This window comes from Mytilus trossulus, unplaced genomic scaffold (genome assembly GCF_036588685.1).
Source record: "Mytilus trossulus isolate FHL-02 unplaced genomic scaffold, PNRI_Mtr1.1.1.hap1 h1tg000244l__unscaffolded, whole genome shotgun sequence".
Taxonomy (NCBI): domain Eukaryota; kingdom Metazoa; phylum Mollusca; class Bivalvia; order Mytilida; family Mytilidae; genus Mytilus; species Mytilus trossulus.
In genome coordinates, this window is record NW_026963317.1 from 209,769 (window position 1) to 270,716 (window position 60,948).

The following is a 60,948-nucleotide window of genomic DNA, read 5'->3' on the forward strand; positions in this document are numbered from 1 at the left end:
AAACTAAAGAATAAACAACACGAACCCCACCGAAAACTAGGGGTAATCTCAGATGCTCCGGAAGGGTAGGCTAACAATAATATCTTGTTTTTCTACTCTAATAAGTTTTCCTGATAACCAAACAGTATATAGTTGGAGCTCCTTGTGTAGCATCTGTCTCATTTTATAATAAATATTGTAACGTTAAAAATATACAGAAAGTTGCAAGAAAGTGTAAGTCGTATAACGACCCCATATGTCCACTTTTGTCCATCTGATATCCAAGCCGGTTTCATCATAAATTATTCCTTGCTTACACACTTTCTTTCCTTGATATGTTCTTGGAATCTTTTAACAGGTGTTTAATTACTAGGAGATATACATGCAAACCATGATGACGCTTCTGGGGTCATGTGTTGCCTGTTTTTTTATTTCTTGGCTTATGTTTCGAATGTTGTCATTTAACTTGTGTAGTTTTATATATCAGGGACATATTTAATGTACATTTCCTGTACGGAATGGAATTTGTTTTGACTGGTAGTTGATACCAATAAAGCGTGTCTTTTTTCAGATTGATTTTACTTGTTCAACTTATTTATTGAATAGGTTTATTTTAATTAGCGTTCTTCATGTTTACCTAAAGAACATAAAATGTAAATTAGCAAAGCTTTAAACTTATCTATTTTTTTGCTTAATTAGATCGATCAGGTTACTTAAAAAGTTGTTTAATTTTTGACACTTCTATTTAAACATTGTTTGAAGATTTTGGTATTATCTATTCCTTTTCTTTTATGCATATAGGGTTGGCCTTGCAAAGGAACAGAACGACTTTTACAGTGCTATCATGGTCTTCCATCTGAAATGAAATGTTTGTTTAATGAAGTTTGTCAGATTAAATCAGAATCCGTTCAGCGATAATAACAAACTAAGGAATTGGTTATTCTTTATAAACCTTTAGAAAGCGCATTGTTTTTTGTTCTAAACCAATTGACTTGTTAACATTTCGTTATTTGACCAGGAATGTATTTCTTTTATTGTATTGTTTTCCAAATTCATTTCCATCAAAGAGATCTTTTTTGTAAGATGAAAAAAACTCATATTATTGTTTGGACAATATACGTAGGAGAGATACCATCACTTAGTTCGCGTCTCATTGCTTTATTACAAAGTAGGCCATTTCTCTATTGACATGACGTCATATAACAAACGATTAGTTCTGATAGCGGGTGACACAGGTGCCGGGCTTTCATTGCGCTCGTGGACGCCCAAACAATACATGAATAGAGTACTGTTAACACTAAGAGATTTATCTACGTAATCTATACCCCTAAATGAAACCCGAGTGGCATAATCTACAGTCACTCAATTGAATAAATATATCGACCTGTCGTACTGTTTGAATACTAAGTAGCCACCAGATGGCGTTTAAATTTGAAAGTTTATAAAACCCGACTTTTTTTTGCCTTTGAAATGTATCTCCTACACAAATTTAAACATGATATCCATCCATGATAGAGAGATGTGTAACTTAATCGGTAATGGCGGGCACATTCGTATGTCCTTGGTCCTTATTGGTGTATGTCGGCGGTTTTTTAATACTGTAGTCAGAAACTGGATACCAACAATTTAACGTTAATTGCCTTACTTGTACTCGGTCATTTATTTTGTGTAATTGACAGTAACTATTTATGTCAAAAAGTTGTTTTTGTGCGTATATCATAACCACCATCGATCACGACTATTGATTCTTCGATCCATTTTGAAAACCTACCCAGCAATAATTCTTAATCTGACAACAAAACAAAGAGCTAATAATTTAAGATACATTCAATACCCTTGATCCAAGACTTACATCATTAAAAATTCAAACTGTTGGAAACGGCAACAAAAATAAATTATTCGTATTCCAAACACGTCATCTTTTGTTTGGAAGTCGGCGAATGTAATCTAAATATAGCATTCAGAAAACAAAAGATTTTTTTTAGCGCGATAGAATATCAAAATGCGGTTCATTGTTTATTTATATTAGTATTTAAAACAATAAATGAATGCGTATTAATATTCAATTTTTAGGAAAGCTATGTGTTGGTTATTCATAACACAAAAGGAGCGAATTTGAGTTTTTTTGGGAAATCACTTGAATAAAACTGAGAGATCGTCATAAAGAGCTCCGAAAGAATGAACAGATCTTGGTCCATGTGCGGCACCTACCGTGTTACACATTTTAGTGCAACCTAGGTAAGAGGTCTATTCGGAAGGTCACATTTTGGGGACAAGGAGACGAAATTGTCGTTACGACATTAGTAACATATCCCGCCTGTTATCATTTGTGGTCGGATATTCCATAATGGTAAACCAACTCGTGATGGCGTCCGTAGAACTTGTGAAGGGACATTTCAGCTTCTCCATTTGGAACTCTTGGTTTATAAGCTTCCTTATTATCAGCAACCCTCTATGACGAAAATCATGACAAGAAATACAAGCCCTGGTATGTCGTATCATTTGGGAGGTATAATTATACTCATTATACAAGCGCTGTTAGAATGTTGTTATATAGAAAAGGAAAGTTCACAATTGAAGCTTCGTTCTATAATTCCATGATTTTGTTTCTTTAAAACCAGGGTAACTTTCTTTTTTGTCAAATACTGATCATACATGTTTTTACTAAAACTTCTTTTTTCACGACATAAGTGTTTGCATAACACACTGATTGGAAACTTCAAACTTAAAGGACACAAAGAGACAAGTCAAAAACAGACTAAAACAATTCTGTGTGAGACAGTTCCAAACCTAATAAAAGAACAACTGTATAGTTAATAAACTGAAAACTTTAAATTAAAATGTACTGGTTGGATATTGTCAGTTGCAGGTTTCTTGTATAGTGCTTTCGATCTCTTACATGTAATTGCGCATGCTTTCGAAATCTTTACCTGAGGAATTTATTTCAATACAGAACAGTGTCTATAGCACACACAACTCGTACATATTATTCTTTATAAATGTAATATACTGTGCGGTATATATTGAATACATTTTAGAGTTGTTTTCTTTATAGGTCATCAGTTTCAGTTTTTACTGTATTAATTTATTTCAAAAGACAGTCACTCTGCATAATTTTTCAAAAGGATTCAAGAAAACACATCAAACTGGATGCGGGTTCTATTATTTTTTTTTCTTCTTTCAAATTAGAATTGTTAACAAAATATAACATAATCGAATCCTGAAAATGTGCGGTAATGGCAATTTTAAACTGTTTAGCCGTTAAATAAAAATTGAAAACCGAATGACCTTAATTCGGATTTGTTTCGGATTAGTAGATATAGAGAAGGATTTCAGAATTTCACCTATTGTTCTCACGGGAATATTTCTCTAGTTTTGAAAACTATAAGCAGTGGGATGATTGCTGATGAGACAACAATCCACAAGAAACAAATTGACATTCTAGTAGATGAAAGCAACTAGATGTCACCACGTACGGTCTTCAACAATGAACAAAACCCATAACAGTGATCTATAAAAGGCCCGAAATGACAAAATGTTTAATATTTCAATCGAAAACACCAACGGTCTAAGTAAATAATGTACAAAACAATAAGCGAAATCAGAATATGATAGGTTTCAACAAACACCGTGAAAGTTTGTATTACAAGCTCACGACTTTGGAGTTATGTATGTTTGCGAGCGCTCCAGTAAGTCCAGATTTTGTAACGTTCGTGTTAAATATAGATCATTGGTGTAGTTTTATCTATGAGTACATATCTATATGTGCGATCATCACAAATAGAGCATAATCTTGCAAATTGTATAATGTAAAAGTCATTTACATGCATTTGAAGATGGTATTCTACTACTCAACAATTATGATTGTTAAAACCGCTATTTCTGTTTTCTATCTTTTCTCCCTATGGTTAATTCTTCATGCAATAGTACTAAGCTTTGGTCTTATTATCTTGAGTTCAACTAAAATCTAAGTTTCAGATTTTCACTATGAAACGAATGTACAGCTTTCTATGACATCAAGTTTTGCGTCATGACATGTTTTACCGCTCTAATTGCAGAATCTCCGTTATTTTTTTGTAGTACTAAGTATCCATGAAATATTTGCAACATGGTATTAAACGAACAACAACCAATGAATTAAACGATTCAAAATGTCCTTTTGAAGACAAAATCTTCGTTTGTTTCATGTTGTTTTTTGAGCTGTTGTAGGCATATATAGCCGTTATAGACAACATAGAAAATCTAATGAAAATTTCTTCACTCTGCACAATCAGCCTTTTGGGCGTTACATTAACATGCATAACCGTTTCAGATTGCATGTGTTTTCTATGAGTTTCGCATATCTTTAGACAGACAGACAGATATATGCAACAAAATTGAAAATGCAAATGAAAAATGTGTTTAAAAAGGAATCAACCCAATCAAAGAGCAGAAAACAACCATATATTTAATTATATACTCAACTTTTTTCATTTATAATATTACTGCAAGCACAAAAAATAACTTCCAAAGGTCCAAATAAATACGGTGTTAAAATCACAAAAAAATGACAAATATCAGCTTTACGAAAACTTAGTATTCCGGAAATTTAACAAGTCATGTTTCACTCTCACGGCCGTTGTTGGACTCACAGTGGAGTTATAAACTGACGACGAGCCCATCACTGGACTCACAGTAGAGTTATAAACTGACGACGAGCCCATAACTGGACTCACAGTAGAGTTATAAACTGACGACGAGCCCATCACTGGACTCACAGTAGAGTTATAAACTGACGACGAGCCAATCACTGGACTCACAGTAGAGATATAAACTGACGACGAGCCCATCACTGGACTCACAGTAGAGTTATAAACTGACGACGAGCCCATCACTGGACTCACAGTAGAGTTATAAACTGACGACGAGCTCATCGCTGGACTCACAGTAGAGTTATAAACTTACGGCGAGCCCGTCGTTAGACTCACAGTAGAGTTATAAACTGACGAAGAATTGTGAACAGGTTGAACAAACTAAAATTCCTTCTCAGTTATCGTGTACCTTGTGAATTGCAAAGATAAATGCAGATAATACACTGCGTTTAATGTTGTCGTTGAAAGTCAATCATTTTCTGATTAAAAATCTATTTGATTATACGTGTATGGTGTTCAGTATAACAAAAACCTATTTAACAACACCCGATTTCATTTATTTTACATCGGACAATCAATTGTATGTTTAACCGCGTTGTAATAAAAAAAAAGATTTAATCACTTGCATGACTAAAAATAAACGATAAATAAATTTAGACTTTCTATAAAAATTATACCTCCACGCGCCATATTTTTAATTATCGAATAAAACCTGCATACAGGGAGGCCGAATAAACAGAAGCCTTCATTGAAGGGATAGTAAAACTCGTCAGTCGAAAACGAATTGACAATGCCATGACTATAATTGGTGTACAAATATCAAAATATTAGTTCAGTAGGAATCAAATCGTATGTTTTACGGACGGACAATCGAACGAGTGGACATAAAGGTTCCATAATACTCCTTAGGGATGGTGTATCAAAATAAGTTATTTTAATGACAATATGACATTAAGTTTCCTTTTTAAAACGGAAACAAACTGTACGAGAAAACACACCCTGTCTGTCTGACGGTTTCCTAATAAATCAGATTTCTGACAACAGTTTATTATCTGTTATCAATTTATGACAAATTATGGCAGATCAGCATTATTTCTGTCCATGTGATGTAGGATCCTTCCGTAATTTGCGAGCGCAATAGATATCCGTATCTGATTCTCAAGCTTAATTTATTTTTATCGTGGAAATTAATGGGGTGTATTTGGTTAAAATAAATCATTCAATAGCTGTAGTTAATTTCTAGAGGAAAAAACAAAATCAGTTAATATTTTGACGACTATGAATTTAGAGTCTGTTTTCATCATTTTCAGTTTTCTAAGATACATGCCCATTTATAATACAAAGACTATTTTGTTGTATAACAAAGATGTACGATGCCATGGTTATGATGCCAAAATCAAACTCTTCCATACTCTTATCAGACAGGTGCACGACTGTATAGAATGCAGATAAATCAAGCTTCTGGTTGATTACAGGACACCATTTTCCTGGTCATATTTCTACTGGTTTCGTCTCGGTATCAATAATTTATTAAAATTTCTCTTTTTTCTTTGTGCTTTACATCGCATCTCCCCGGCAGATTTGAATATGTTTAGACGCTAGTTTCTTCAGTAGTTGACTCGGGTAACATACACGACAAGATTACTTCAAAAGCATCATATCACCTGAATATTATGCCTCTGTTATTGCTTGAAAAGAATATCTTATCTGTAAATTGTTACGATTCCAGTGAGTTTCTTTAGTATTACTGCAATATTGTATCTTCAATCAGATATCTAAGATAAATTTCAGTAATAAAATTTTTCAAATTAAAAAAGTCATCATCGTCATATAAGCATACATATTACTTATTACATAATTATGTACTTAGTCTAGTACAAATAACAAGCAACAATAAGATTAAACGAATAATAAACTTGTATTACAGCAATAGGGAACCTTAAATTAGATATTAAAGAAATTTCAGTCTTAAGATTTTTAATCAAATAATATAATCATCGCTCATGACAAAATTTTATACAAATCATATGCCATAAAAATACTCGATGGTCTCGTTTAAGCAAGCTCAACTTGAGTGCTGGAAGTTCAAACCACGACCTGGTCTAACCAAAGTTATTTGGTGCTTATCCACTAAGCACGTGGCATTTCGGAATAAGAGCAAAGGCTGATCGCAGGAAAAATATTTATATCTTATTAACATGTTCTCGTCCTGAATATGAATTTAATCTACCACTCGACATTATATAACTCCCTTGAAATAATCAAAGTTAACACACAACCAAAATATATATAGCACTAATTAGTAACAATTGTTAAATTCCCGAAAGGGAAATGATGCTTTCGTTGAATAAGCCAAGTCTAAAGTTGTACTTTTTTTTTATAACTGTTTGAAAATCATTTATAATTCTATGTAGGGGAGAATATTGAAGTGAAAAAAAAACGATCACATTTTATATATGTATTCCAAATTCTTATTGGTTTATATGTTGGATGGCCGATACGGTATGTCTCAACTAACTGCGGACTTGTATAGAATAGCTACCAGTATAGTCATCCGATATGTAACCGATAGTATCCGATTGGCAGTTGTGGTTTTTTATTTTGTACAAGATATAGATTAATATAGCGGATGATTGTATGAATAACGGGACATCCTTACCCTGCCGACACATTCGGCCTCGTTCCGTTAGAGTTTATGCGATTCCCGTCGTTTTCGCTGGATACTTTGATTTGTTACCTCTGTTGTCTTAATTTATATACGAAGCTATTTTACTTTCATTTATTTTAGATGAATTTTTAATTATCATTGAGGTATTTGAACAAATATTTCTGTGGTAGTTGTCTTTTTACCCTTTACGCAATAGTTTGTTAATGTGTTCGCTTTGTTCATTTGCGCATGCTATTGCATGTTCTTCGACTGATGTTTTTGCAAATATGCCCCCGGACATGATATATTTGTTACTAAACTACTGTTTGATAATGTACCTTGCAGTCCGCTGATTATATATTTAGTATATTCTATATCTCTCAGCCGAATAAAATAAATAAAAGTAAACACAACAGGCGACAACTGATACCGACTCTTCAAAATAAGCTAATCCTAACAGAACCATCTCTTTTCTATTCATTTATATATAAATTAGGGGTATAATTTGATTAGTTTGAAGAGCGATTAATTTTTACTGTGCCTCCTGCGACTTTTTGTACCCTTGTGAAGTAGTAACTTACAGAACAGTATCAAAGTAAGGCATGGCGTCTACAGGATTATAATTTACAACTAACGTCTCAACAATTTACTTTATAAATGATATTTTCCTTTTAGAAAAAAACCTTTTTTGTCACGTTCGTTCACCTAGATCTTTAATCAGTCAGTGACATTATTTATTTTAAATAATTGGAGGTATTTTCTCACCTGTAGTGTCAATCAAAGGACTATAAAACACAGCAAATGTAATTGAAGTAGGGTGAACCACAATGCCATCGTATTTAAGGACATTTGTAATCATTGTGAGTCACTATTAAACTTCTATTAAATATTAAACAGTGGTCGTTTTCAATGCAAATTTCATCCTGGAATGCAAATTTAGAGAAAAGCGTCGTTTTCTAAAGAAAAGGCTTTATTTCTAGCGGAAACGTGATTCAAAATTTATAGCATTTAGATAGGGTTAACCTTATACGATTTGGGTGTTTTGTTTAGGTTCTTTGGGATTTTAGCTTTGAATCTTCAACGACTTGGCTTTCCAAATATTTGGTATTGAGCGTAATCGATCAAGGTTTTCCAAAAAGGCATAAAAATAAAAGAATATGCATAGCCATTTGTCGAAAGAAAAGCAGACAACACAAAAAGACAAAGGTGTAAAACACTATAAAGAAAAGACCAAAGACAAAGAAAATAATGTGTAATTTAAGGTGAACCGTCAGGTCGAGCACGTGTAGTGGTCAAAACAGAAATCAATATCGTTTTCTATCATACATGTATCATATCAGATGCATTATAAATAGGAGAAAAAATGACTATATGAGAAATTATAATACTATAGTCAATTCCGTCTGAGGTCCTCTTGGTACTTGTAGATTTGTATTAATTTGAGTTCTTTGTACAGAAATGATGAAATTTATGAAAAATTATGTAAATGAATCATGTCGATTGATTGGTTGTTGTTTCTTTAACAGAACCAAATAAATATAACAAGCTTGACACTTGCAGCATAGACACTTGCTGAATGCCGAAGATTGTTTGCTGGAATCTAGGTATTGTTTTGGGTTTTTGTGTCGTTGGATTGCTTTTCTATTGACGTAGACGTAGACCCAATATATGTTCATGTTGTAAATACTTTTGGATGTCTTTTATCAAGTGTATAGAAGACGATTACAAGATAAATAGACCATCAGTCTAATAGCTCATTTTGTAATCTCGTACTAATATATGTATGTGTGAATAATCTTCCAACATATGATTTTTCCCCTTCAATATGCATGGTCATTCATTAAATAAGCTTTCTATAATCAACAAAATCCATCTGTATAGAAAACTATAACATGGCCCGACATGTATAAATGTGAAACCAACCGTCTGATGTATGTAAAAACAATAACAGAGAAAACAAATATGACGGACAGCAATCAAAGACAACCATTTAATTACAGGCTGCTGACTCGGGGACATGTACATACAGACTTCCGGTTTGTGAGACCATTTGAGCGTGTATGAAATTTAAAACACATTTTGTTTTGAATATATGTGATTTTTTAGGGTAGTCAAGTTTTTTATATTACTTAATCAAAAACATATATAAATGTAGCTACATCTGTTACATTCAAAACATTATATATTGTTTACTGAAGTTTCTGACACTGAAAATTGATGCCGATTTCCTGAGTCACGTGATGAGATAATTTGTGGTTTCGGTCACTTTAGACAGATCCTATATATTTATTTCTCCATAAAAGTGAATTAAGAACTTTTTGAATTCGGATTTGAACGATTTATTAAATTGTTTAGTGAAAAGACATGTATAATTAAATAACAATACTAACTACTTTTATTGTGTGTAATATAAATATCCCTTGTTTAACTAGATCACCAAGTCAGGGATATTTATTTGTGAGGCAATTGTAAAAAAAAAGAAATTTTGTGAGAAAAGTATCTTATAGTGATTTTGCAAAATAATTTCGTATGGTAAAATGATATACCCATTCAGTCACAATACAAAAAAAAGAAGACCCCATTTGTCGAGTTGCCATAACATATAGCTTCATAAATTAAAAAAAATTATTTGTAATTAAAATATTTGAAAAATTTACATATTTCACAGATAACACTCAAATAAATTTCCTCTTTCTGGATACAAAAAACGTTTTTGATTGAGTTAAGTCTGCCAATTGATATTTTATCGTATGTTTTTCGATGTTGTGATGTTATGCTATTGTTTCAGAAAAAGGGAGAAGGTTTGGATCCATTAAAACGTTTAATCCCGCTGCATATGTTTGCACCTGTCCTAAGTCAGGAATCTGATGAACAGTAGTTGTCGTTTGTTTATGTAATATATACGTGTTACTCGTTTCTCGTTTTGTTTATATAGATTAGACCGTTAGTTTTCCCTCAAGAGGGTTTCCCGTTTGAATGGTTTTACACTAGTAATTTTGGGGCCCTTTATAGCTTGTTGTTCGGTGTGAGCCAAGGCTCCGTGTTGAAGGCCGTACTTTAACTAACCTATAATGGTTTACTTTTTATATTGTTATTTGGATAGAGAGTTGTCTCATTGGCACTCACACCACATCTTCCTATATCTAGTCCCTCTCTCGAAGGGAAATAACTCGTACTCGTGCTATGAACCATTATAAAAGTTAAATATTCTGTATTATAGAATGACTTAAAACGACGGAATTTGGTAACTTCATTGACTTACACACAAACTCGATTGAAATAATTTCCTGTTTAAAAGGTTTCTTTAAAAGTATACCAATGTACTTATAAAAATAGATACGCTTTGAGGACAATCATAACATGATATGTGATAATCCTTTTTTTAAACCACATGAACAGGTGTCATTATTAATGTAAATAATGTAAAAAAAAACTTTCGGATATTATATATGTGTGTGCGTTCTTGTAAAATTGTAAAAATATACAAATCAAAAAATGAGATCGTTTTCATCAAAATATAATAATTCAACAATTCTGCGATTTTGAACATGATACACTTATCAGTGATTTGTTTTAATCAAGTCACATAAAAACTAATTATCAACATAGAATGTATTCTCTTCATTTAATTATTTTTGTCCGTATCATTCCTGAGAAAAAATACGCGAATGCTTAATGTTATTTTGATCTGAAATTGATTTACAGAAGAAAATATCTTCATTACGATCTGATCAACACACATGATAAATATTTGCATCTCTTCAAAGCTCTCCTACTTAAAAACTAAAAAGTGATGATGTTAATTTAACTTTGATGGTCTTAGTTTGTGTCTAGTTTAATTAAATCCCTTAATCGACAAGTTAACAAGATCAGATGAGGCAGAAGACGTAAAGTTGTCACAAACCAGCATCTTGACACACACCAGACAGGGCTCGAACAACAAACAAATCTATTCATCTCAAAGACTAGGGAATTGCTCACTTTTAATTGTATATAATTATTATAGATCCTCCCTCGATGAACCTGGGCGTGTATCAACTGATCGATGAAAACAAGCATAATTTACTGTATTAAACACATTCCATACTTTTTAAGTGATATTATCAGTACCCCCATGGTATTTTCTACGTTTTCTGATATTAGGGAATTGAAGCTTTACTTTGCTTTTCAATATTATCAGAAACAAATCTGTGGGGGTGTTTTATGTACAAATGTACAGATATACGAATGGAAATTTATAAAATAAATTAGATTTCAACTAACTAGACCATTAATAACATTAACAGTAACAATTTTCCTGTATCAGATGCGCATTTCGACAATACATGTCTTTTCAGTGATGCTCGTGGCCAAAATATTTGAAATTCAAAGCCTATGTAAAATATGAAGAGCATTGATCCAAAAGGTCCAAAAAGTATAGCCAAATCCGTGAAAGTATTCAGAGCTTTGCAATAGGGAAATGCATTCCTTAATTTATAATAATTTCTAACATTCAAAGACTGGAATGGTCAAGACCCTCGAATTATGAACGTAATTTTAAGAACACCCCATATAACTAAGGTCAACAGCAGGACTTCCGTACCCTGATAATTTATGCAAACAAATGTGTACATTTCTAAGCGTCCACTTTACGACTGATTCTTTTGGTATTTTAGATGATACGTCAATAAATAGTATATATATGGCTCAGACGTACTTATGAATATAATTATTTTCTGTGACTGTATCTTACATTAATTTGTAGGATCCTTTACTATAAATAATTTAGCTGATCTGTAACAATAACATCTTCATGCCTTATATATCATGTACTGTAGTACGCCGCTAGATTAAAACTGACGTGGAAAGGTAACACATGCCCACCGAAGGCTCTTTATTGAGAGCCCAGGTGGTCGTGTGGTCTAGCGGGACGGCTGCAGTGCAGGCGATTTGGTGTCACGATATCACAGTAGCATTGGTTCGAATCCCGGCGAGGGAAGAACCAAAAATTTGCGAAAGCAAATTTACAGATCTAACATTGTTGGGTTGATGTTTAGACGAGTTGTATATATATACATATATATATACCTGCCGTTCACAAAGCAACTCTAGTCGTGAAAAGAGAAATTACTGTTATTTTACCTCCCACTTAAAATTTTCTCGAAATGTAAGATTCCTATGTCTCATCGTAATTTTACACCAGAATCCCGGTGATCCTTTTAGTCAAATTCCGGTTTCCTGAGAATAAACCGAGATTAAAACGAACGTATCGTTTGGATGTCCCAAACGAAAAAATATCCTTATTGTATTATGGAAAGGTGAGCAGTAACGTATTGTCGTTTTACGGAACTTAAATCCGATGCATCTTATGTTGACAATGTCATGTGGGTTTCACGTTGAAACAATTTTGCATCAATTATTCAGATTCCTTATGTGAACATTTAAAAGGCACAGATTTTGCAACACACCTTTTTTCCAGTAAGATTCTGAAACTTCTATCCTCCATTCCCATTGACCCATGTGATACTTGCCTGTATTGTTTATTTGTTCCGCCGTCCTGAATATTAATGAAATATTTCTCCCCTGGACATTCAAAGACAATGCCATGGTAAAATAAAATACCAAATAAAAGACGAACAACTATATTCAGAACACAACAGATAAAACTTAAGCCTGAGCAACACAAACCCCACCAAAACAGTGGTTTATTTCAGGTGCTTGGGTAAGATTAACATATCCTGCTTTACGTTTGGTACATAAAGCAAACAACAATTAAGTTTGCCTTCTATTTTTGTTGACTTTTCTTTACGACTAATCCCTTCTCTGAAATGACAAAAATACAAGTTCAACACGTTTAAAGATAAATAAATTGTTTTCTTACTATTATTATTTATTTATACATCCTTAGCTTTCAATTTTTGGGGTTGAGTTTGAGCGTTTGCAGGTTTCCAGGGAAGGAAAATCAGTGTTAGCGTTTGGACACATCAACTGTATTAATTAAACTCATCATAGATACTAGGATTAAATTTTGATTTTACGCTGATGCGCGTTTCGTCTACAAAAGACTCATCATTGACAAAGACAGAATAAAGTGCAAAGTTGAAGAGCAACGATCGAGCACCACAATTCTTTAAAGTTTTGCCAAATACAGCTAAGGTAATCTATTCCTGAGGTAGAAAAGCCTATTTTATTAGTGTTATTCTTATTAGTTGTTCTTAAATTGCTCTCATTTAAAATAAATTGATAAGTAATGTTTTATTTCCTTATATTAAAGTACTATGTTTCAATATCAGTTGGCTATCTGTATATAGATAAAATCTTATTTTACAATATATTTGTTGTCTTTACGATTTTGCCTGATGTATGTAATTGTCCCTGTTGGAGTTATGTATAATACATGATGGCGTGTTGATCAGTAGTTTGGCGATTTTGATTTTCAGATTCAGACATTGATATCTCTCCAATTTATTTCATCATACAAATTATTTCTTATGTGTTAAGACGTCAGATTGATCAGACTTTGATTTTAAATATTAACCACTCTCTTCTTGATGTGAAATAGAATCGGCATTCCCTCCTAAAATCATTATTTATTGGCAACCAAAAGCGTTTATTCGTCTGTAGGGAGAATTTCATGATTCTTTGGTACCTCTTTGTTTGAGACTTTTATCACGGCTTTGCTATAAATCCGTACAAGTCTTTATAAATGTATGAGAAAACCTAATCAAAATTGATCAAAACTGGAATCGTTCACAATTAATTGAAGGAAATGATCGGAATGCTTATTAGACAACAGTTTTCGAAAACAAGAAACTAAACAAACATTGGAACTTGACATCACCACCAACAGTTATATGTCTTTTAAAACCCTCTCCTTTTTTTTTACAAATCTTCCAATCATAATCTTAAACTTGATTATATTGATCGCACTCAATTTTAAACAACGAAATCATCGTCGCATAAAACAGAGCTTTAAAAAAAAACGTAATCGAACAAACCATACCGATTCCAACAACAAAACCTGTAGTGAGTAATCTACTCATTTATCCAAGTGACCTTGAGATCAAGGACATAACCGAAACTAAAATGTCTGCTTCATATCTAGGTATCTTTTTTTTATGTTGACATAAATCAACGACTTCAAGTTGGTATACTATAGTACATGACAATCTTGATAATTTAAATTTCCAATAGTCATCTTCCTATTTATTAACATATCTTCTTCCTCATTCAATGTTATATTCATATCTCAGCCAATTAACGCATTTCGATTGTTCATGATCACACTGTACATACATCAATAGCTGGAGTGTGCTCCAACAGTGATATGATGAAAAGGGACTGGTAAATAAAAGGCAACAATAGTTTACCGGTGTTCAAAAGTCACAAATCGATTGCGTATAAACAAATCCGGGTTTCAAACTAAACACAGAGGGAAACACACTAATAATAAGAGGTAAAAAAGGTAATAACAGGAACATTTCAGTGCAACAAGAACAAACGCCAACATACATAGAAACAAACTATTTGATAACAAATGCTATATTTTAATCTTCTTGGTTTTAAAACCGACACTTCATACATTCAAACAGTCACCATATCGAATTAGTAGACCGATATTGTACGTCTGTGTCTCAACTCACCAGTGACATGTGTTTGCAGTCTAACATCTGTAGATACCAAAAATAGTCAGTTGATCTGTAAATCAACTTTCTGGTCTGTAAATTTAGTGATTGTGTTCTACTCCCACTGTGGATTCACACGGCGGATAATATATTTATAACAGGGAATGCTTTCCTAGTTGATGCACCCTATATCGCTATTTTTTTAGTTTTTCGATTCCAAATTTTGTTTTTATCTTCCTTGAGAGACATCGTCAGATTGAACATAGGAAGATTTTAATATTGGTTAAAGAGGTGCGAAAGTTACAAGAGGGAGAGACAAACTCATAAATTGAAAATAAACTGAACGCCGTGGCATAAAAAATAAAAAGACAAACAGACAAATTATAGTACAAAAACACAAAATCGAAACTAAAGACTAAGCAACACGAATCTCACCCAACCTGGGGTAACCTCAGGTGCTCCGGAAGAGTATGCAGATCCTGCTCTACATGTGGCACCCGCCGTGTGCCATATGTGGACCAGTAAAACTACTGGAGCCTCATACTTTACACTCTGCTTATGATGATGTTGATTATTTTATTTCATGATAACCATAACTATGACTATCAAAATCTGATCTCAACCAAATCAGAACATGATTATGCAGCCCCTAATAGAGAACTATCATATTCTATTTATAGATTAATTGTATGCACACTTTGAATTTATAGATTGTCAAACGTGCTCAAAACTTAATTTGGTTAGCAAAGATTTTGGTCATATGAATATATAAAAAAGACCTAAATCGTTTTCTTCTTTTTGCATAAGTTTTTGTTTGTTTGTTTCACAGCTGTACGAAAAACCTATCTCCCTATGTTCCTTCAACATTTGAAACACCTTCCGTTTGTAATCGAATTTAATTGATACAGGTAAAAGAGAGGCGGACGGATACTGGTGGACAAACTAACAACACCATGGCAAAACAGTAAAACCACAACGTAAAAAATAAAAGACTGACCAATAAGAAATACCGGGGTGCTTTGGAAGGATAGACTGATCCTGTCGAAAATTTGTCTTGACTGCTTTTCCATACAAGTTTCCTTCAAATATATGTATGTTGCATTCTGGTTGATTTTCAATTATAATCACTTTTCATTGGCTATGAAAACAAAATAACTAGATATGTTTCCCTTCCAGTTCTTCAGATACCACTACCGGTTTGACAAGGAGTTCGTATTTTTTTTAGTTCATTGCAACGTCAGAGGATCGGTTTGAATGCAAGTTGGTATTGAAAGAATATAGTGGTCAAACTGTCATTTGAAATGAATTCTTAAACCACGATCATTGTCGAAATTAACAATTGTAACTAGATACTGCGTCTATGCATTGCTTCATATCATATATGTATTTTGTAATTATATTGCATGGCATAACTCATCAGAACTACTAGTTCACAGAACACATAATATGACTGAACAAACAAAATATGTTATTAAGCTAACATTTCATATTTTTCGAAACTAGACGTCAGAAAGTTTCAGATATTATTTTTTGTGTTAGGATGTTTGCTCCTCTATTTTTTTATTTATCGCCAGATTTTCGGAATCCTCTGGTTTTATACATGTATTGCCATTAAAAAAATTGCCCACTAAACCTCACAGTTCAAGAAGCCATTTTTCAAAATCTTATAAAATCCTGGGTTTTTTTTTCAGTTTTTGAACTAAAAAAGGTGTGAAGATTAAATGTATGAAAAATTTAGAGCGAATTATTTCCCGACAAATTTTCTATGGCTTATATCTCGAAAACAAGCACTATTTTTTCTGCCTTTATTGTTTCGTTATCTGTATACTATCCATTCATAACAGTCTTTAAAAAGCTTGTTATTTAAAAACAGAGTAGCGAACATCCTTAAATAACATTTAAGATAAAAAAAAAAAAAAAAGAAAAAAAAAAGAGGAATTTCATTGTTCTAACAACAAAATAAAAATACGGTTTTGCTATTGGTTTCATGTTCATTGTTTTGTTTATAATAATAATAGTTATCTTATAAATCTATTAAAAAGTGACAAAGAAAACTAAACTTCATAAGGTAAACAAATGTCTGTTTCAACAGGACAAGCTTAAGATCTACATAAATCAATGGCAAAACTAATAGCTCAACACATCAAACGAATGGAAAACATATTCCTGACTTGGTACCGGTACTTGTTTTATTAAACCAAGTTTCATATCTCGAGATATAAAGGTAACAGTAGTATAACGCTATTCGAAATTCATAAATCGATTGAGAAAAAAAATCCGGGTTACAAACAAAAACTGAGGGAAACGCATCAAAGATAAGAGGAGGAATACGACACACAACAAAACATTAAAATATAACACACACAGAAACAACTATAATATAACAATGGCCATATTCCTGACTTGGTACCGGACATTTAAAGAATGGTGGGTTGAAATTGGTTTTGTGGCATACCAAACCTCCCGCTAATTTGATATAACATAAAAATCACATATTACATGACAGGACTAAAATACAAATAAATAGGAGAACATATCGAACAGAGAAACACACGAATAATAGCTAACGAAAGGTACCAGATTTAAAATTTAATACGACAGACTTACCCAAGACTAACCAGTGACTCTAAGATGAAGAAGTTCGAAAAAGTACAAAATTGAAGAGCACAGAGGACCAAAAGTTCCAAAATACGGCTAGGGTCTTCTGCCGGGGGGGATGGGGCTATGGATTTTTTCTGGACATTTTTTTTCCATCATTCGGCAAAAAACAATCTGGTTTTTTTTGGCGTCAAGTCGAAAAAAAATAGTATTACATGTAGTGGCAGCTGAGGGTTCTTTTTCCTAAAAATCCATAGACTGTCGTGAATACACATAAGTCAAAACTTTGTTGAGATGCAGACCCATCGTATTGGTCAACCAATTCGTTAATGTGACTATATTGTTTGTAGGACATTGGTGAAAACTAAAGAAAACAACATGTTATGAATTGCATGCGTCAGAGCGCTTTTCTGGATATACCTTTTATCAGAAACGCTCAAAGCCAAATGTTTGGAACCCATGGATGTATGAAAACATAAAAATTTGAGGAACTATATAACCAAAAAGGACATGAAAAATAGCCAAATCCATCTAAAGTCAGAAAATTCCTATACCAAGTCAGGATTATGACAGTTGTTATCAATTCATTTGATGTGTTGGGGCTTTTGATTTTGCCTTTTAATAACGGACTTTTCGTATAGAACTTTCCTCAGAGTTTTTTTTGTAAATCGACCCATGAAACACAAAACAATGTGGGTGAAAAATGAGGGTTTTAGTATTTATTTTAGTAAAATCTTTTTCTGATTATTTCTTTGATTTTACGTCTTTAACTTTATTTTGATTAGTTACGATCAACTTGGTTAAAATATTTGGTGTTTTTCACAATTTTGTAATAGTAAATTTAAAAATAAATTACCTTCTACAACTGTTACGTTTTCAAAGATTACTAGTAACTTCAAAAATTGGTTCCATCATATATCAGATAATTATTTTTTGTTTATTAATGTATTATCATAAAACAAATATAAATCAAATTCGTTTCGTTTGTGGGTTAAATCCGAAGTTCAGTAGCATGGTATTCTTTCTAGATATAATGTCTGTATATGATGTTTCGTATCAGCTTCTTTTCAACACTCCTAGTAAAATACTGTACCAAGTTAGGAATATGGCAGTTGATTGACGCTTGTTCTGTTGAATTGTAGCGTTTTATATTTTCAATTATTACGGACTTCTCCTTTTTAAATTTCGAATGCGACTTCTTAATGCATCTTTTTCTGTCCGTCCTTTTATCCTGGTGTTCTTCACTTAATGATAGTTTCAGGTGGGTTTTTTTTTTGGGGGGGGAGGACTTCCTACCTACTGAGTTCTTCATTTCCGATGTAAGTATTCTAGTTACTTTACCAGTAGTATTCTATGTAATGTTTATTTATTGTTAAATCTCCCTTTGCCCTTTTTAATTTGTCTATTATGTTGTTTGTCTTTAATGAACTTCGGATTTTCCATTGCACCTTTGGTATCTTTTCTTTCTTTTTTAAATTATCCTGCTTTTGAAAAAAATCCTTCCGATGCTTTCAAAAGTACATTGAACCGCAGACGAACAAATATCTGACACTAAAATCTCTACAGACCGAAAAAAAAATGACATGACATCAGCATGCACTGAATAGCATTTTGACATGAGGTAGACAAATGGCAGGTCTAAGATAATTTCTTTAGTTGTAAAAAGCAGATTTTCTTACAATTATCTCCAAAGTGAAATGGTTCCTTTCTGTTCTATTCTCAAAACAGCCAACTAAATAGAATTACTCGTTATATTTTTTTTCTTGGAAAAAACGCAATAACCTTTCTCTGCCTATACCAAATCAGGAATATGACAGTTGCTATCAATTTGGTTAATGTGTTTATCAAGGCACCTTTCAGTCATATCAAAGTTTTCCAAAAATTCTGAACTTATACCTCAGTGGCTATCAATTTTTTGGTTTTTAACGTTTCCGACGTAAGACATTAGAAGTGTGTCGATGTTCTATTCGTTCACATACGTCGAAAAAAAAAGACAAATCAAGACAACAAACAAAACCTCATGGAATCCAGAAAAACGGTTCGGACGCATGAAATTTATAATAGATTATTGCTTATCCTTCAAAGATTGAAACACTTTTAATAAGTTCTTTTAATGATGTGAAGGACAAATTTTACGTTTTTGGGATATCTTGCAGCAAAAGATATCATTGTTTAATTAGTTATCAAAGGAACCAGGATTATAATTTTACTACGCAAAACATATTGAATTAAGATGTATCGTAAAGACTACTCATAGCCCTTATTTCGCAAAGGTTTTGCCTGCACCAAGTGAAGGAATATGACAGTTGTTCATTCGTTTAGTGTGTTTGAGCTTTTGGTTGTGCCATTTGATTAAGGTCTTACGTTTTGAATTTTCCTCGGAGTTCATTGTTTGTGATTTTACTTTTTTCGATATAATTTTATTGTTTGTGAATAAAATCCTATTTTTTCAAAGGATTAGTCTTTTGAAAATTTGTTATATGGGTCATATAAATTCAAGAATTGTTTTCATTCAGAGCTCTAATTGATGTGGACTTTACTTAGTTTCCCTTTCCTTTCCCTTGCGTTCGATGCTTATATTGGTCATAAATATAGGTTACAAGAGCGCAATTATTTGTTTACATTTTACCGGCAAGTTTTTTACCCCAAGATGGTACTCAGAATAGAATCCTATACGGCTTCTGATTGGTTGATACAGGATTGGAATCACATTTAATCGAAAGCTTATCAAATTAGGTTTAAAAATTGCCGAAAATCATATTCACATTTTACGAAGTATAGAAAATATCTTCAATTTCTGCATGTCGGAGCCATTAAAAATATGCCTTTTTCAGTAAGCGAAAAAAGTAGACGATTTTTTTCAACTGCATTTTAGATCAATTTGAGCCGCATGACCCTATATTTTTTGTTGGTTGTAATGCAACACTGGCATTTCTAGTAACAGGAACTGCCACCCGTTTTTCCGTAGTTTGTGTAGTCTTCGAGAAAAAAAAATACGGAACACTAGTGGTATCCTATGGAAAATGCATTACGAATAATTGCGCTCTTGTAACCATAACATTCATTGGCATTGAAAGGGAGGTAATCACTGGTGTCAAAAGGTGGTCAGACAGACAACAAGGCTTCAGAAATCTAATATAAAAAAGTTATATTATCCAAGATGAATCAGATGTTACTACTACAACAGACAAGGATAATCATGTAAATACTTTCTCCCAATCATTCAGTCTATGAAATTATTTAAACTTGGCTTTGAAATTCTATACCCCACTTGTCAAAGACATGATAGAGACGAAGTTAAATATTTCGTGTATTCCTATAATTCTGAAATTTGATGCGATAATTTGTAGGCCTCATTAGTTCTCTCGCATTCAAATCTTTCAAATGTTCTATTTTCCGCTTTATGAATATAGATGATATCGTAACACAACATGACATATGAATATCCCTTAAAAAAGAAAGTTATTATGTATTTGGATAAGATGGCAATAAAATTAAAATTACTGATAAATCTAATAAATTCTGATAATGAATACGTCTTAATCATTTTGTATTATATCGGAAGCTAACATATATTATTTCTTACTGTTTTGTGATGCTTTATGACTTGTTTTTTTCTTACTATTCTGGCAAATTGTGTTTTTGGATGTTTTTCTTCAATATGTGAATAATAGTAGAATCGTTTTCCTCAACGTTGTAAACATACATATTACTTATTAAACTGCTTAAAAATTGACCATAACATTTAATTTGTTAATTCTGAAGAAAACACCACAGATATCTCAATTAACTTTCGATTTTTTGAAAGCAAGTTACTGTTTATGAAAATATTCACTCTTTAAAAGACACTATCTTTAAGAAATGATAGAAATATAAATATTAGTTTCAATGACTTATCATCAACTGCATATAGATGAATGGTTTAACTCTTTATTTTTTTAATTTCAATTATGTTTTCGTTTAATGTTTATATATTACATACTTTCATTTGTGAGATATTAACAATGGTATACAAACTACTTTCATGTTCATCCACTATTAACTTTGTCATAAATTATGAAAGTGGTGTAAATGTATTTTATGAATATGTGTATGTTCTATAATAAGGTTTTTCCGTTTTCGTTTGTATGCTCTTACGCTTTTTTTATTTTTAGCTTTCAAACTTTTTATTTCATAAATATCTGATGACAGTAATTCCAGAAAACGTCACGTGTTGCCCGTACGGAAATCGGAATAATTCTAAAGTTGTCATGCTAGCATGAAAATACATACAATAGAGTGCTTTCTCTCTGTCTCAATTCATTGCTATTTTTTTTTTATTATCAAAATCATTATTTTCATTATTATTAATTGCCATTTTAACGCTTCAATTATTAAATCTATTGTAAAATTTAAGTTGAAATAGATCAGGTTAAATTTAAATTTGACTTGTCAAATGGCTTCCACCAAATAACAAACAAACCACATAGATGGGTTTAATTGTTGGTTCATTTAAAGGTAAAGTTTTTATAGTGATTGCCATTGTTATAGGTCTAGTGTTTTAATTTGAACTCCGTGAGGTTTCACCTGACCTTAAAATACTGGTCCACTTTTAAATCGTTTGATAGTGGAAACCTAACACTATCTTGTACAATCAAGAAAAACTATCAGATGGTCATCATTTTAAACTGTTAAATAATAATAATGCATTACCTTCTTAAAATAGCCTTATCAGATGAGAGAGAAGTTTTGACAGGAACTATTCATATTTTTTTAGGTAAGAATAACACGTTATCCTGATTTGTCTTGTACTTTTTCTTCTTTTTATTTTTAAAAAGTAATAATCGAAGTTTATTAGTCTCTTGTAGAAGTTCCATTACACTAAATTATTTATTTCGTTTGTATAATCATCATGTTTCTTGTTCTGTGGCATCTCATAATTTGATGTTCATTCTGTATAATATATATGCTTCTTAAATTTCCAATATGAAGTGAATCCAGGTCCATAGAGGGATCTGTTCCAGTTAATAAACTACTTGGAATTACTCGGAAACCAAAGGAAATTAGAGGTGTCATATGATATGTCTTTCTAACGTTACAGCATCACAAACAAATTATCCAAGAACCAACCGACGTCTGCATCCCTCTAGGAGTATCGCTGTCAATCATTTAATTCAGGACTATCGGAATCTGTCCGGAGTAAGATCCTTCATCAGTGACCGGCCATTTAATTGTCACCGGGTCCGTTGTTTATATCGTTGCTGCCAATGGTTAAACACCTCTCGATCAGCAGTTCTTTTTATGGCTCAATAACTTCTGTAACACTTGTGTATGAAAACAAAGCGGTAAAGTTTGGGGGTGGGGCTTGTTAATAGATAAGAAATACAGAACTGTAACTAAACATAAATATTTTTAAGCATAGAACATAAAAGCGTTTACCTGAGTGACTACTCTACTACTATCGGATTGCAGTAGTACAGACAGGATGCATTCTCAGGCAGTCATGGACCCTTATCATTACTCAGGTGAGTACTATCACCATTATTTGTATAGTAATTGCTACCAACTTTGTTTACACTTTTTGACATATGTTTGTGAAATGTTAGCTTTTAAATTGACTTTTAGTGTGGAAATCATGTGCGTGCTAAACGTTTTAAAATGTAAGGTGTCTTCATAAAAATTTAAGCTTAGTAGTGAATAATTTAAGAGAAGTATTTAAAAAAGACGAAGATGGGGAAAAATAAAGAACGCGAAAAGCAATTTTATTTAAAACGTCTTTGTTCTGGTGATGTTGAGTGGATGCAACATAAACGAAGCAAACGGAGTCATAAATGTCTACAAACTGAGCAGTGCCAGTTGTAATTAATATGTCGCTATAATAACAGTGATCAGTTCCGATCTGCGAATTTTGTATAATTGTCAACCATTTAGTTTAAATATTGTTATTACAATTGTGAAATACAGCATAGAGGTCAGAAAAATATTTATTTTCATATCGTATTTTAGTTTTATTAAATTTGTAATGAAATATATGTTTTTTCTTCTCTTTTTCAATTTCTGTCTCACTCGTTCTTTTTTAAATTATAAACTAAATTGATAAAATTTAATAAGATAAGTTCGGAAGTATCTAAGAAAACAAAACAGACTGGCAGATTATAAAATGTATAAATAGAAAAAGATATAAAGTGAAATGTAATAAAATGTTGTGTTCTACAGCAAATTATCCAACTAAGAAATATATTGTCCCATGACAAAAAAGTAAACACGGAATAAAACTTTCAAGAATAACAAATGGTCATCAAAATGAATTTTGACATTAAAAAATCATATGCTAGTTTTTAAAGAAATATTATATTTTTTTTATTAATAGTGTAATGCGATTTACCCAAATTGTTTTACTATATTTTTACTATTTTAAAGTTAAATCTTATGTTTGCATAATATGAAATAATCTAAACAACACCGTAAAAATGTGAAATCTTGATAAAAACAATAAATACAAATTCAGCGTTAAATCATTGAAATAGAATAAAAATAAAATACGGTTTTAATATCTACATGAAGTCTCTTTGATGCACATATAGACTGGAAGTATTAATTATAGCAAAGCATATTATGTTTGTTGAATATTTATCAGGAAACAATATTTGTTTAGAATAGTCGTGTATAATGAAAGAAAAATTATTCTCCTGTTAAATACAGTCTGTTCATTGTGTTGAAAATAAATTCTCACGAAACCATAACTGCTAATCGAATTATAAAAATGTTTACAAGAAATTAACAACCCCTAAACGAAAAGACACAGAAATGGACGACTTAACCCCAATTACTCAACATATTTGATTCTAACCAAACCGACAAACCTCTTTTAAAACACAATTATTTTTTTCTTCTTTATCTCTGATCAGTTTTATTGACTTAGTGCAATTGTATATTTTTCTTTGTCGTTTATCAATTGGCATTTAGCTTTATTTATTTTGATATCAATCTCAATTTAACGAGACAAATAAATACATGATACCAAGCTGATTATTATCTACTAACCCTACATATTTGGGGAGGATTAATTATTTTTCGAGTATTCAAATGTACAGATTGTTTATCAGTTTTGTAAAATTATAGCAAAATTTATGTATGTTTCATTTAAAGATAAATACCAGATACGATATAGATTTTGTGTATTGCCATTAAAACACACTATCAAATTATTCTACTGGACAAATTTTATACAAGATTGGCAAAATTATACCGTAGGCCACCTTAACAGGGTATGATTGTTGTGTTATAATGTAATAAAACTCTCCATAATTCATACGGTAATGGCCACAAATTATATATTATGTTTGTTACAATTTTTCAAATCAAACCAAATAAAAGTCTCAATTTTCACAAATTGCAGCTATGTTTCATATCTATTGCTGTATATCCTAATCAGTATAAAGTGGACCAGTTAAATATACAGAAGTTGATTGTAGTTTTATTGTTTTATTTCCTTGTACATTGTCAATTATTTTACAAACAGGAAATATTTGCATCAAGTTGTACTATACTCTCCCACTTTTTTTCAATGGTTTAAGTTTAACTTTTAATAATGTCGCCGACTTGAAAACATTTTCAAAACTATATAAACTACATTTTTTGGTGAAATATAAACACATACAGAAATGAAATTTGAAAGTTTGACATGTTTTGTTTTCAAATCATTTTTTTTTTGTAGTAAACATTTGATACATTTATTGTCTCCTAATCGTTTTTGGATTCAGCGTCATCAGGAACGCTCAAACGTAAACGCTTAAAGGAAGGATAGGGATGATTTGACAAAAAAGCACATAAACAAGGCATGAAGAACAATACAAAACTGTTATGTTTAAAGAAAAATGAGAAATAAGAAAAATACTGAACTGGAAATTCCAAACGAATAGTCCCTAATCAAATGGCAAATTCAAAACCTCAACACACACCAAACGAACGAACAACTGTCATATTCCTGTCTTAGTATAGTCATTCGGAATAGTTTACCCCTTTTCGTGTTTTTTAGAACTTGTAACTAGTTTCCTATAAACATAATAGTACTATAGCTCTTTTCAGAAAAAGTAAACTTCTAGTTCTAAATTCATAGTTAGTATTAATGAATTATTCAAGATTTTCCGCTAAAGATGTTTTGTGAAACTAGCTTTTTTGATAATCAAATGACAACAACTATTCATTCATTAGTTAATTGTTCAGTTACAGCAACAGACTTAAATAAAGTATTTTGTTTTTATTTTAAGTTGGACTTTGATAAGATCTTTTGGAAAAATATAATTATTATACACATTTGAAAGATAATTCTATAATCCATGTAATCCATTTCAAGACAAATGGTGTTAGCTTAAATATTAAAAAGATGTTAATCCTTTCAATCGTTAGCTCATTCGCTGTTCAAAGCTGCTTCATTGATTTAAATGGAACATTAAATTTAATATGAAAATTACAAAATCATCAAAAAAATTAATGTATAAATTTATAATAATGGTAATTGATTCACTCTGTAAATTTGTTGAAGATTGCGATGATCTTGTGTCTAATGTTACTGACAAAAAATGTCTCCGCTGAACCAAATTATCTTTGCATGACAATCATGTATTTTTAACATCATGCTTGCTTTAGCAAGTATCTATTGGTTACAAAGTATTTATATGCAGAGAATCGACAGGGACAGATAAGGTTAAAATAAAACTTTTATAAATTTGTTGAAATTATGGACCATTAAGTATGGATATTGGTGTCAAGTATTTTTTTGAAAAGAGTATGAAGGAACATACGAATGCTTCTATAAACTATTTAAACTTTTGGACCATTTGGTATGTTCAAAAGAAGATGTCAAGGGTAACTTTTGAACACCGGTATACGACTGTTGGCTTTATACGTCATTGAAACGGCAACAAAACGACACAAATAGAACCGAACGTTAAGTCCATGTCTAGCTACTCGTGTATATTGTATTCATTGTTTCTTTCTGTTCCTGATTTGATAAAGTTGGTTTGAAAACTTCTAGAAGCTATCCAAATATTATGGCCTGTAGCGTGCACTGTTCTTTTACATATTACAAACAAGATTTATATTCTTTTATAAGAGTGAGTGCCTCAGCCTTTTTGTTACATACTCTTTGTAAGGTCTATATTTTTTTAAACGCAAAAGGAACTGTTGTTATTTTTTTTCAAAACGTCTTTTCGATAAAAGTCTTCAAAGTTATTTTTTACCGTTGACAATTTTATTCATTCACATAAGAACGTCTCTCCTTTATCGATATAAACTGAGGGGATTTGGAGTATACTTTCAAGTAATAAGAGAAAAGAAATCATATTTATAGGACCTTTTTTTTCGAAGTTTCTTTTCTTGCAGATTTGTTGATCAAATAATTATTGGATACAAATGGAATACGAAAATCAAAAAATACTAATACAGATTTTAAATGATAAAATAAAATTATAAGATGTGGTATGATTGTCAATGAGGCCAATGGCAATTACACACATTTTAGCAAGGCAAATAAAATATGCTTTTATTTTTCTACATATTTGAGGGTAAAAATTAGAAAGGAATTTTCTTGTTAACTAAATGGAAACCGAAGTTAATTGTCAGGTCTGAATTGTTTAAATGAGGAAACAAAGTAGAAACGTACACATTTGTGATTTAAAGTTGATTTAATGTCTTTTTATTATTATTATTTATTTCTTCAACTATTTTGTTTTGTAGTGACTATTTTGATATGCTGCATATTTTTTTCACACTATATTTGGTGAAGATTTCCTTTCAAGGGGGTAATGTTTAATTTATGGTTTAAACATCTGAAAGAATATATATTAAGTCCTATTCATTTTCATTTTAGTTTTTTGATATCAAGTATGTGTTATCAAAATAAATTTGTATTTGAACCTTTTTGTATCGTCCGTTTAATACTAGTCTGGGATGATAATTGTGTCATAAAAGCTATTTCCATTTAATTGTTACCTTTCACCGAGATTGGTGAAATGCATTATAATATTAACTTTGATTATTTGCAAATCTAAACGAAAAAGAACCCGTGGGCGATTTGTCGTGTGATTTTCTGAGTTTGTGGTGTTTGGGATTTTTTTTATGTTTAAATTCAAAATAATTTTTTATTTTATTTCCAACTAACTTGATTTCTTAAACACTTTCAAATATTCACTTAAAAACAACAAACTGCAAGAATCTTGAATTATAAATTCATTAAAAGCCGTTTTTAAAAGTGATTTAGTTGGGTTTTCATACACTAAAATTGAATAGTAGAAATGATATGTTTTTCTCGTTCTACATTATGTTCACCGGGTAAATAATTTAACAGCTGAGAAATACTTATTTATCTTAATAAGACGTAAAGATATCTATAATTTCATTTTCTTAAATAGAAAAATTAAACTGTAACGTATGATGAATGACTGTGGTCCTTAGATCAAAGCCCAAACGATCCGGTCTCGTCTTTGATTGACAGCAAAAAGGATTAGGTTCCAAAAACTAACCATACATTGCTTTTTTCAATGTTTCTTTTCTTGATGTTAGGAAAATTGAGGACAAAATAATTATGGGATAAAATGTTGTAGATAATACAACACTTTGACAGATTTTGTATGATAAGGCGATTCATTCGCTTTTTTCTAGTCCTGGTTTTGTTGATTTTTTAAGCTATTGACGGTCCTAATAGCTTTAGTCATTTATCAAATCAGGTTGTTGACAAAATAATAATTATCGATAAGGTTAGTATCAAAGGGTTTCTGTCACTAATTCATACCGTATATTGTTACTATCAATTCATGTTTTACAAACAATTCACAAGTACACCTTTACGTCGGGAGCCGCTTGTTGACAATGAAAATACACAAAATAAACATCAGCTATCTAAGTGCCTATTGAAACCTTATAGTCTTATAATATTTCTCTTTTTTCTATTTCTGTTTAATATCGACAGATTATTTATTTAATATTTAACGCAATAGGTAGGTGATTTAAAACAGTTAAATTTACACAAGAAGCGACCTTTTTCTGATCATTCGACAGACTGTCAATATATAGGTAAAACCTTTTAAATTGTAGACATTTATCTAGTAAATCATAATTGAATTTCGTCCCATCCATCCGCGATTTTTCAAACCAATATTGATATCGCTGTACGTATCGAATGCAGTACTCGGCGCGTGCTGTTTGACTTCAAAGATCAGTCAGTCTTTTTATCGGTAAAATCAAGGTAATTATCCCTGAATATTCATTATTTAGGAAGGTTTAGGAAATGTTTTATTTTTTATCATTCTATAACATTATTATGACCCTTTCACTAAAGCCATATAGTTTTGATAAGTCAGGCCACCCATGTTGGTAATGTATCTAAAAGAACAACTCGGCGTCTCAGGGACTTCAGTTACATATTTAACTGGAATACATTTGGAATCGCAGCGTGAACAGCAAACATTGATGAAGCGTATGATACAGTAACTAAACTTCAGTAATTCTCTACTTATGTTTTAATGTTTTTTCTCATTAAGTCGTCGTAATCAGCGTCGTTGGAGGTGGGGATATGTCGAGTACATCGTTTTCTTATGATTTATTTATTTTTTATTTAAATATTTCATATAAATTCATATCGTGAATCTAGATGGTTTTAACAATAGACTTTCAATTGATTTTTTACACACATTTGATATAGATGTGTTATGTTTATGCTTTGGACACGATATATTGATACTTACAAAGCTATATATTTTATTGAATATGTCTATTTGTACAGAATAAGGATGTTGATGAGAGTATATATGATAAAGCTTAACGTTTTAATGAGAAGAATATCATAAACAATTGCTTTAATTTATTTCTCGTTTAATGATTGTAAGTAGGAGATAAAAGAAATAATTAAATATTTAATTTCGCGTAAACTAGTTCTTACGACTGTTTATTTTGAATAATGTATGTTGTAGAAAGTATGGAGCCAAATAATATTGATAAAATGAATGAAATTTCTTATAGTTCACCATTTAATGTAGAACTTCTAATAATTGCCAATAAGAAGATCAGAAATATATGATTCTTCATTTGACATTATTTTTTTTTACAATCTATTGTAAAATAATGAATGCCTGAGCTTTTGTAATTCTGAGGAAGGAGAACAGCAATAAAGACACATTTACTTAACCTTGAATTTCGTTCAGTGCGCGTAGGGAAAAAAGTAAAATAACAAAAATGATACCGAACTCCGGGAAAAGTTCTAAGCAAATGGCAAAATCAAAAAGGCCACTTTCAAGAAGTTCTTCTTCCTTAATAAAATTTACCAAATGGTCTCGGGTATACCAGATGGAGATAACAAACATTTGTGGTGTTTTCAGGAAAAGGTTTGAGGGTATCACCAGCCCAGTTGTCAGCAGTTTGGTGTCGACATGAATATCAATTTTTTGGTGCGTTTTTTATATATAAATTTCCTGTCTACAAAATTATGAATTTTTCGAAATACTAAGGATTTTCTTATCCCAGGCATACATTACCTTAGCCGTATTTGGCACAACATTTTGGAATTTCGGGTTCTCAATGCTCTTCATCTTTCTACTTGTTAGTCTTTACTATTTTGATCTGGGCGTCACTGAAAAGTCTCATGAAGCCGAAACGCGTTTTTGGCGTATTAAAGTATAAGCCTGGTACATTTAATATCTATTCGTAACGTTTATCAAACAGATAGAAGATACCAAGGGACGTACAAAACTCGAAAGTCCAAGAAAAGCAGAAAATGCCTTGGAAAAACAAGACGATGATATAAAACACAAGAACTCAAAATAATACATAGACAACAAAAGACTGAGCATCGTCAAACCCACCAATAATAACTGAAACCAGAAAGAAAATTCAATGGATTGATTTAACAAGCATATATATATTGTGTATTTATATATATTATTTTAATCTTGATCAGCTAATTTTTCTATTTTTATTCAAAAAATAAAAATGCGCCTGCAGTGGTTATCAAAAACATATTTCCATTTGCAAATTCTGTTTTATTTGTACACTTATACAAACGCATAGGACGTTCATTACAAACTAACCAAAACTAAACATTCAAAAAGTATAATAACAAAAATACCCCGAGGAAAATCAAAATGGATAGTCCTTATAAACAAATGGCAAAAGCTCAAAAACGTCAAACGAATGGACAACAACTGTCATATTCCTGACTTGGTACAAGCAGTCTCAAATGTAGAAAATGGGGAATTAAATCTGGTTTTATAGCGCTAAGCCTCTCACTTTTATGACAGTCGCATCAAATTTCATTTTAAGTATAACGATGCGTGAACAAAACAGACATAATAGGTAAAATTGTCAAAATAGGGATAACAGATTTCAACAGTATGCTTCACTCGAGCTTTTCTTGGGAGGGAAAATAAAAGTTGTTTTGTCAAAACATATTCTAATGAATGGATACGAAATCAGAAATGTCCATGCAAATAACTTCATGATAACTTTTGGGGTCCATGATGTATTTAAATAAATTCGAATATTGCATAAAACATTTGTCGAGGCATTGCTGAAGAACTTCTACCAGCTGCTCGTTTCAATATAAACATAGTATCTTATTTTATTTATTTGTATATTTAATTCTGTGCAAGTATCTTTTTGTACTGAGATCATATTTACACCAAAACTAGTTTGCTAAAGTAGGTTTTAATTGTTATGAAATCGTAGGTTGAATGACGACATTGCGCAGTTATATAAATAATAATTTAATAAATATGCACATATAAAGATAAACAACAAAAAATACTTTTCCAATATTCTTTTTCACGTGATGCACAACATAATTTACTTCTAGAGATATATTTTAGCATCCGCGCGAATCTAATAAGAAAGCTTAAATGCCATAAAAATAAAATTTGTCATATTTCTCCGTTCGATTGGAAATTTGATACATTGCATATCTGCCATATTCGCTGATTTGTTTCATTAAAGGAAACAAATAAAATAAAGTTTAACAATGCAAAAAGCAGCAGATGCACATTTAACTAGTCGTCATTAACGTCGAAACAGATGTCTATGGAAAACGATATGTTCGATTGTCATTTGATCGTCGATAAAGGAAGAGAGCTTTCGAAAAGGTATTATCTGCAAACTATACAGGCGCCAACAAGAAAATTTTTGAAAATTTAGGTGTATATAGCAAAAACATGATAAATATTACAGACACTCTCAAAAGGACGGGGAGGAAAGTTTGTCTCCATATCTACTGATACAGAATAGTCAGGTTAAATATAGAGAATACTGTTACTTTAATATGCATAGCTGTTCAATTTCTTGTTACAATATTCCTCCAAGACTAGGAATTCTATGCTATTTTTGGTTTCATTCGTTAGCGAAATTGTTAATATACCTTGCTATTTAGCAGACTACTTATATAACCAATATAAACAACATGAAGACTTGAATCAATGTTACACAAATAAAACATGCTACAGTATTTACAATCTACAGTTGTTGGGGAAAAACGAAATTAAAGAAGATGTTTGAACCTTGCTTTTTTATGTAAATTCGGAGAGTGAATTAATTCAGTTTAATCTTCTGTGCAATATTTGTTGTTTTTCCTATGGTTAACGCGGTTTCTCAATCGATTTATGAATTTCGAACTGCGGTATACTACTGTTGCCTTTATTTCTCTCCTTATTGTAGTTTTTGTTTCTTAAAACTTAGATCAACTTCACTATTGTTTTCTATTCTTGTATATTTCATAAATTGTGCAATTTTGCTTTCAATGTTTTGATATAGTTAATCTTAAAAAAAAATACACATGTACATCAATGACTTCTCATAAAAAAGGGTTCGAACGAATTCAAATTCAATATCTCAAGAAAATTGTTGCTTTCAACAATACATGCAAAGTCAATACATAATCAGAAAACAATCCTTATTATCTTTTCCTTTGGTGATAAAGCATCATTGACGTTTTGGATAGTTATAGTTTTCTCTCCATTTTTTTTCTCTATCCATGGTATCATTTGTCTATAAGTTCGGGATCTTTGTGTTTTCAATACTTTTGCCTCAAGTATAAATATTAACCCAGAAAAATATATATCTAAAGATATAAATAAATGAAAAGAACGCTAACAGTTCAAACCTGTAGCAATAATAATCAATAATGAATACAAAGCATTGTTTCTTAAAAAGGAAAACCTAAAATAATTTCTATGATTTTTAAAGATTTTCATATAATTGCTAGATTTTCATGATATAAATGAATGTTTTCGTTTCAGTAAATTTCTCTTAGGAATTACATTTTATAATTTGTGAAAAAAGTATCAGTTGTCTATCTTTATTTCATTTTTTTAATCACGACTTTATGGTTAGAAATGGCAGTGTAAGAGTACACCAATTTTTTTTTATTATGTACCAACCTTTTGTATATCAGTGCAAATTTATTAGCTCATTAAAGATCGACAAGTCTAGTCCTTCAATTTTCGTACGCATTTAATTCAACAGTAAGTTTTTATGTAAATTATTAAGATAATTACCAAGGAGGAAATGAAATAAATAAAAGTTTAACCACGTGCAATTATCTTTAATGAAATTATTTAAGATTTCAATGGTGTTTTTAAACTCTGAGTATTCATCAGTTGAAACGCATGGAGAACAGGATATATACACAATAACACTTTCGATTAATAAAAGGGTTATAAAAAATACCTTCTGATATAATTATAAGTGCTGTTTGTTTAAAGAAACAAAGTGTTTCGGTTCTCGTTGTTTGTATATATTATTTTCTTACCTGGTTTTGGTTCCATTTAGTAATTTTCTTACCTAATGTTGGTTCCATTTAGTAATTGTCTTACCTAATGTTGGTTCCATTTAGTAAGTTTCTTACCTGATTTTGGTCCATCTAGTAATTTTCTTACCTGATTTATGTTCCATCTTGTAATTTTCTTACCTGATTTTGTTCCATCTAGTAATTTTCTTACCTGATTTTTGTTTCATCTAGTAAGTTTCTTACCTGATTTTGGTCCATCTAGTAATTTTCTTACCTGATTTTTGTTTCATCTAGTAAGTTTCTTACCTGATTTTGGTCCATCTAGTAATTTTCTTACCTGATTTTGGTCCATCTAGTAATTTTCTTACCTGATTTTTGTTTCATCTAGTAAGTTTCTTACCTGATTTTGTTCCATCTAGTAATTTTCTTACCTGATTTTGGTTTCATCTAGTAAGTTTCTTACCTAATTTGGCCCATCTAGTAATTTTCTTACCTGATTTATGTTCCATCTAGTAATTTTCTTACCTGATTTTGTTCCATCTAGTAATTTTCTTACTTGATTTTGGTTCCATCCAGTAATTTTCTTACTTGATTTTGCGTCCATCTAGTAATTTTCTTACCTGGTTTATGTTCCATGTAGTAATTTTCTTACCTGATTTTGCGTCCATCTAGTAATTTTCTTACTTGATTTTGGTTTCATCTAGTAATTTTCTTACCTGATTTTGGTTCCATCTAGTAATTTTCTTACCTGATTTTGGTTCCATCTAGTAATTTTCTTACCTGATTTTTGTTTCATCTAGTAAGTTTCTTACCTGATTTTGGTTTCATCTAGTAAGTTTCTTACCTGATTTTGGTTTCATCTAGTAATTTTCTTACCTGATTTTGGTTCCATCTAGTAATTTTCTTTTCCATATTTTGTTGATCTTGTCAATTTTGATCGTATAAAAAATTGACTACTAAAAAATATAATGAATAGCAAATATAAAACAACAGAGCTCCCCAAATTATTGTATTCTGTTTCGTTTAGAATATGTTTTGGGTGTTTTATTTCTTATCGTTTTAATTTAGTAAAAAATCATAAACAGTACGATTTTATTCTGTACCGTTTGATTACCAAAACACTGTATTGGAAGGATTTTTATTAATGCCCCCAATCTTCAGATAGATCAAACCTAACTATGGAGAGCTGAATAGAAATGAGTATTCTTTCCTTCATTAAAACTATAATGTTTTGCAAACAAGCAATATATGCATAATATCTTTGGGTAAACTCAAATGTGTTTTTCTAGGTCTGGGGTAAAATGTATATTTGAAGATTATTTCATTTTTATGATGTTCCCCTTTTGTTTAAAATTATGTTTTAATCATTTGAAGAATTAAGTGTAAGTTGAATGCAACTTAATTAAATTTTGATAGTACCTGTTAAATTGTTATCGATCTTTTTAGACTAGTGGAACTAAGAGGTTGACGTTGAGGTATGAACATCTATCTATTTATTCTTTAAGACGGTATAACGTCCTCTACATGGCTTTTATTTCTTGTTTTTTGTTAACTGGTGTTTTTTTTATGTCCTGCGGTTGCTGTTAGAGATCCGGTCTTATGTACCCTATAACTTATTCAATTTACTGAGTTGCGTTAGTAATGCAAATTTATGTCATTTTCTTTCTTGAATAAACGTTATTTTATAGAATAGACCGTATGTATGCATGTTATAAATCCAGGTTCAAATGTTCAACAATATATTTTTTCTATATTTTCACACCTTACTATGCAGCAATGACAGACTACCCACGTTTTATAGTAAAGATGGTGTGTAGTTTGTCAAAAATGATAACCAGCAATTAAATTTATAATACCCGGTTTATGAGTCATTATTCAAATCAAGCTTTTCACCAAATTACCGCTAAATGACAGGTTAGAAAATAAAATAGAAATATGTAAATGAGTGTCAATTATGTGGCAGTGACGGTACGTACCATTGACGTCTACCTATCAATCAATATATCTTCAATAAAAATAATTGTATTCATTTTCGTATCTCTTTTCCGCCTGGTATATCTGCGAAACCCAATAATGAAAAAACGTCCATCTCAGAAAACCTTATACTTTGTACTACAAATATTGATCTGCAAATAAATGCACGCAAGATTTGGGTTTAAAGTTTATTAAGTTTTTTACCAGGCTTAGAAATCATTATTGACTTATCTGAGTTTCAATCGATATGATGTTTGACTTTCTTCGATTAGGACCACACAACTAGATATTTACTTATGTGTAATTCCATGTACGTTTGAATTGCTTTGTCCAGCAAACTGAGGCAAAGCGTTGCTACACCTGCACATTATAATTACAGTGTAATGTTTCAAACTCGTGGCTGCCCTGTCGGGTAATATAACCCAATATTATATAGCTTTAGTCACACAACTTCAGATGTTTTAATTATTGTTTCAATAAAAATGTTACTTCATTAGTGTTCGTCTGTAGGGTATAGAGTTTCATAAATACACATTAATTCATTTTCCCAAAAGCCTAAAGGAATCAAATTTCTTCTCCGGAATAATATGATTTCCATCTTTCAATTGGAAGCCAATGTGAAAATATATAATGTGTTTCTTTCTCACAACAGAGTGTCAATTATCAACCCGAACAAAGTAGAAAAAGCGTGACTAACTATTTTTCAGTGCGCCATTGCTTCACGCAGCTCTTGTTTCAGATGGTATATACTAATCTAAAGACTATATTACCAGAAAGAAACCAATACCATAAACTCAGAAATCATGCGTGATAAATTAGTCGGCATAAAAACGCATTACGTAAGATGAAATCCTTACAAAAACATTCTGGAGCTTATTTAGAATATCAATTTCTTTTCATAAACTGAAAATGATGCAGAAATGTAAAACATGAACAAAAAAAACAAGCTGTATCAAACAACAAGCAATTGTAAGCTACTTTGTGCTTGTGTGATATTTAATACGTTCTTTGTATACAAGTTCAAATTCCTCCTGTTTTATCTTAAAACTGTTTTTTTATTACATTCAATTGATTTTATTTATACTGATGAATATCAGAAAAAGGAAATAGTTTTTCTATGCATGGTTTGTTAGTGACCAATCTTTTGTTGTAAAGTTATATCTTTATATTAATATTTTTAATGTTTTTCATTATCACAGTTAAATTAGAAATGTCTTTAGCAAAATCCTCGCAAAATGCGTCCTTTCGATTACCTTAGACGTATTTGGCACAACTTTTTGGAATTTTGGGTCCTCAGTGCTCTTCAACTTTGTACTTGTTTTGCTTTATAACTATTTTTAAATAAGCGTCACTGATGAGTCTTATTTAGACTGTCGTATTAAATTATGACCCTGATATAAACGTCATATCTTACTTGTGCCAATGCTACTTTTGCGCCACAAGTTTTCGAGCAAGCAGTATATATTTATTGCCTATCCGTTGCAAATTCTTGAGCCGCTAAGCGGCTTGACAAAAGTTTGTGAAAATTTCTAGAATCTTAATCTCAATCACATTATGTATACTTGACCGTCAACGTTCATTTAAATTCTTCACTCAAAGACTTGTTTAGTTACTTTGACCTGAGATGGACACAACTTTGACCTGAGGTGTACACATTTGTACACTGCAGTAATTTTAGGTGAGGTTCGCCTTATTATATAGTTATTTACGCAAGGGTCTGAGTATCAACGTGTGTGCTTTTCTCGCAGAAACCTTGATAAGAATAAAAGTTAAAGACAGCACATTGGACATAAACACATTTAAAAATAAAAATAAAAAATGGGAAATCATAAAAAAAACAATAATTGAAACATGTCTAACCCTTTATCAAGCTCTAACTGGCTCAAGTCGAGACGAGTTCTGAATTAGTTTTAACGAATCTAACAAACATTCAAAAGCAAATTGTAGTGCAGCACATTCTTTAATTAAGCTGTAGTATTTTGTGTTTAATCTTGCCCCGCATTTATTTTTATAATTTTACTTTATTTTAGTTCAATTATCTAAAAGTCAATACGCCATGTCTGATATATAATGATTAAAGTAACTCAAATCTTAAAACAATGAAAATTTTAAGGTTATCATAACTGGTATGTGCTTATTTTATGACTTTCGGTGATTAATCATAAGCCTTTGAGATGCTGTGTGTGTTGCATGCAACACTATTTCACAAGAACAAAAATGTTATGCGCAATTTGAAGTAACTTAGGGGTTTACTGAGAAGTTGAAATGCGGTATTAGTAAGAAACCTGAACTGGTTGTTCTCTTCGGGAAAGTGCACGTGTTTTCTTTATCTTTATCGTCCGTGTACGAGACCATTGATAAAGAATAATATAAAATATTTATATCAATTGATGAAAATGTCTGGTTAGATCGAGATCAATCATCAAGCATCTGAATATTTGATATTTTACGGAAACGTCTTCTTTTCATTGTATATTACTACTAGACAGGTAATAAGGCTCCTTTCGGAACCGATAATTTTTATAATGTTGAACAGTTCGGAACCTTCAATTTTTAAAATAGTTGTGGTGCAACTCACACATTTCTTCTTTGACCTAAAATATATTATAATATATATTTTATTTGAATGCTATAAATGTCTGATACCAATTTCATCGCGTGTTCCTTGACAATAGGTATGATTGAGACCAAAAATGAGCAGAGCCGAATAACTAAAAACATTACATAGCATCGAAACAAAAAATAGGTCCTGAAACAGGAGGTCACTATCTTAATGATCTGAAACCAGCTTTAAACGTGGATTTCAATCTGTAATGCAAAACTTTATAAAATTTTAAGCTGCTAAAATTAAGAAAAAAGTATGCAAAGTGCATAATGTGTAGATATTTTATACTTTTGTTCTTTATAAACAAGAAGCGAGTCGCTGAATGACAAAACCATGATTGTCTATTTAAACTTAAATTTATTTAATGACTTTTTTGAGATTTCAAAGCGAGCTGAACATGTCACTCTTGAATATAAATTCCAATAATAGTTATTTATAGTTATATATCACAACTTTTTTCGTAGTATTCAGCCATTTTGCCTGTTATTGTATTTACACAAATATAATATGAAAAGTCATAAACATACATCTATACATTTGATTTATTTATGATGTTATGAAGTTTCAAAGTTTTCAGAAAAAAAATATATAGCAACTTTTCATTTTTATAAAATTAATGAATGCTTCCTAGCCTCTTTTTCAATTCAGCATTTCATTTCATAAATGGTACGGAACATTTCATTGGTTTTCGTGGTATACTAATAAAGAGAATCGTATAATGTACAGTAAAATGTATTGAGTACAGGAATACTGCAAACCAACTAATTCGCGAGTAGATATATAACGCGAATAAAAGTTGTCGCAAAAACTTAAAACTTGGATCTTTCCTAATGTAACTACATTGTGTACATCAAGTGAATTTGAAAATCACGAAATTAAATCACGGCTAAGTTGGATAGAAAGGACAAAACGCAAACTGAAGAAGTTCGGTCATTTATGAAGTATAGCATATTGTTGATGGTTAAATTCATTCGGAAAAGTGTCCATTCATGACAGTTTTATAGCCCTTCTTAACCATTTTATAATTGAGAGAAGAAATGCAAATTTCACTTTCTTGTACATTGCTTAAAACCGTGTTTGAAGTCAAATACAAGAAAACAACCCAAAATTATAAAAGTTAAAAAAAAAAAAAAAATATCAAATTTATTGTTGTTCAAATATTTTTTTAATATTCTATTACAAAAAAAAATCATAGCATTGTTATTTTGGAATAGTCAGAAAATTTGAAATTCAGCGACATTGTTTCCCCTGTATTTATACGACGGTGGCCTTTTTAAAAAGTTTTAAACAGTAAATTAGAACTATTCTAAGGAAAAATGTTAAATTTTGGCAAAAAATACGAGAATATTAACTCTTCTGGTAAATTTCTATTTATAGTTTTTGTTGTCATTATGTAATTATGTACTTTTGATTAGAATTACGGGGTGGTCTTTTGATAACATCAAAATTAGTACTTATATATTGTCTAACGAAGGTAAAAAAATTATCGTCCAATCAAAAAATGTATGCAATCGAAATATTTAGCTGGTGATATCACGAAAATTGACACTAATCATGTTTATTTCCATTTTGTCTTTTAGAAATTATATCTTTAACTTTTGACTGTCACGCGACAGACATAATTTCGTCAATATATACAGTGAAAACTGTTTAAACCGAACCTCTTCGGATTTTAAGATTTTGTTCGATTTTGGCCAATTTTCGGTTTTATCAGGTTAGCAACGCACATAATTTGATATGACGGTGCTTACGAACATGTTCAGTTTATACAGGTTTTCGATTTATACAGAATTTGGTTTAGTCAGGTTTCACTGTATTTTAATTCTATGATGTGTCTTAGGAAAGGACGATTCAATATACCAAATTTTCGATAGGAGGGCTACTTTGTTCCCTCGTATCAGATTATTTCATTTTTCTGCAATTTTAAATGACTGTTGCACGTTCGCTCATTTTTAACATAATTTGCGTGACAGATTAAATTTGGATTACTGCATTCAAACAGTAACATGAAATGTTCGGATATGGTTTTCAGATCATATCCTAGTTTTTTGTGATGAAATAAGTATATTACGAGATTACAGTTTTTTAAGAAAGCAAAAATACTGGCATGTGACGTTCAAATCAAAATCTCTTTTTATAAGACTTTATAAAATCATTGCAAGATTATTGTCTGTACATGCAGCTTTACTTTTTAGACCATGTCGAAACATGATCATAATGATTGACTAACTAATATATTAATATTGTGTAGAAGGTTTCAAAAGATGACTTTAAAATAGATCCATGAGAGTTCGAGCAGGTTTTGCAAAAAAATAAGTTGTTATTTTAAAAATAAGAGTCTTTTAAAATTTTATGAAGAATGAAAGCTCTAAACCTGACGAGTATACTTTGATGACTTTTTTTTTGCTTTTTCTAAAATAACTTATTGATTGCTTGATATGTGATTAATGCCACTTTCAACACTATTCTTGGCGGTTAGTTTTTAATAGTGGAGGAAACCGGAGTGCACCCACCTTACATAGGAAAACTTACAATCCTAGTAACTTAAGATTGGAGTCGAGTGCACATGCCATGTGCGGGATTTGAACTCACAACATCTTGGTGATAATGTAGTTCGACTACTTAGACCACTCGGTCACCGAGACTCGTCCCAATCCCTACCCCAAACAAAAATAACTTCACGTCATCTTCAGCTTGAGAATAATATATGTATAGATTATAACATGCCCTTTGCCATATTGGCCCTGGTATCATCCCGAGACTCCCATATCGGCCTCGAGGCTTTAGCCGAGGGCCGATATGGGTCGAGGGATGATACCCGGGCCAATATGAAAAAGACATGTTATAATCTTTTTATCACATATTTAAGTTCTGCAGAAAAGAGAAAAAACGTAAATTATATCAATTTTATGATACATAAAAGGTAAAATCTTAAGCAAATTATCACAAACGTGTTGTTAAGGATGCAATGATGTCACATCATTAGGAACAGAGCACAATATGGATATGTATTTTTTGCCCCGGGCAATTTTGAGGTTATTGCATATGCAAACCCTAATGTATTCATAACAAATATGTGATAATAAAGGTTATGATTTATTACTTTGTTCCTAAAATTAAAAAAAGATTAAGCTTGTATAGCTTTGTATAGTAGAAATTTCTAATTATTCCTAAATTTTGAGATAAAACTTGCGTGAATAAATTAATTTGAAGAATTTGGGAAATTCTATTAAAATATCTGTTAATACAATAAAATGTTTTGCTCGGTATATTCGACAGTAGGTTGTTTTTTATGACCAAATAAGAGATATTCTTGGAATTTCTTCGTTATAGAATCTGACTATTGATAATCTCACTAAAAGAAAAAATCATCGATTGCAAATATTGATTATAAATTTAATAATTTGAAGTTTAGTTTTTGATTATTGAAAATGATTGAAGAACGTCTATTCAGTGCATCTTATAATTGCAGAATGAATCAGGTTTTGTAGTTGAATTCAGCCAGATATTTGAAAGATCTCAGATATGCATATTTCTTAAATTTGAAAGATCTCAGATATGCATATTTCTTAAATTTAAGTTTTGCATTATTGAGTTTTTGTTTGTTCGAAAATAAAATCGGTCCCGATCGGATATGAGGTATACGTTTGCAGTCTTTTTTATTATCAATAAGTAAAGTAAAATGTCACACGTTACAAAAATGTTATAGTGTTTTTTGTTTTAGTATCCAATATATAATAAGATCTCTGATCTCGGAACATTCTTCCAATATATTACAGCTTATTTGTCATGTTTGCAGTTTTAAAGAATTCTGGAGGGAGGGGGGTAAAACGATTAACACAAGTTTTAAAGCAAAATTGTATATCTTTCTTCAAATTATGCTTACATTGCATTTAAAAGTGCATAGTTTTTCATGTGGCGAGATGAAAAAGGTTTGCCAGGATGACGAGAATAGCTTATCCCCTGTGGGTTTTCTCACCTGACATTGCAAGGGTATTTCAATGCAGTTTTTGTGATGGTTAAAACATATAATACACCCAGATAAGCCAACTTACATGTAGTATACATAATACAAATATAACCTTATTCAACCCTATATTATTTGATAAAAATCTAAACAGACACGGCAATCATCCCATTAAATATTTCAATTCAATATATGTTAAAGAGATAATGTTATTGATATAAGTCATAATCGGCGGTGATTGTTATAAAATATGTCATTCAAGATTGCGTATTTTAAGTTTCTCGTTTGATTTTTCGGTCAATTCGGTGTTAACTGGTTTGTTCCAAAAACATCAATTCAAAAGTTCTGATAACTTCATTCGTCCATGTTGAGACTGTCCAGAATATACGGGTTTGGGAATTACTTAATTTTTTAAAAATTGTTTCCTGTTGACCTTTGGTGTATAAAAGTATTGATTGAAGCAGGCCTATGTTGCAGATAGTTGTAAAAATTAAAGTGGACTTTTTGGTTTATTTTTTATAATTTATATAATTATTTTTATATTTGCAAATATTGACGATAATTTAAAATATGGCAGTAATTCAGCGTTTACATTTAGGACTAATAGTAAACGTGCAGTTTATAATTCCAACTGTTATATGCATGGCGGGAATATATTTGTTTTCTCCGACCTAAAACCTTTCTTAACCATAACATTATATATTTTTTCACACTTAAAATTGATTTCTCAATAATTTGTAATATGATAGGGAGGATATTTTACATTACAAAATGAATATAAATGAAAAGTTCGATATTCGTCGGTTTTTTTTTCAAATATGGTAACATCTGCAATATTAACGATCAGGTATATTTCCGTGTGCATTTCCTTATTCATATATATTTAAAAGAGAATTTAGTAACAGTAGTATAAAACTATTTAAAAGTCATAAATCGATTGCAGAAAAAATTTCTGGTTGCAAACTAAAACCGAGGAAAACACATCAACGATATGAAGAGGAGACTGCAGAAGAACAGAAAACCCGAAGAGCTTCAAAAACAAACGCAAATGCAACATACATAGAAACGAACTGTTTTGAATAAGTGGTGATACAGGCTAATTTCGCGATATGGCATTTTAATGCTGATTGGACTTCAAGCAACCAACAATCAATCATCTAACCAAACTTAACATAGTACATTTTGGCCTACAAAATGCGCAAAATAATTTATTTGGGCTTTTGTAACCTTTTAAGATTTCTACAAAGCTGTAAACTAGTTTGAGCTTTTTTTCTTTTTGCTGAAACCCCTATTTGAAGTAAAAAAAAAATCATACGGAAGCATATAAAACTATTTCTGTTGTCATCGTTATATATATTTGCTATTTTGTTTATGCACTCAATTACCTTTAAAAAATCTGAAATAAATTATCGTTGATAAATTATAAAAACATCGGTTAACACATGTATGAGATAGGTATCTGTGCATGAGACAACATATTGATCGAGGGGACAGTCTGAGGACAGTCTGTATTTCATAAATTTGTAAGTGGTCTTTTGACAATTAAAACCAATAGTGCAACTGAGTTTGATTTTTGAAATAATCAATTATTTGAATGTCAAAAATCTGGAGCCTTGGCCAAAACTATCATGTTCAAATGTATATATATAGATATGCCACCTTGTGATCTGTGTACATGAGACATCATATTGATCAAGGGGACCGTCTGAGGACAGTCTGGATTTTCATAAATTTGTTATTGGTCTTTTGACAATTGAACCCAATAGGACAACTGAGTTTATTTTTTTAAAAATCAATTATTTGAATATTAAAAATCTGGAGCATTCGTCCAACAACATGCATGTTCATATACATGCCACCTTGTGATCTTTGCATAAGACAACATATTGATCAAGGGGTCAGTCTGATGGCAGTCTGGACTTTCATAAATTTATTATTAGTCTATTAAAAGTTAAACTCAAAAGTGCAAAACACAGTTTGATTTTGAAATGGTAAATTTTCTAAATTTAAAAATTCTGAGGTCTGATCCTTAAACATGTTCATATAGATATGCAACCTTATACCATGCAATCTTATTATATATCTGAGGACTAACCTAAAATACGTTTAGACTGCATATAAGCGAAAGTTGTTTCAAATAGCATATTGGAAATGTATTCGGCCTGTCGTCAGTAATATGTTACATCATGGAAGTATCATATTGACTATATATAATACTTCCACGGTGATATATGAGGACATGCATGTATTATATAAAATTGAGAATGGAAATGGGGAATGATGTTTCAAAGAGCAGAAACAGCCTAATAATCTATTCCTTTTTCCACATATAATACATTTTCATTATTGTAAGAATGATAAAAGAATACACATATTATGATAAACGACGATACTAATGCAAGAAAAAGATACAAAACTTATTTATTTGTTATATAATACGGAATTTGAAGTTTCCTGTTGTAGCTGTATTCCATTAGGAAAAGTTACGAATAAAAAACTATCGAGGCTTTTTGTGAATAAAAATTAAGGGTTTACTAAATGAATAACTTATTCGTGTATCAATAGGAATATATCTTAAAATAAATAATAATTCTCTTCACATGCATGCACGGGGAAATTTTCTTTCGGTTTAATGGGCAGGTTGAAACAGAGTTGTCTCAATGGCAATCTTACCACACCTCTCCTTATCATCATTAGTATGTTATGTAATTATCAAGATAATTTAAGAAATTTTAAAAGACATATATGTTGATGTCCTAGCCTAATCTTCTGAATGGAGATACTTTCAAACACATCACTTGTTTTAAGAACATCTTAGGACATAAATAAAATTGAGAATGAAAACGAGGAATGTGTCAAAGAAACAATTACCTACCGCCGGACCAAAGAAAAGAAAACAGCACAAGTTTGAACTACAGTCCCTGCTTTGTCAATGTCATCCAATTATTTTTTTTATTTTTTAACTTTTTTGTTGTTTTGTGTTTTGAGACTGGAAATTTACTCTCTTTGACATCGATTATTGATAATTCTGTTTTATTTAATAGCGATAAATATTCCGTTATTTCTATATATCTAAAAAAAGAGAAAAGTATAAGATCTGGTAAAATTATCAAAGTTAACCACAAAGTTTGGGGTAAATCGTTTATTTCTAAAAGGAAAATATAAAACATGGACGGATTAAGGGAAATGAATAATAAGGTGCAACAAGCAGATACAATTTTTCCTTTTATTATATTTTTGTCACGTTTTCCTTGTTCTTTACGATTTCAAAATCATGCAAAAAGGTTGCGTTCAGCTTTTCAACTGAAAACTAATAGCAAGGGCGATAATAAATATCCGGCATGGTGAGAAAAGGCGCATGATCTTAAACTGTTGAATGCAGGCTAGGGTGCTTGTATACTACCTTATAGATTTTTAGAAACATATTTTTTTATTTACGATCTATCAATGAAACCATTATTTCGAAAGAATTAACCGGAAAAAGCGGGGAAAGCGGAGAAAACAATATCAAAGCCAGATCCTTATGAATATATTTAATTATAATTGAGTTTGATGTAAGAAAAAAGGCAATAACAAGAAACATTTTAAGGTTACAATAAAAAAAAATCGTGTGTTTTTTTGTTTTTGGTTGTAAATTTTTGTCCGCTATTGGGACAACTTATGTAAATTTAGAAATGTTTTTAAATACATTTAAAAATTATATTTATATAAATATTGGTTCTTGGTAGTATATTTTTTATATACATAATCTTTATTGCAAAAAAACAGAAAACCCTAACGGGTTAAAATGCAAACATAGTACATTGTATACACAAATGACAAGAAACATAATACTTGATAAATGATTTAAAAAAGTGAAGTTGATATTAATAACATATATATATATATATCTATAATACTTGACCAATGTGGACCTTATTTTCGCAATTCCATAGATTGCTTTATATAGTCAACAACACTAGACAAAATATCTTTATTGGGATCTAGAATAGAGTTTGAGTCAAGCTGGTTAAAATTAGGATAATGGGTATTAATTGCATTGATATATATAAAATCGAATGAAAATGAAATAATAGTACCAGTCTTTTAAGCAAATGTCACATTGTTGTCTCATTGATGTTTCACATATATTTCCTGCTATTCGTCATATAGAAATAGATAACTGAGATATGATAACAAATGAGACGACAATCTACCAGAATCCATAGAACGGGAATTGCCAATTTGGGTCTTTATTTTCAATTGTTTCCCAAACTTTTTTTTCTATTATAGATTTATTTCTGGGGGTACAAGGAATGTGCTTTCCTATTTTCGAAAGGCGTAAAAAAATCTAAGAGTGTTCACTCTGACGGATAGTGTTCGCTTGTATTAATGAAAATGCATTTGATTCTTTTCTTGTTGGTTGTGTGTTTCCTCGTTTTTTTCAACAATACTTATGAAGCAAATATAAACGTTTCGGCAACATGTCATAAAATGCGTACAAAATTTACAAGTGCTTTTAGATTAAATGCTATAACGAAGAAAAAAATACTTAACTCATTTCAAAGTACGTACATTAAATAATACTATGTTGGTCAACACATATTAACCTTCCCATATAGTAAGGGATGAAAAAGAGGAGAGAAAAAAATCGTAAGCGTTTCCACTGAACCAACAGAGGCGTTAATCAGATTGATTTTACAGATGTAAGAACGTCATTAGCGGAAAAAGTTCGGCTAGTACATTTATTACGGGGAATTGTTGAAGAGATATGCAAAAATAATATACGTATTTACAAAACAGATTTTGATTACTTCTCGGTATAATCAGGCCACACATACTTCTAACTGTATACCGAACCCCCTCTTTTTATCTATCAGAAAAAGATTCGCTGCTATGAACACAGATCCGATTTGTTTATATTTCTCTTCAATTTCTATGTAAAATGATGAACTGTGAGAAAAATTATCCATTCATTAAAAGATGAAAGTAAGCGTTCGGTACATTCTATCCTTATGATCTGTTTGAAAGAAAACACGCATTCTCATCAACACTGTGGAAGTGTGAAAACCTGGAAGGATGAATTGTAAACAGTGCTAGCACTAGGTTCTGATGACGGCTTCCGTCGTCTGATATTACTGTAATTATACATCTCCACACAAGACTTCATTTAAATGGAACCGTATAATTTTCGCCGTCTTTCTCCTTGTATCAATTTCTACAATATTTAGACTATTTCCTTCACTAGTCATATTTAAAGACTTAAGAAATAGCGTCAATTTTCTATGTAAATAAAATCAAATGCTTCTGTGAAATTTCCCCTATAATTGAAGTGGTTTAAATTAAACAGTATTTAAGTTAAAACGCTATCGAATTTCATAAATTTATTCTTCCGATTTTTGTGTTCCATATTAGTTGAAATAAAGTGTCATATATTACAGCGATAATTGAGGTTTCTCAAATCTCACTGCTTTGACTTTGACAGATTATCGTGAGGTCACATGATCACGGACAAGATTGTCAGCTCCTCTTGTAATACATTCTGCCGTTAATGTGTTATTTAGAATTTTACAATTCAGTCTTTATTTGCCTGAGGGGACTGTCAATTATAACGAACCTCCTGTGTTGTCATTGGCCCTCATGTATTTGATTATTTGAACGTCCTTTGAAGAAAAAAAATGTTTTCTTTTTTTTTTATTTCAATTTTATTTTCTAATAATTATTTTTTTCATAGAATTTGATTAACTGTTAATTTGAATACGTTCCAGTTATCTCTATCTTATTTTTATTTCCAACTAATTAGAACAAAATACATGCTGGCAATATTCAAGCAGAGCAAGGGAGATAAGCGGTGTTAGCTAGCTCAATTGTTAGCTACAAATCTTTTTAAAGTTTCGTTTTTCGTAATTTGACGTATCATATCCTTTAAATAAGACAGTTGGTGAGATGAGCTCCTTTCTTTAATCATGATAGGAACTGTTTTTGTAAAAAAGATAGTTGATTTATCCCTTCTGCAAATTAATTGCTCTTTTTCAACTTTCTTCGGTACCAAGGAAGAACAAATATTGATATTTCACTGAAATTAACCCGCATCGATGTCGTAGACTAGATTCAATATAGATAAGAACCAAAAAATATCCGATGCATTATTTACCTCGAGACTTTTAAGTTAGTTTTTGGCATGACGGATAACTGAAAATAATGGCCGAATCCTGCAATAGACACTATTTTATCAAGACTATCTGATTACAGTCAAGAGATTTTATTAAATTTATATCTGTCTAGAAAATACTTAATTTTACAGCTTCTTATCAGGCCTAGTGTAATAATTTACAGGAGAAATTGAGTCTAAAATTGAAGCATCCGAAAGCATGGTCATAATTAGAAATCAGTCAGATAGCAGGATGAAATATAATCTAGCAGATGACCAAGCTAGCCTGCTCGCTTTTCTATCAGGCTATTCCGTCATCGTTTTTCTATTATATCAGGCTATTTCGTCGACATTTCTATATAGAAAAATTCAGTAGTATTATTAAAATTTGATGATATTTTGCTGCTTGAATATTGATGATTGTATCATTATCTTTAATTCGGAAATAAGCAACTATTGATTTCTATAGATATCAAATTACATATTAATACTTTAGTCTTTTAAAAGGCAATAATACCTAGGTCCTAAGTCAATATGTTGTTTTACCAACCCGTATCAGCTTTCTGGAAACAATAGCGGCAATGTAATGCATTTTACACAATAAACGACTATCAGCTTACAACTGAGAAATCTATCCTTCCTAATAACAATATAATTTACTCTGTGGTGCTTTTAGAAATATTTAATGACATTTTGTCATCCACACCAAAAAACACAAATCATCTTTTCATTCCATATCGGTTAATTTCTTTTATTGCTTTGGATCAAGTTTGACTTAATGTCATTTTATAGATGTTTTCAAGTTACAGAAAATAAAATAATACTTGTAGTATTTGCATATTACATGAAAATAATTACTTTGAAAATAAAATATGAGAAAATGTAATATATGATAATTTTTTTAATTCCACAAAAAAAAATGTTTTATTATTTTTTTAATATGTATCGGGTGTCTTGTTAGTTTATGTCATAAAAGTATAGGAGGGTCAGATAGAATTTCTGATTTAACCGAAAGAGTCGTAAAAGAAACAAAAACGGTACAGCATATCAAATTAAACTATTGTTCGAGCAAGGATATTATTTAAATTTAAACATTCGTGCCTTTTCATGCCATTTAATTTATTTGAGGATAAACTGCTATAAATTTGTTGATATTTGTGTGTGCGCAGTGATCCGTGACGGCTTCCTGTTGGTTTTGTTAATGTAACCATTTGTCGGACAAAAGTTTCAAGTTAATCATAACCAGATCATACTCATCCAGAAAATTATAATTACACTTTCAATATACCTAGGGGTGCTGAATAAAATTATATTGAAAAAAAAGATTGACATTTTACTGGATATATAGTTGAAATTTAATTTAATTTTGCTAATTTTTTTTGTTTTATTTCAAGGCTTAAAAATTGGTTTTGAAATAAATATCAAAAATTTTATTTTTAAACATTCAAAAATTATTAATTTTGAGAAAAATTAAATGAATAAAAAAATTATCCCTGATTATAAATTGTGTCATGAACTTTTATCAGGAAAACAAATGTGTATTGAATGATGAATAATTTGTGCGGGATTGTTTATCTAAATTAATATTGCAGTGGACATAGAATTGCCAGCTGAGAGTATATCGTGTTACATTGGTGTCGTGTTTCTTTTTATTAGCTGAAACATATGCTGCTAACATCTGATACTAATTGCACATTTCTTGTGAACAGTAATGCGTTTATTTCACACTGAGGTGTTGTGTACTTAGTACTTATATCAAACCCCTGAGCGTTTGTATAAATTATAATCCTAAAACATTTTGTTTTAAACAAGGATTTATATTACTTCCGTTTAAAAAATATCAGTTTTAAATGATAAAAATAGGGAAGAGTTATGTTTCTAGACTGAAAATAATTGCAATTGTCATTTTTAATACAAAGGATAAAAAACAAATTATATTTATAGACACATATATTCTATAAAAATGCGTTTTTCTAGAAACATATATACAAGTGTATAATTATGTCTCTGGTTTTCCATTTCTTTTCTTTTTCATTTTTAAATAAATGATTTCTAGGTTATAAAATGAAAATAAAATTTGAAACAATCTATTACTTGCTACAAGCATGAACGATTTTATTATATAAATCATTGTAAACCTAAATAATAAAGTTTATTTTAAATCTCATTTTTCTAAATTCAACTCCGTAAGAAAAAGTAAATAAAAGATGTACATCCCCCTGTGTAAAGAATTGTTTAATGTCAGTACAAATAACGTGTCACTGGTCTTGACACTGGGAGTCCTGCTGGTATCAATCTGGGGATGTGTCTTAATACCCCGGGGGTCAAAGCTTCCTGCATCCGTTAGTAAACATTATCTACATATATGATATGATGTGGAAAATCATTTCTCAGTTGATGGAAAAAAATATGGATTTGGATATGTTTGATTTCGGCCTCACGGCCTCGGATGATTGTGATTTAGATACGGATTCTCTATATAGTGACTCTTCTTTAGATATTTTTGATTCAGGTATTTATTTATAACAAAGAGTAATTAAAAATACTTTCAAAATCAAAAATTTAAAGATTTAAAAAGCCTAGTTCGGTAAAATAAATTTATTTAACAATTGAAAATATGATAGAAAATTTTAAATGTAAACAATTTCACCTTTTCTATGTTTCTTCACTTCCGTAAGTAAACAGATTTTACCAAATATTGACAGTCGGCTGATTATGAATTTAAGGACAACTTCTTCATTTATTTAACAATACGTATTCAAACATTAGTTCATTTACAAAACTACGTGATGGTGAATATACATGACCTCGTCTAATCTTGATTATAGGTTTAATTTCACGGTTACGGGTACACTATAAACAGGGACAGTGTTCTATTGAACATTTCCAGTAGAACAATTCAAAGTAAACATAAATCGTTCACTTATTTTATCTGAGGTTATTAGTCTTATTTATATTTGTGCAAAAACCTGTAGCCAAATTTCTATGCTGTAGTTCTATTTGGAATACGCCTACCCCGATATCAGGTTTCCTGATTGACGTAGTTGCTATAGTGACTAATTTAATCGGGCCACCGTATGAATAACGATATATTCACGAGGTCGAGACTAGTAACCAATGAACGATAGGCAATGAACCATTAACGCACTCTTTAAAAATAATACTGTAATGAAGTGTATTAGACTGAGATATACAATATCAAAACACCTTTATAATTTGTGTCTTTTTAGTGCACTACCGCTCACCTGGGAATAGTTCCGGAGTTCCTGCCTTCCATCCAGATCTCTCAATGTTACACGACCAACCACCAACGTCATCCGTCGGATCCCCGACCCCCGGGGCAATGATTCCGTCTTTTGGATTTACACAGGAACAAGTTGCGTGCGTGTGTGAAGTTTTGCAACAAGGTGGAAACATTGACAGATTAGCTAGGTTTTTATGGTCACTCCCTGCTTGTGAACATTTACATAAAAATGAAAGTGTGCTTAAAGCAAAGGCAGTGGTGGCCTTCCACAGAGGAAACTTCAAAGAACTTTATAAAATAATGGAAAGTAACAATTTTTCACCTCATAATCACCCAAAGTTGCAGGCATTATGGCTCAAAGCACATTATATTGAAGCGGAAAAGTTAAGAGGTCGACCTCTAGGCGCTGTGGGAAAGTACCGTGTGAGAAGGAAATTCCCACTTCCTAGAACAATATGGGACGGGGAAGAAACCAGTTATTGTTTCAAAGAAAAATCTAGAACTGTTCTGAGGGAGTGGTATGCTCATAATCCATACCCGTCACCTCGTGAAAAGAGGGAATTGGCCGAGGGGACGGGATTAACAACAACACAAGTTAGTAACTGGTTCAAAAACCGACGACAGAGGGATAGGGCATCAGAAACTAAAGACAGAGGTGATCGGTAAGTTTATAACTTTCATATATTTACAGGGTAATATTACAGAGATATAGTTTCATATTCTTTGTCTCAAGTTCCAAGATGGAGTCTAGGTTATCGCCTGTTTTGTTGATGTAAATTGATACGAGAGGGAGGCGGTGTCAGATTACATTAACGTTCTAGCGATACCGACTTGTTTTTGTTGGCAGAAACACAGAATTCTTTATTTACGCTTTAATGAGATGATACACGCCAATTAGATTTTACATAATCATGTGTTAGTTGTATTTGAGAACACTTCATTGAAATAAAATATTTTTCAAGTTTTTGTATCGACTTCACCGTATTTTCTATATAATGACGGGTTTGAAATAATATATAGTGTCAACCCATTGTCAAGTTAAAATTAAACAAACATTTAATTTTGTAAGTGAAATTTGATACAGTGCTTCGAACAATCGTCTGGCGGTCACCTGCCTCCGAGATCACCTTTAATTATAGTTTAGTTCAGTGTATTGTACTACAAATATCCGTGAAAAATCTCACTTTTTTAGTCACACAATTGTTTTCAGACAAAAACTTTTTTCAAATATTAAATCATAACAAACATGAAAGATATTTTGACTTTAAAACTATAATTATTTTTGTATATACATGTACATGCACATGTTTCTTTAATAAAGACAGATTAAAGTACAAACAATTTAACACAGTTTAAATACAACTTGTTGCAATATTTTTTTTATTTATAATTTTCTCCATTTCATCAAAATACGCACATGGTGATTTAATATTATATAATTGATCTCTGAATATTCATATTTATAGATATTGAGGAAGACTTTTATAAAGTTCAAATGTCGTCTTAAAATTATTAGAAAAAAGTTTTTAACATTTTGAAATACGCTCAATATAAATAATTTTAATTTCATTACTTAATTTATTTTAAACTACATGCAAATAATTTGTTAAAAAACAATAAGATTTTGAATAAAAATGTGAAATCATTTAAGGAAGACGAAAAAGTTTAATAAATATAAAGAGAAATATTAATCTTTTATTCATTTTGGTAAGGGTCACCACATCTATTTATTTTATTAAACTAAATTATTGAAATAGAATAATTGGAAATGAAAACAATTATTTTGAAATTGAATACATATATAATGAAGGTATAATTATGAACTTAGATAGCTAGCTAAAATATCATCGGTTTTAGATAAGTAAATAAGATAAATATGTGCATAATCTCGTTGGATGTTTATGCGAGATCTAAATACTATTACATAAGACTCATTCTCATTCCGCTGCACTTTTAAGCTAGAGCACTTTAAGACTTTCTTAATCACATTATGTAACTCTGTGTATCATCGTAAGTAGGGTGTGAGGATTATACCAATACTGTTTTCGTCTCACAATTTACTCCTTAAAACATCAATCAAAAATATTTATCCTGTTTTGTTTTGTATTTTCATTTCCTCATTATCCTTTTCTTACAAAAAACAGGTGCATATTCATGTTTTAAATTATTATTCATAAATGTTGTTTATCTTTTAAAATTCTGTCATCTAAAACTGTTTACAAATAAATTCAAAAAGACTTCCGGTTCCATTTGGAATGATAATTTCATCCATAATCTGCAATTTAATTCGTGTAACTCTCCTCTGTCGTTGTTTACTGCTCACCACTCCCCCTTTTATTTCAATTACTGAAATACTAAATTTAAGTAAAAGGACAAATGGAAAAACAAAACCAGATTGAAAGAGACAAGCAGACTGATCGTACTTACAGATGCACCAAAAAGACAGGTTCAAGAAATAACTATAGAAATTATTTCAATTATATTTATACCAAATTGACCGCTTTATTTCCGCGTTTATTCCGTACAGGATAGTCACGAACAGTTCAGAAGCAGGCGATCGTGTGAGAAAGCACTAACAAAATACACGAATAATGTTTAAAAATAATAAATAAAATGAAGGCTACTTATTTTACTTGTGAAGAAAAAGAGATGTGGGGTATAAAGACTCGTTAGATATATCAGATTTACGTCAATGATACAGGCAACCGAATGGCAAAGGAAGCAAAAGGGGAAAAATACTAAATGGGTTACAACTGTATTCTTTGTAAATAATGCTACAAATAAAGCATTGTCTGAAGAATGACACTTTTATGTAACTATAGGTAATCATGTGATGAATTTATATATACTTGATCCAGGGGGAGCCGGGGATTGGAACTCCCCTTTTTTTGGCCACACAATGCATTTGAATGGGGACATATAGCTGGACCCCCCCCCCCCCCATTTTTCCTAGGTTGGGAACCCCCTTTTTTAAAATGGCTGGGTCCGCCCCTGCTTTTATTTCAATCTGATTTAAATACAAATCATTTGTTAACGTTTTGCTTACACGTGTTACAAGCATCTGAAAATATATTGTCTACTTTCTCTTATGGGCCAATGAAAGTCCTGTCTTCGAATTTTTTAATGCATGTATCATTAAGAAAAACCCAGAGTAGACCGAAATATTTATAAAACCGAAAGTAGAAAGAAACATTACCAGATCCTTGTAATCATGGACATATAATTATGTACATATTCATCAGAATTTTTTACCAATGAATGGTACATGTAGCTTTATTTCTATTGTCTAGTCGGATTGCTTACATCTTCGCTAGCCAAGGGATACGGCTCACTCCCATTATCTTAAAAGAGAACGGGAGTAGGTCGTAACCCTTGGCTAGCGAAGATGGGTTGCTTATGACATAGAGATTTCATCTCTAAGCTTAAAGCTTATAAGGAAATGCTACTATCAAAAAGCTCGACACTAACGAAACAATTAAAAAGCATTAAAATAAGTGCTACAAATTGGCTGAAATATTATAATCAGAAATGCATAGAATATGCGAAAGTAAAATTGTTCTAAATTGATGCCAAATATTGTTTCTGTTTCGGTTCTGTTGTAAATAATACATGCATGGTCCAATATCAACATGGATTTAACTTCAAGTTGTTTTTGCTTTTTCAGGGATCCACATTGTTCGCAAAGCAGTCAGGATTCAAATATGGGATCTCCACAGAGTGATAATAAAGACGGTGATATAAGCAGTGATGATGCATTTACTGCACAAACAAAAATAGAACCGCCAGACGAACACAACCAAGGCTCTATATATACCAATCTACAGAAATCATTGCCTGACAATCCCATGTTAATGGCGGGAAATCCAAATAGACTGTCGAACGATCATGTTAGCAATATGTATCAAGATTTTCAAACTTTGTGACCTTAAACCTTGTGTTTTGTTGTAAAGCTATTGACCAAAGACAAAGACATCCTGGAGTTCGGTGCAAGTGACAAATATATTCAGGCAATCATGGTGCCGACTGCTTGCCATACATGACGTTATATAAAAACTGCAATGATATTCCATATTTTGGTGCATTTTATGATTTGTCTTATTTTGCATAATATTAGAACTTCAGGTCAATTACACTGCATCTAAATTTACCATTGAAAGCAATTTATTTGATAAAAGATCGAATGTTTTGTTTCGATACATTTTTCATGACTCTTCTTCAAAATAAGCTAGAACGATTTCCTGTTACCTTTATATTGCTCTATCAAGTCACATTTCAAATCGAACATGTCTTAGCATAAAACAAAATTATAAAAGTCGTTTAATTTTACTACGGACAGTAGCCTTCAAATGAAACATTATATTTATAAAAGTCGTTTAATATTACTACGGATAGTAGCCTCCAAATGAAACAATATAAGTTGTGTTGATCATAAATCAGATAATGGACTCTCAATGGTATTTTTAAACGCATTGTAATTATCAACTATTCTGTCGTATGTGTATCTGCTATGACTGTTGTGAATGTTTTGCACAAATGTGTACTACTTTTCCCGTTTCTCTCTTACATTCTTCATAACATACACATATCCTGTTTGTTAGTATGACAAGAATACCATTCATTATACCTATATTGTAAGACCCCATCAATCATCAACATAATCTTTAAAATTCACATATTTTTAACCTAAATTCCGATCGTCCATGATAAGACACTAAGAAATCGTTCCTTATTTATACTCAACTGTTTTGTTTACATTCACTTTGAGATTCAGTGAATGAAAAGCTGATGAAATCTTCAAAAATGTCATAGTTGTGAAAAGTAATAATTTGAGAAAATGGCTTTCTGGTGTCTCATCACATGGTATTGCAGAGTTTAATAAGAACGATGTAAATAAAGCATGATACGGTAACACAATTATTTAGTGTGGAACATGCTATATTTACTAATTAATGCTACACTGCAACTTATTTTTTGACACCAGATAGTCTTTTTCTACATTACTACTTTCAATATAGTGCTATACTGATTACATTTGTCTGTGGGTTTTGTACTAAGACGATGATATATGGTAACTCCCGAAATGTTCCGAATTATTCTTTGTAATTAGAAATAACTTAAAAACCCTACTTAAAACTAGTTTGGTGACTATGCAAAACATTTGTCCAGCTTCATTTATTTACTAGATATAAATATTATTTATATGTTGACCGATAATAAATAAAAATAAAATATTGTTTATGAATATGTTGTTAGTAACCAAGTCTGAACTTAATTTTCTCGCTTGAATTGTTTTACATTGTCCTATTTGGGCCTTTTATAGCTGACTATATGCGTTATGGACTTTGCTCATTGTTGAAGGCCGTACGGTGACCTATAATGGTTAATGTTTGTGTCATTTTGGTCTTTTGTGGATAGTTGTCTCATTGGCAATCATACCACATCTTCTTTTTTATATACAGTACTATTGGTCTTCCAAATTTTATGCTGAAATCAGTTCATTGATTGATTGTTGTTTGTTCAACGCCCAGTCGCAAATATAACCTGCATATTTTGAATGAAAACAAGTTAATCATTAATAGGAGATGTTACCAACGTGCGAGGTTTGAGTTTGACACTCTCTATCCTATCCACTGAGTTAAAGGACCCCAATTTGACCAAATGTGGCTACGTACTTACACGTCCGGAAGCCCCGTTGTGGGTAAAGCCTGGTACCCCGGCCCGATATCTAGCTGCGCGTCGTAAGGCTACTTGTGGGTTTTACTGCCTTATTGTAGAAATAAAGGTGACCTTATTTCTATTTTTACCAAGTCAATCATTGTTTTCAGAGGACACCAAAGAAACAACTGTTGATCGAACAGTCTATTCATTTACAATTTATGCAATAACGAATCAATGTGTTTTCGACCAAAAACCGTTACTTTGATGATAAACCATGTGCTTCACAACCAGATTCATTAGAAATTGAATATATGTATGTTGACTGTTGTACCCCTATTTTTATATTTTTACCTATTATGTCTGTTTGTTTTGTTCACACATTGACTTGTATGACTGTCGCATACGATTCCTTAACATTGACAACAAATTGTTGTCAATGTTAAGGAATCGTATGCGACTGTCATACAAGTGAAACGTTTAGCTCTAGTATAAAACCAGGTTTAACCCACCATTGTCATTGTACCAAGTCATAAATATGACGGTTATTATCCATTCGTTTTATTTGTTTGAGCTTTCGATTTTGGCATTTACCTAGGGACTTTCCGTTTAAAAAAATATCGGGTTCGGTATTACTATTATTTTACTTTTTATGAAGCATTTTGTTATTTTGACTAGATGCATTGTTCGTTGTTGTTGATTGTTAATGTCTGTTTTTAGAGAAGATCAACATTGGTAGTTGGTGTGATCTGCTGTACTTTTCCATATTTGTGATAATCCCGGGTATTGTCCTTTATTACTCTTTAGCCTACAGAAAGCTATGTCACTAATGGTTCTAAGTGGTAGAGTTGAAATCATATCTTACAAAAAAAAAGGACATGTACCATTGTCGTAGCGATACTTCCGTCCTCTTTTCCTCGAATATAACTAACTCGAATAATTCAAGCCCTTTACGTGTCCGATTTTCTCCCACACGAGGTTAATTTAGCCATCGTAGATCAGCGGAATATAATGACTGAATTTTTCGGGTTATATATAGAAAGTAACCAAGGCAACACCAACAGAGATTTACAACCTGACCGAACTTAACCCGAATAATTCAGTGGTTATATTCCGCTGATCTACGAAGGCTACATGATCATAAGGAGTTCAAGCCTTCGTGTGGGAGAAAATCGTACACGGAAAGGGCTTGAATTATTCGAGTTAGACCGAACTGTACTAACATAAGCAACATGACAGTTGCTACACGTGGAGCTGGATCTGACTTACCTCGGTGTTTGATGGTGTTCGTGTTTCTCTGTCTTTAGATGTTCAGTTTTGAAACTTTTCTGTGTATCTCTTTTTTGTCGTGGTTTTTGTCAGTTTGTATCCAATATATATCCCCGTCTCTCTTTTGCCCAATAGGTCTGAGGAAGTTCTCACTTTAAAAAGTATTCAATTTCACTCTTTACAATTAAATCCCATAATTTGATCTTTGGTTGGTTTTATATTTAGCCGTCATTTTGTTATTAGGGATATGAAATTTCTCCTAATCTTTTACTATACTGATGAAGTGATTTTATTTATAGTACAATTAACATGTCATATGCTTTTAGAGAGTGAAGATTGAATCAGAGATAAAATTCTAATTTCAGAATAAATTATATCCCGTTTTATAGTATATAGATTTCTTCGTTGGTGGCGCCTCAGACGTATTTTATAGCATTTTACAATTTGAAATTAAAAGTGCTGAAAATGGAATTGTAACACAATCTTAAATAATTATCTTTTATGGACTTTAATGTTAATTTTCATTTCCAATAATCGATGTGTTCGCAAACAGAGTTACAATTTCATATGGTTTTAATGTTTAAAATTAAAAATTTTAAGTTTTTTTTTGTTTTGCAAAAGCTTTTTCCATTTTGATACCATTCTACCTTGTTAACGATTCGCACATTTTACTAATCCAATGTAAACAATAAAAATAGATGAAGACACCGGATATTCTCGTTCAAAGCCGCTCGACAAGCTGTTAAACGTTTACATAGGTTTACTATTTCAAAATATTCTACTGTACACACGTGAATGTTTGACAAGCGAAACACGATATCGTTGAAGAAACAAGATGGTGGTCGGCGTAAAATCTTGATTTAATCAAGGATAGACGAATTATGACACGTATATATGTGATAAAGTTTGTCAGACAAATAATAACTCAAACTAGTAAACTATAGACCTTTTTATAAAAATTACCAGAAACTGATTGCAGTTTTCCCATTTATTATGAACACTTGGTTTATTTATTGTTACAAACAAGAAAATAGTTGGCCACCATCATAATTACAGCTCGGCGTCAGGTTTCACCAGCGAAGATCGCTTATCTTAATTGCAATACAAGTATGTTATGGTATGTAAAATCTGACAGTTTGTTACAACGCAAGGAAACATGATATAATTACATCCCATCTGTCTTCACTGCCAAAATCATACACGCTACTGTAATATTGTAAATTCTCTATGTCCGCTACTATCATGTCTGTGTCCAGTGCATTTGTATAGTCTATTTCTTATTTAATCACGGGCGACTTTAGCTTCAGGTTTGAATTTCTTTGTAAAGAGGTGGTAACCTTCCGCGGTAATAAAGCGTTTTGTACTAAACAAAAGACAAGGAAATAAACAAATGATTTAGACTAACACTGATGTTAAGTGTCCAGGTGATACTGCGATTTAACGGTCATTTTGACTGTGCTTCGTTGTTTTACAAGCATTTTTTTGGAGTTAAAAGGTGACGGAGAGACCCAAGCGAGTCAGCAAAAATCCCATTTTTTTCTTCTAAAAACGTGTTGGTAGCAAATAAAAAAAAACAAGAAATCATATTCGGCAATACAACTTTTATAAGCAAGAAGCAAATTGCTAAGCTCCTTTTGAACAAAATACTAGTGCAGAATTGACGCATTTGATGGAACTGCTGAAGCTTTTCTGTTGATGAGTCAAAAGAGTTAACTTTAGTTTGGTGTGGGTGAGTCCAAAGTACTAAACATCAATTTGGTTTGGCATTATCATGCTGTTTTGTGACCGGTATTTTACTCATCATTTCTTCGAATATGCCTGATAGTATCTCTTCTGAAAGACGGGCAGGAATATCTGCTATTACGAACAGACGACATCAACGATGAAAACTTGGTACTGTCAGTTCTAATATTTGTAATTGACATTTGAGTTTCCCAGTGCACGTGTAATTCCATTGATTAATTGTACATATAATTATAGATGTTCCATGTGGAATTCTCAAATCAATTTCCAACACTACAATTAAATTCGCAGGTATTTGCTAACATTTACACATAAAATGGCAGATCAGCCATTAGCAGACGTCTCCTAATTCCTTAATTTGATTCTTTGTCACTGCTTATCTGCTCAAATTGGATAAAGATTTGCCAGTTAAGCGTGGATAACTAAGTTTAACAGAAAATTGAGAATGATCGACCATTGTCTGTATCTTTAACTTGTGGTATTGTTAGACATCACTGTTATAAGACAGTTTATTGAAAAGTGTTTATCATTTTAGAAACGAAATGATACTGGGTGGACGTGCAGGAGACAAACACTTCATTGTATATTTCTACAAATTAAAAAAGAAAATATTGCAGTTGCATCAACAAGTTATTGTAATCTTAGTGTTTTTAGCACTATGCTTATTTTTTCAAAAATCTAGATAAGATGTTCTAGATGGTGGCAAACATATTCACGGCACTATAATAACTTTCTCTATTTTATTCATTTTAGATTTAAAATGTTGAGAAGGTTGCAATTATATTTTTGACAATTCTTTTTATTTTAGTTTGAGCTTGAGATATTGCTCAGCTTCGAGGACGACTTTCGTTTTTTTAAAGTTCCACTGCTATGTTCATATAATTTTGCTGACCGTTCCGCAGAAAAGATACACATCAGAAGCTCTAAATAATTTACACTTTGTGCATATCTAAGCAAGGTAAAATAGAATTTGAAGATATCTAGCCATTGCAGTACACGCCAGTGACAGTGACAGATTCATAAGAAAAAAGACAATGAATGAGATAGGTAAAAAGTGAGTAACATGAAGATATTTTTAACCGAGGTAAGCATACGAGCTTAGGGCATAGCTCCATATGCACTTGATGCCTTGGTGTGCACGTTGTTTCAGACTC

General features: G+C 31.3%; 1 protein-coding gene across 2 annotated transcripts; it reads left to right on the forward strand.

The window, feature by feature from the left end:
• The first annotated feature begins 22,750 nt into the window (after positions 1 to 22,750).
• LOC134701361 (homeobox protein SIX1-like) lies at positions 22,751 to 56,369 on the forward strand. Of its 2 annotated transcripts, none has more exons than XM_063562497.1 (3): positions 22,751 to 22,963; positions 51,114 to 51,789; positions 54,792 to 56,369. In XM_063562497.1, the coding sequence occupies exons 1-3, from the start codon at positions 22,924 to 22,926 to the stop codon at positions 55,048 to 55,050; spliced, it is 975 nt and encodes a 324-aa protein (XP_063418567.1). In that variant the 5' UTR covers positions 22,751 to 22,923; the 3' UTR covers positions 55,051 to 56,369. The 2 variants fall into 2 exon arrangements, with proteins under 2 accessions (XP_063418567.1, XP_063418566.1); XM_063562496.1 differs by lacking the exon at positions 22,751 to 22,963 and adding an exon at positions 50,170 to 50,395.
• The last annotated feature ends 4,579 nt before the right edge of the window (positions 56,370 to 60,948 follow it).

Excerpts from the sequence above, each read along its gene's own strand:
- LOC134701361 (XM_063562496.1), top strand. The coding sequence starts at position 50,254 with ATGATGTGGAAAATCATTTCTCAGTTGATGGAAAAAAATATGGATTTG. Across the intron at positions 50,396-51,113 it reads TTTAGATATTTTTGATTCAG|TGCACTACCGCTCACCTGGG; the intron begins GTATTTATTTAT and ends GTGTCTTTTTAG. Across the intron at positions 51,790-54,791 it reads ACTAAAGACAGAGGTGATCG|GGATCCACATTGTTCGCAAA; the intron begins GTAAGTTTATAA and ends TTGCTTTTTCAG.